Here is a 72,089-nt window from a genome sequence, read left to right as displayed (position 1 = left end):
GGCGTAGGAGATGATGCTGAGGTGGTGTTTGCGTACGATGGCCGCGAGGGGGCTCATGTAGACGTTGAAGAGGGTGGGGCTCAGTGATGATCCTTGGGGGACGCCGCAGATGACTTCGGAGGCCTCTGATTTGTACGGTGGTAGGCGGACTCGCTGTGTTCTTCCGTCGAGGAAGGAGATGATCCATTCCAGCGCCTTGTCCTGAATTCCGATGTTGCTGAGGCGCCGTATTAGGGTGCGGTGGCAGACCGTGTCGAATGCCGCGGAGAGGTCTAGGAGGATGAGGGCCGCTGTTTCTCCATTGTCCATCAGGGCTCGGATGTCATCGGTGGCGGCGATGAGGGCGGTCTCGGTGCTGTGTTTGGCTCTGAAGCCGGACTGTGAGGGGTCGAGGGATCCGTTCGTCTCGAGGAAGGCGGCCATCTGCTTGTTGACGGTCTTCTCGATGACTTTGGCTGGAAACGGGAGAAGCGAGATGGGGCGGTAGTTCTTGAGGTCGGCGGGGTCTGCTGTTGGTTTCTTGAGTAGAGCGCTGAGTTCGGCGTGTTTCCAGCTTTCGGGGAAGATGGCGGTGTCGAAGGATGTGTTCATGATGTCTCGCAGGTGGGGTGCGATGACAGCGTCGGCCTTGTTGAAGACGTGGTGAGGGCAGGGGTCGGTTGGTGATCCGGAGTGGATGGAGTTCATCGTGCGGATGGTGTCTTCTGTGCTGATCGGGGTCCAGGCGTGGAGGGTGGTGGTGGGGGGGGGTGGCTGGTCGGTCGTGGTGTGCGTTGGTTGGTTGTTGAAACTGCTGTGTATGTCCGTGATCTTGTTGTGGAAGTATGAGGCGAGGGAGTTGCAGAGGTCTTGCGATGGGGTGATGTCGTTGTTTCCTGCGCTGGGGTTGGAGAGCTCTTTCACGATGTTGAAGAGTTCCTTGCTGTTGTGTGCGTTGTTGTCCAACCGGTCCTTGAATGCTGTTTTCTTGGCGGCTCGGATCAGCTGGTGGTGTTTCCGGGTGGCCAGTTTGTAGGAGGTCCTGTTGTCCGGTGTCGGGTCCCTTTTCCAGGCTTTCTCGAGGGCTCGGCAGTCCTTCTTGGAGCTCTTGAGTTCGTCGGTGAACCATGGGGCCTTCTTGCTGCCGGGTCTGCTGGGCGGGGTCCTCAGCGGGGCGAGTTCGTCCGCGCAGTTGCTGATCCACTTAGTGATGTTATCGGCGGCCTGGCTGGGGTTTGCTGAGCTGGCAGGAGGGTGTTGGCTCAGGGAGGTGACGAGCTGGTCTGCTGTGATCTTGTTCCAGCTTCTGCGGGCGGCCTGTTGCTGGTGGTGGTGGGTCGTCGTTCTCTTGAAGGTGAAGTGGACGCAGCTGTGGTCCGTCCATTGAAGCTCTGTGGCGTGGCTGAAGTCGATGTCTGTGCTGGATGTGAAGACGGCGTCGAGTGTGTGTCCGGCGAGGTGGGTGGGGGTGGACACCAGTTGCTTGAGTCCCAGGTTGGCGAGGTTGTCGAGCAGGGTGCTGGTGTTGTGGTCGTTGTTGTTCTCCAGGTGGAAGTTCAGGTCCCCCAGGAGGATGTAGTCAGCGGAGGGGAGGGCATGCGGGCTGACGAAGTCGGCGATGTCCTCGCTGAATTGCGTGCGTGGTCCAGGGGGACGGTAGATCAGGGTGCCTCTGAGGGTGGTGTTCGGGTTGGTGTGGATCTGGAAATGCAGGTGTTCGGCGCTGGTCAGGGTGTTGTCGGTGCTGGTCGTGAGACGGATGGTGTTCCTGTGGATGATGGCGATGCCTCCTCCCATCTGGTTGGCGTTTCGGTCCCTCCGGACGATCTTGTAGCCCTCCGGGATAGCGATGGCGATGTCGGGGGCTGAAGAGGCGTTCATCCAGGTCTCCGTGAGGAAGGCGACGTCAGGGGCTGTGGCGTCTAGGAGGTTCCAGAGTTCGATGGCGTGTCTGTGGACGGAGCGGGTGTTGAGCAGGATGCACTTGAGGTGGGTGCTGCTGGAGTTCGACTTGGCGGGTGCTGGTGCGAGGCAGGTCCGGGTGCAGGAGAACTTGCAGGTGTGGCAGCTGAAAGGTCCGTGGGTGTGTCGTGGTGTGGCTTGATGGCATTCTGGGAGTCGGCCGGAGTTGAGAGCGATGAGGGTGGCGGCGGAGTACGTCAGGCGGGTCGGTCGGGGTCTTCGGGGGCCAGGGGTCCTGGCGCTGGTCGCGATCCGGTCGCGGACGGGCGCAGACGGGCTTACCTTTGGCGCGCCTTCGGCGCACAATCGGCGCACCCGCTGCGCGTGACCGCTGCGCGTTCGCACGGTCGCCATTTAAGGCGAAGTGCGCGGGTGGGCGGGGCAGCTGGGAGGCGGGAGCGGAGGAAAAGGGGCGTGGTCAGCGGTGGTGGCGGGAAGCGGGGAGCGGGGAGGGAAGGCGGGCAGACAGGAAGGAGAGCGCGAAAAACGGGCAAACGTGACTAGAACAAGAGGCACAGGTGCAAGAACAGGACGCTAATACAGGAAGTGAACAGGCATAAAATGATATACAAGAGCAGGACAGACGGCAGCGGCGTTAGCCGGCCACGAGGCAGGGAAAAATACAAGCACAATAGTTAGACAAAACAAGCAAAACAGACGGCAGCGGCGTCAGCCGGCCACGAGGCAGGGAAAAATACAAGCACAATAGTTAGACAAAACAAGCAAAACAGACGGCAGCGGCGTCAGCCGGCCACGAGGCAGGCAGCGAGGCAGAGGGCAAAGCGGAGTGGCACACGCAGCAGCTGGCGGCCGTGCGGCGCGGGGGTGTCCCACAAGTTGTACTAACTATATTTCGCGCACCCGCAATCCACTGCTGATGATGTCACATATGACATCATTCATGACATGGTCAGTGACATCACTGATGACATCTCAAATGACATCACTGATGACATCACTGATGACATCATCCAGTGAATGTGGTTTGCTTCGTTATTTAAATATGCATTATATATATAGTAATTTGCATTGAAGAATGAGTGGATATTTAAAAATAAATATTTGGATGGAGGATTTAGTAGCAGTGTAATTGACTGTTTACTTGACCAATTTATAGTGTCTCACTAAATATAGTGGATAGTGACTAAACTGTTTGAATATCTGTATCACTTTGTCAGTTGTTGTGTAAACTGGTTCTCCAGTTGGTTACTAGCTACGTGAAAGTCTATATTAGTTATTGATTAATTAACTGAGTATTTTTATGGGAGAGTGAATGTGTGTGTGGTTCGGTGGGTGGTGTGTGACTGCCCAAAGGTGTGTGAATAGTTGATTCACTAGATATATGAAGTTAAAACTACATGTTCTAACAGTTGTTTGGGTGAGTGAATATCTTTATGGGTGTGGTGATGAGCAAATATATTTCTCAATGGTACATGTCCAACAAACTAGAAAAATAAAAGGCAGTGTGTGTGTCAGTTGTTGTATATAGATAAGTATACATAAGAGTCAAGGATTGTGTGAGTGACTGTATGGATAACTTTATACTTGTAATAATGATTTTATAATTCACTAAGTATGAATTACTATCTAAATAAATAGATGAAGTTGTGTTTTTATAAGTGTGTAACTAAGTAAATATGTAAGTATGATCCATTGTTTGCATAAGTGAGTAGGATGACTTCATATGTGAATAGGATGTGTGCTGGTTTGTAATGTCGATTTAGGTGTATAAGTATTTTTGATAGTGTTCTATTGTTCATTGACAGCATGTATGAGTGAATCTACAGGTAAGTGATTAGATGTGTGTATACATCTATGAATCACTGAGTGGGTTTTTAGACACTTGTATTGCTGTAACAATGGATTCAAATATGATACTCTGTATTTTACAAAGAGTGATGAAAGATTTTACTAGTGTATGAAAAGGTGTATGTGATTGTCACATGGATGACGTCATCAGTGATGTCATCAGTGATGTCATTTGAGATGTCATCAGTGATATCACTGACCATGTCATGAATGATGTAATATGTGACATCATCAGCAGTGGATTGCGGGTGCGCGAAATATAGTTAGTACAACTAACTATATAGGAGCAATTTCAATGGTTTTGTATGAGTGAAATGTCCGGCTAACTATAACAAACCTAAAACTTATAGTTTTTTGAGTGAATTTTAAAGGTTTTTAAATGCTAACTCCTAACTATATAAGGCCTGAAACCTATGTTTTTTTCCGTGAATTTCAAAGGTTTTTTAAATGCTAATTCCTAACTATATAAGGCCTGAAACCTATGTTTTTTTCAGTGAATTTGCAAGTTTTTTTTAATGCTAATTCCTAACTATATAAGACCTGAAAGCCCACCAGGAATCTCCAGTATGCGCCAGGGGACTGCATTGCAGAGAGGTGTAATGAAGCCACGCCCCTTTTTACACCTCTCTGCAACGCAGCCCCCGTGCATGTTTGAAGAGGGGGAACTAATTCCCCTTGCATACTGGGGGCCCCTGGGGGCTAACTAGCCCACCTGGAACCTCCAGTATGCGCCAGGGGGCTGCATTGCAGAGGTGTAATGAGGCTATGCCCCTTGTTACACCTCTCTACAACGCAGCCCCCTGCCGCGTTTGCAGAGGGGGAACTAATTCCCCTTGCATACTGGGGGTCCCAGGGGGCCAACTAGCCCACCAGGAGCCTCCAGTATGCGCCAGGGGGCTGCATTGCAGAGAGGTGTAATGAGGCCACACCCTTTTTTATACCTCTCTGCAACGCAGCCCCCATGCATGTTTGAAGAGGGGGAACTAATTCCCCTTGCATACTAGGGGTCCCTGGGGGCCAACTAGCCCACCTGGAACCTTCAGTATGCGCCAGGGGGCTGCATTGCACAGAGGTGTAATGAGGCTATGCCCCTTTTTACACCTTTCTGCAACGCAGGCCACTGGCGCGTTTGCAGAGGGGGGACTAATTCCTCTTGCATGCTGGGGGTCCCTGGGTCACATCTGACCAATTGCCGATATTCCGAACGATTGAAAATGACTTTCCTTGAGAAACATTTGGATTTGGATTATCATGTCCTATTCTTTGGAAGTTTTGAAAGACTGACCTTGAGGATGCTATAAATTACTCAAGTCTGCCCGAATTGTGTGGGTAAAATGGATACCTAGTCACTTTGAATAAGAATACACTTACGTCTCGTCTAACATTTGGAAGAAATATCTAGTTATATGATAACAGGATACCGACATAACTTGAAGGAAATAAGAACGCCCTGAAGAAGTTCTGTTGTACAGAACGAAACGTGTCGGCTGGCTGTGGTACATAAACTTAAGGAAAATAAAAGCATTTGAATATACACCAAGATTCAGCGCTTCAATAGGACTCTAAGTGATATGATTTGATTGGACTTATTGTGCAAGTGGTGCTGTGCCAAACTTTGGAATATTCTCCACTACTCTCTACTACTTACTCTCTCCTACTCCACTACTCTCTAATACTCACTCTCTACTACTCATTCTCTACTACTCTACTACTCTCTACTACTCTCTCTCTACTACTCACTCCCTACTACTCACTATCTACTACTCACTCTCTACTACTCTCTACTCTCCACTACTCACTCTCTACTACTCTCTCTATACTACTCACTCTTTACTACTCACTCTCTACTACTCTCTACTACTCACTCTCTACTTCTCACTCTCTACTACTCTCTACTACTCACTCTCTACTACTCTCTCTCTACTGTTCTCTACTACTCACTCTCTACTACTCACTCTACTACTCACTCTCTACTACTCTCTACTACTCACTCTCTACTACTCTCTCTCTACTAGTCTCTACTACTCACTCTACTACTCACTCTCTACTACTCTCTACTATTCTCTCTCTCTGCTACTCACTCTCTACTACTCTCTACTACTCACTCTCTACTACTCTCTACTACTCACTCTTTACTACTCTCTACTACTCACTCTCTACTGCTCTCTACTACTCACTCTACTACTTACTCTCTACTACTCTCTACTACTCACTCTCTACTACTCACTCTCTACTACTCTCAACTACTCACTCTACTATTCACTCTACTACTCACTACTACTCACTCTCTGCTACTCTCTCTACTGCTCTCTACTACTCTCTACTACTCACTCTCTACTCTCTATTACTCACTCTGTACTCTCTACCTCTCTACCTCTCTCTACTTCTCTCTCTACTAGTCTCTATCTCTCTACCTCTACCTCTCTACCTCTACCTCTCTACCTTTACACCTCTACCTCTCTACCTCTCTCTACACGCACACATATACACATATATATATATCCAGATAGCTGCTCGAAAAGACCGCTACCCACGTAGAACTCTAGCAGGCAGCAAGCAAGCAGACACGAACCCAGATTAAGTGCAAATTCTTGTGCGTTTATATGTCGGGCATATGCATTTATATATATGTCTGTGTATTTATATATATATATACATACATATATAAACATATATAATCTGTATATCTATATATATACAGAAATAAATGCATGCATACATATACATATATGCATACATATGCATGTTATTTACATGAAAGTTTAAAAAACACTAATAAAAGCAAAGCTAAAAAGCCACCTCATTACAAACAGAATGGCTTTAACTTAAACGAGGGCGAGATCTATTGCATTTTCAATGCTTATTTACTTTGGTTCCATCAAGAAGGCATTCAGATGTGTCACACATTTGCCATAAATTCTGAATGTTAGCACTCTAGTTGCTCATTAGATCACTGTAGTAAAGCTACTGCTCACTAGGGAAGTCTGCTGCTGGTATGCAAAGTGCATGTTTCAGTCTGCATGTCAGAATCTTTTTAATGAAATTGAAGAGGATTTGAGAAGTCACTCAAAATGTGCCCTAATTTTTCTTTCTGAAGCACTAATCATACTTTCTATGGCAAAATGAACCCCCTCATTTTGTTCCTTTTTAAATTAAATGTTTTCAGACTTACCACTTCATTCCAATCAAGATGGCTTCTGGTGTGCCATACTTTTGTCATAAGTAAGACTGTTAGCGCTCTAGTTGTTCTTTAGAACACTCTGGGACATTCTGTCATTGGGCTATACTGGGGCTACATCTGGTGATATTTGGGCTACATTTGGGCTCTTTTGTCTCTGGTGGCCATCTTGGGAGAGTGCATGTCAGAATTTTTAAATGAAATAGAAGAGGATTTGAGAAGTCACTCAAAATGTGCCCTAATTTTTCTTTCTGCAGCACTAATCATACTTTCTTTGGCAAAATATACACCCTCATTTTGCTCCTTTTTAAATTAAATGTTTTAAGAGTTACCACTTTATTCCAATCAAGATGGCTTCAGGTGTGCCATGCCTTTGTAATAAGTAGGACTGTCAGCGCTCTAGTTGTTCTTTATAACACTCTGGGACATTCTGTCATTGGGCTATACTTGGGCTACATCTGGGTGATATTTGGGCTACATTTGGCCTCTTTTGTCTCTGGTGGCCATCTTGGGAGAGTGCATGTCAGAATTTTTAAATGAAATAGAAGAGGATTTGAGAAGTCACTCAAAATGTGCCCTAATTTTTCTTTCTGCAGCACTAATCATACTTTCTTTGGCAAAATATACACCCTCATTTTGCTCCTTTTTAAATTAAATGTTTTAAGAGTTACCACTTTATTTCAATCAAGATGGCTTTAGGTGTGCCATACCTTTGTAATAAGTAGGACTGTTAGCGCTCTAGTTGTTCTTTGGAACACTCTAGGAGGCTGCAGTAGAACACAAAGGAATCAACTGACAGTCTCTGTCCTTGTTGGATGTACATGTTTTACTGAGAATGTCAGACTTCATTCTCACATGACTGAGAAAGATAATGTGAATTTACAGAAAATGTGCTTTCAGTTTAGCTTATAGATCCCCTTCCAAACCACTGTGGGAAAAGCATGAGATAATAGTTTTCTTTCAAACATGATTCATGATATCCCAGCAGAAGGCTTTTTCACATGGTAAAATCACCTTAGAACACGCCACAATTTCTAAAATGAGTATGGTACCATCAACAAATGATTTATAATGTAACTAAAGTCCTAAAACCCTCTATTAACTACAATGCTTTTTAATGAGGTGCTATCATGTATATTGGTCCCAAGATGGCTGCCAACACTTCTTGGATGAAGTGCTGACAGCCAATCAGATCAGATGTGTGGTTAGGCTTAGCCCAGATATATATGTGTTTTTGAAGTTAATTTTCATAAAAACCACTGGAGCAATTTTCACCAAATATAGCAAAAGCACTTCTGTGTACCAGTCCCTACAATTTTGCCAAGTTTGGTGTAATTCCGTTCAGCGGTCCGGCCCGAGACTTGTCAGAACGTCCTATGGAAATTAACATGGGGAAAACACGTTTTGGGACCCCCCTTTTTTCTCAGCCCCCACTTCACGAATCCCCCCGAAACTTTCAGGGAAGAAGCGCAGCGGAGCTGGCCACAATTTTGGAAAACTACACGCAAATTCCTCAACCGGCGCCAAAGTTATTCCCAATAGAATGTTGCGGATTTCCTATGGTAGCCAATCTTAACTATATATACCTACTGGCTATCGCCAGTAGGTAATATATATATATATATACATATATATACACACACATATATACATATACATATTAATATACACACCCACACACATATATATATGACTACTTTAAACTCTGATACAGCGCGCGAGGTCACCCGGCCAATGATTTCGCCGTTTCCGGCTTCAGGGCCCATATACTTTCAATTCACACTACTCATTGACAGGGCGACTTCACGGGCTGCTACCAATTGTGTGTGTTCCCTACCGTTACTACTCAGTGTACCCGACTTACCATCCACCGACACGGGTACCTATGACCTCAACGGATCAGGGGCCTAGCTGTAAAAGGAAAAGGCAGCAAATGCAAATTCAATATGACATTCAATACTGTTTGTAAATGACCACGGACAACTGGAAGTTTTAAAATGTTTATCTAAAGTTTGTTATCATCAAGCATTAAACTTACAAGAATAAGACAATCAATAACCAAGATAATGAAAAGTACATAACTATAGAGAAATAAAGTCAGGGTAATCATTAAATGCAATTATGTGATGCAAAGGAAATGTGGTATGCATTCAAGGCAAGAAATCTTTAGAAAATTTAAGTAAGGCCGTTCTAGACCATATCAGGAAATGACAAAATGCAATGCAAAATATGATTTCTAAAAGGTAGGGTAACATGGGAACATATCAAGATAAATATGCAAATGACTTTTACGTTTCAATAGTTTTCGGCAAAAGCATGAAAAATCAACATGTGCAAGGTGTCTCTTTATTGAAGCAAAAGTCAGAAATATAGAAAGGTGCAAGTTTAAAGAGTTTAGAACAGTATTTACCTAGACTGGTGTGGAAACCAAACCCTGGCCACGGGTCAGTTAAAGACAGGAAACCCTCAAGGAAGGATACCCCTCAAAGGACAACAGGTGCAGAATGGACACCCCGGACAGGACAGGATACCCTCGGATTAGGAATCAGGACAGGACCCTCAGGACAGGACAGCAAACCCTCAGGACAGGACCGCTCAGGACAGGACCGCACCCGCAGTTTGGAAGCAACGCCTGCGCTCCACCCTCTCTGCAGCTATCGATCAAGACCCCGATTGGGTCAGCGAACTCCCAGCAAAGTGCTTCGCCAGCACTTTAAGGTTCAGTAAAACCTTAGTCTATGGTCAAATTCGGACAGAGTGCTCCGCAGCGCTCTGTATCTTCAGTCACCTATTGAGTACGATGGGTCAGTGACAGGTCAGCTAAACCAGACAAGTCGGACAAATTCCCTAGGTGAACCCAGGGTAGATATACTCTTTTGGGACGGTGTACCACCCCCCAATGTTGCAAAGTGTCAGAATCCCTCAATTTGGATTGGTCCTAAGGTAGGATTTGGGTAACACACCAATCAAAACTCTCTATTTAGATGCCTGCTTTACATATTTGGGTACCGCCTAGCAAGATTGGGGTTCCCATGAGAAACTGTGCAGAAATACAATAACAATTTAACAATGTAGCATATGAGGAGCAACATTCTCCGTTCTCATAGCGCAGAGGTGGCTTTCCCAGGAGCATCATGACTGTGGCTGCCAGCTGGCTGAGTTCCACTGTCCAAAGTTGCCACCTTTCAGTGCTCCAGGATCATGCGCAGAAGAGACCTTCAATATGGCTCCCAATCAGTTCGGACCCCCATTCCCCGCGGTACATGAAAAGTAAGCGAGAACAAATTAATACATAGAAATAACATTATGAAATCACATCACAGGGTTGTACTTTCAACTTATCATCATAAAGTTTTACTTATGCAGTCTAATTGTTAGCTACATAGAAACAATGACAAGAGCAATGGCACGAGCAGTACCACATTGGGCCAAGCTATGTATTACGCATGCGCATAATTTTCCCTCCAACTCTGCAGACGCGTCAGGACACGTGAGTGTGGCTGACGCATGCGCAGTAACTAAATACAAGCGGCGGCCATATTAAGTGACTCGAGTAAATTATTTTAGTAAAACACATAGGCAAGCGTCTGGAAACCTCGTTTAAACATAAAATTAAACATTAGTAAGACGCACAATTATTACTTTGTTACACACAGCCGAGGTTCATGAGTACAGCAAGTCCGCAAAATATGCGAAGCTTTGCTTCATCAATCCCCTCTTTGATGATATTTACTATCATCACAAAAATATAAATGGAACCAGATGCCAACTTTCTTTCACACTTTATATAATTCTATCTCTTCCAGCAAGCGTTCCAACTTTTCTCTTTCAGTTTTGGTAGGGTGAGAAGTCTTCACCTTTTTGTATATTTGATCATTCACTTCCTCCAATTCGATCTCATCCACACTTCGTTTCACTCCTCTAGCATTCACTTGATGTTTTCTGGTGTGTTTGCGACATTTGCAACAGACAAAAATGAAGAATAGGATAAGACCTATAATTCCAATTGGCATCAGTACCTTAAACAATAAGCTTTTACCTAAGCTAGCAAGCCAATGACCTACATTTGAGAGACCATCTACCAGTCTCTTCCAGGCACTATCAACCTCGAGTGGTTTGAGTTCCTTTGTCAAATTAGTAATGTTTTTCATGTATCTTTTGATCTGTACACTTTTATCCGGAATATAAGTGCAACAATGTTGCGCCCTCAACATCCGGCAGACTCCACCCTCTTTCGCCAATAAGGTATCAAGAGCAAGTCGATTCTGCAAAACCATTGATCTGATCGCAACCATTTCGGTATTGACCAGCAGAAATCCATGAGCTGTCTCAGTAGACAATACATCCACTATAGTAGACAATTTACAAATTCTGTGAGTGTTCAGAACCACTCCCACTCCAGGTATCAGTGCACTGAAAATACTACCCATAATTTCACCTATACTTTCTCTTTTACTACGCACTAAGCCATTAGTATTTTCTCTGCTTCCAGCAACTCCATTCACATGGTATATTTTCGGGAAGACAATGCCAAAATAGCAGCTTCCATACCAGTGATCCGGCAATTTGAAATAAGCCTTGTCCCCACAAATATAATAAAATCCAGGAAACACAGGCTCTGACCCATTTTTGAAACCCCATCCTCCAATTACCTTGTAATTATGTTCGCATTCACTGGAACCAATGAAAATGTTATTATAATAGCTAGTCTTCTCGCGGTGAAGACATAGCTTGCCTTTCTTTTCAAAATCCAGCAACAGAGCAGGACCCGCCCCACCAGCTGAGGTGCCTTCCATGTTCTCTGCCCATCTTGGCCTTTTCTGACTTTCGTCATTAGCCTTCTTTTGGATTTTAATTCTCCTTTTCTCTGCCATGTTCAGGAACATCTTTTCCTGCTCACGCAAAGAACAAGTCAAGTTATCTCTGTGTGCGTCCGCTATGTCAATGTTACCTATAGTCAGAAAGTAGTCTCCCATATATCTTATTGTGTCACTTTTGGTATGTACAGGATTCAAGTTCCCACGTATAGGAAGTTCAGAAAAGATCACGTCATTGTTAGAGTAATAGTACTGTAACGGTCCTCTTTTGTAAAATAAACTAGCTAAAATGCTACAGGAGATTCCATATGTCAGCGGCAAGTGATGGTATGTCACGCCTTCAGCTACAGAAGTAGGTAGCTTCATGCAGACATAGCAATCTTCAATTTCCATAGTCTCTACATAGTGTATTAACAAGTTTGCAAAAACATTTAAGTGTGTCTTGTTCTTAACTCCATGATAATGTAGTCCTCCCTCATCTGATGCTTCTAAGTCTTGTTTTGTTTGTCTCAGTGCTCTCTCATGTCTTGATACACTCTGTGTTGTCAGCTCCTCACTGTCAGTATTTACAATTTCAGTAGGGACAATGTTAGTATCTTTACTTACAGCAAAGGGAATGAATATTGTTAGTCCTATCCAAAGTAGTATCAGGACAACTATACTACAGACACATACCTTGCAGCATGTTTTGCAACGACTGCAACTAGGGCTACCATTCACGTTTGAATCAGACATTTTGGCTCAGAAGAAGTTTCTCGACCCCTCTTTGTGACTTTACACGAGTATCTTACTTTGTGCAAATTCACGGTGGCTCTTCTTCCTCTTCGTCAGAGTACTCAGGGACGGGCTCTCCGTCGCTTACGTCAGTTAAATCAAGATCTTCAAGTTCTTCCAAAACGAGTGTCCATTCAGGAGACTTGTACTTTTTGTTTTGTCTTTTTATTCGATCACTCCTTCTGTTGGAAGTATCCTCTTGTTGTTTAGCTATGCGTGCACTTCTCCTTTCTTCTGCACGTTTTTCTTCTACTGTCTTTATCCTTAGTCTTAACTTCTTTACGAACCTGGGCTCAAGATGCTTTCTTTTCTTAAGTCTTTTCGTTGGTACTTGGACTTCGTTTCCTTCCCTTGTCCTTTTGTTTTCATTAACTGTTGGCAATTCGGTTTCAGTTTCTTCTTCTTCTATCTGACTAATTCCAGGGCTCGTACTTATTTCTTCTGCCTGGTTACTAATCTGGCCTGGTTCAGGACAGTTTTGTGTTTGTTTTTCAAAAGTCTCTGTTTCTGCTTCCTGAACACTTTCTTCTGGTACTATCTGATCCTGTTCAAGCACTTCGATCTCTTGATTTTCTTCTGCTCGAACTATTACACTATATCTAGTCTGTTCCTTCCCAATATCAGGAGTCAGTGGAGGAGTATCGATCACTTGCTCTGTATCCTTCACCTGTTCAGTATCGGGCACTTGTTCAGTATTATTCACTTGTTCTGTACACTTCACGTGCTCTGTCCCTGTCTGACCTTCTCCTTCCTCAGTTTTGATGTGAATCTCAAGATTCTGAGGTTCTTCGCCTGTGCCTTGCTTTTCCTGACTAGTCCACTCTCTACCTTCCCAAAGTCTCTCACTTGTTCGAATAGGGTCTTCAGTGAGATCAATCAATGGAATCCACTCTTCTGGCCATATGCTTGGCAGCTCGTCTTCAGCTACTTCTGGCTCAGCTTCTTGGACCCCTTCAGCAGGCTGGACTCTTGGCAGTTCGTCATCAACTATTCTTGGGCCAACGTCTGCTGATTCTGCAGCTCTACTGGTACTGGGCTGTACGTCGTTAGCTACTTCCGGTCTGGCTCCTGCAGAGTCCTCTGCTGGACGCCCTTCTGCTTCAGGCTCCTCGTCTGGTAATACCTTCTGGGTGTGGCTGGCGTGTACCCAGCGGGGAACTCCTGCACACTTTACTGCTGTGGTAGTTACCAGGATCACCTGACGTTTTTCTCCCCACCTTGGCTCCAGGCAGCTCTTCCGAGTATGCTTCTTTATCTTCACCCAGTCCCCTGGGACCAGTTTGTGGAGAGGAGTCGTTGGATTGAGGATGGCGTCTTCTCCGATCTGGCGAGAGATAGAACGCACTTGGTCACCCAATCTCTTGCAGTATTCAAGCACCAAATCATCAGTAATACTCAACAGTTTGCTTCCTGGCACCCATGCTTGTCTCATCACTCTTCCCATAATGATTTCATGGGGACTTAGGCCTGTTTTTCGATCAGGAACACTTCTCAGTCCCATCAGGACCAGGGGCAGGGCCTTCACCCAGGTCAATTTAGATGCATCACACAATTTTGCTAGTCTGTTTTTGATAGTTCCATTTACTTGTTCCACTATTCCAGAAGCCTCTGGACGGTAGGCACAGTGCAGCTTTTGTGAAATTCCAAAGGCCTTACAGAGTTTGTCGATCACCTCATTCTGAAAATGTCGGCCTCTATCTGATTCAATAGTGACTGGCATTCCGAACCTAGGTATCAGTTCTTTTAGTAAACACTTAGCTACTGTCTTTGCGTCATTTTGGGGAGTAGGGAAAGCTTCCACCCACTTGGAAAATAAACAGACCATGACAAGGACATATCGTTTCCCTTCACAACGGGGCATGGTGATGAAATCAACCTGTATTCTTACAAAGGGACCCCCGGACCTCCCAATTTTTCCCAGTTCCACCACAGTTTTCTTCCCTGCGTTCATTTTTTGACATGACAGGCACCTCTGGCAGAGGGATTCTGCTACTTTCCTGAACTTTTTACTGTACCAAGTCTGTTGGAACACTAGAATCATGGCATCCCTACCAATGTGTGACCCTTCATGTATCAACCTCGTCATTGTGCTAAGTAAGTGTCTAGGTAACACAGGCATACCAGTTGGACCTAAGATGACACCATCCACACGCCTTGGCCGACACCCATCGTCCTTCCACTTCTCTCTTTCTTGCCAAGGTGCTGCCTGCTGCCACTCTTTCACTTCATCCCATGTGGGCACTTCTTCAAACACCTGAAGTTGGCAGCTGGTTCCTGGCCCCCTCGTTTTGGATTTACGATATACCGATCTCTGGCGCACCATTGGGCCACTCGATCAGCATAATCGTTTCCCAGTGATATTTTGTCCATGCTCTTCTTATGAGCAGCACATTTCACCACTGCCAGTTCCTTTGGTAACTGGATTGCCTCTAAAAGGTCTTGAACAACTTTTCCATTTCGAATAGGGGTACCTGATGAAGTCAGAAACTCCCTCTGTAGCCACAATTGGCCAAAGTCATGCACAACCCCATAACAGTACTGACTGTCAGTATACACTGTTATACGCAGGTTTTTCCCAATTTGGCAAGCTTTTATCATAGCAATCAACTCGGCTACTTGTGCAGACTTTATGTGATATAGATAACCTGCTTCCTCAATTTTCTCTAAGGAGACTACTGCATAGGCAGCACTCAGGCCTCCTTGTTCATGTCTTAGGCATGAACCATCCACAAATAGTTCTTTATCATGCACAGGCAATGGCACTTCTTTTATGTCTGGGCGTGGCTTGGTGTTGAATTCCGTTAGATCAATACAATCATGTTCATCATCCACCCCCCCTTCCATGTCCTTTGGGTCAGGGAGTAAGGTGGCTGGGTTCAGAATACTGCACCTAACAATGTTTACATTTGCAGCACCCACAAGAATCCTCTCGTATTTAGTCAGTCGACTAGGGGTGAGGTACTGAGTCTTCGTTCTGGTCAGTAAAATTACCACTCCATGTGGAACATACACAGTTACCGGATGTCCCATGACAATGGACTCACTCTGCTCTAAACTTGCGCAAGTAGCAGCTACTGCTTTCAGACAACCTGGTAATCCAGCAGCCACTGGATCCAGGGTGGCAGAGAAATATGCCACAGGCCTTCTCGTTGTGCCATGTTCTTGAGTTAGGACAGACAACGCGCAATTATCGCGAGTGTCACAGAATAGGGCAAATTCTTTAGAATAGTCTGGCATTCCCAATGCAGGGGCTGTACACAGACAATCTCGTAGTTTGGTGAAGGCTGTTAAGCTTTCATCATCCCATTCTACAATCTCTGGTGTTCCTCTTTTGGTCATTTTTATCAAGGGCCGGGCTAGGACTGCAAATCCCAGAATCCACTGCCTGCAGTATCCTATCACACCCAAGAACATTCTGATTTCTTTCTGAGTACGGGGTAACTGCATCTTTTGAATTATTCTCACCCTTTCTGAGGTCACTTTTCGGACACCTTTTTCTATCTGGTGCCCCAGATATTTCACTGATTTTGCACAGAACTGTAATTTGTCAGGGGCCACTTTGTGTCCCTTCTCACACAAATGATTCAGTAAGGCAATGGTGTCAATCACACAATCCTTATGACTTTTAGACGCCACCAAGAGGTCGTCTATGTATTGCACCAAGACAGAATTCCCAGGTAAGACCAAAGTTTCCAAACATTTTTTCAAGATCTGATTAAAGATAGAGGGGCTCTCTGTATACCCTTGAGGGACCCGGTTCCAGCAATACACGTGACCATTGAAGGCAAATGAGAAAAGAAATTTGCTATCTGGATGCAATGGAATGGAAAAGAATGCATGACACAGGTCTATCACGGTGAACCACTCAGCATCCCAAGGAATCTGATACAGAATCACTGCTGGGTTCGGGACAATAGGGCAACAGGGAACTACTATTTTGTTAACTTTTCGTAGATCCTGCACTACTCTGTACTTTCCACTAGGCTTCTTAATACCCATAATCGGGGAGTTACATGGGCTACTCATTACCTCCTGTATGATGTTCCCTTCTAGCAATTTCTGTATTTCCACAGTAACCCCAGCTTTCACTTCTGCATTCATTCTGTAGGGTTTAGTATTGGGGTATACAGCATTGTCCTTTATCGCTATCTGTATAGGGTCCACGTTTTTCATTAACCCTACATCTTTCCCAGTAAAGTCCCACACCTCTGGCTTCACTGCTTCTTGGAGTTCTTTGGGTAAATCCTGCATGGTCATTCATTTAATTTCCGAGTCAGGGCGGACCAGCATTAATTTATAAATGCCGTCTTCATCTGGGGTCTGAATTTCAACACCCTTTGGTGTGCAAAAGATGGTACAGTTCATTTTGCACAGCAAATCACGTCCCAGTAAGTTTACCGGACTGGTGTCACAAACGACAAATCTATGCATTTCCTTAAAGTTTCCAATTGAGATCTCCATGGGCTTGGTAACAGGAGTACTAATCAATTGATTAGATACACCCACTACTTGGATTGCTTCTCCCGAGAGGGGTAGGTTTGGAACGTCCACTGTTCTCACAGTAGAACGGGTAGCGCCAGTGTCCAACAGAAAGGTGACATCATTTCCGTCAACCTTTCCTTCAATGTATGGTCCGGACTGGTCCACCGGCAAGGAGGCGCCAAGTACGCACTCCTCGTCCTCCCCTCTCAGGCCCCGTCAGTATTGATCATCACAAAGAAAGGTATCGTTCAGCAAATACTGCGAAGTTGCTGCATTTCTGTTCTCACCGCTTTCCCAAACTTCTATCTCATCACCCTCTGCCTGTTTTCCCCTGTGTACCTGCTTGGGTGCTCGGGGCACCTGAACTGTTTTTACCTGTGTTTGAGTCTTTCTTGGTCTTTCTTTCTGCGTCTGTGGAGTTAAATCAGGAGTTTTGGGGTTATCTTCGGGCAAGTAAGGACACTCGTTACGCCAGTGTCCAATTTCGCCGCACTGATGGCAGGGAAATTTCTTCATAGCCTCTTCCCTGCTCATTTTGGGCCGGGGCTTGCCTCCTCCCCCTCCCCCAGGACCTTCGTTCTTAGCATTTTTAACCATGTTACTCAATTGCTTTTCCTGCTGTTCTGCGAGCTTCACCTGAGCCCACATCACCTTTTCCTTTAGAGCCTTTTTCTTTTCTGCCATCTCGTCCTCGCAGTACTTTGCGTACCGCAGGACCTCATCTACCTTCTTGGAGTGCCAACAGATTTTGTTATCCTTTATCCACTGACAAATTTCAGGTCTTAAACCGTTTACAAACCTGTAAATAAAGTGCGTCATATCCTTCATCTCGATGTTATCTATACCACTGTAGGTTTTGAACACCTGCAACAGCCTTTCATAATAGGAGTGCACTGTCTCATCCCTTTCCTGTGTTGTTCTATCTATCCTGGTCCAATCTGTCTCCTTTGCGGGCACCTTGTTTTTCAAATGCAGAATCACTTGTTCATATTTTTTCATCACTTCAATCGACGGCTCCCCTGTGTTGGAGTCCCTCGGGTACTCCTCACTAGGCCAGCCTATTGCTATTTTACATTCGGTCCATAGATCAACCGGGACCACAATGTCGAAAAACCCATCCAGGTCTTTCCACAGTCATTTTTGTACCTTTACGAACCTTTCCACTTGCCGGTACCATTCGACCGGTTTCTCGCGCAGTTTCGGGAAATCGTTAGTAAAGGACACAATATCCTGTCTGGACCATGGGACGTGCACATACCTCCCACCTGGTACTTCCCGCATGGGGCATAACGTTTCGGGCTTTTCTACTTCCCTCAGAGGGAACTCAGGGGTGGTTTGTCGGGATCGGGCCTCATCTTTCTTTCGCGCCCACCTCGTTTTCCATCTTTCCACATCTCCCCATTTTTGCAAAACTGCAAGCAACTCTTTAATCTGCAACTTCCTCCCTGACACATTCAAGTTCTCTAAATCTTTGTCTGAGAACTCAGCTTGGTATGGTTTCTGCAAGGGCTTGGATCTGGAAATATCTATCCCCATACTGGCTGCGGTGTCTGTCAGTTTCTCGTGGAGCACTCTAGTACTCCGGGTAAGGCTTTTACACATAAACAACAATTCTTCTTCCGAATAGGTATTCAATCTGTCTAATCCCACATTTCCTGCCATTAATTCCTCTATTTCTACCCTCAGCTTGTAGAGGTCTAAAGGTTTCGTTTGCGGAGCCTGTTTCTCTAATTCACGACTCCAATTTTCAATTTCTTCCGGATTTACCAGAGACACACTCCTAGTACCTGACGTTGATTCTAATTTAATTTCTTTCGCATCAAAAGGGTTCTGCCGCTTTGGCACTCCCTTTCCGGTCTGTTTGTTGGGCAGATCCAAGAACGCCACTTCAGACTCACAGTCACTGGACTGATCGTCTATCAGTAGGGGCTCTTGCCTCGGCGGGGCCATCACAGGGTTCATTACCGGAGGGTTTAGACTTCCTTGACTGTTCCCGTACAATGGAACCACTGGGCCGATTGTTACCGGAATAGTCAAAGCTTCAGGACTGGTATTTAACTGGGAGATTTTCTGGATTATTTCTGATCTCTGTCTAGCCAGAACTTCTTGCTCCCTCTCTTCCAGTATTCTTCCTAATGTTCGTTCAGGCACTATCTGTGGGGTCAGTTGAGGCGTAAAACTCGGGGCAGTAGGATGCGTTTCACTCGGTCCCCCACCATAATTTGGTTTCGGGAACAAAGTTCCTGTGCTGAATGACCTGCGCTCCTCCCCATATGGAGGCTGCAAAAAGGGCACTCCTGAACTTACTGGCTTTTCTTCGTTTTCATAAAGAGGTCTGGGGTAAAAGAGCTTTTCACGGGAATATTTTTCTTCCGGGCTTACGGGCATTCTAGGATATATAGTCCTCACTTCTGGGGGTTCGGGCTTCTCATAATAGGGCAATACCTGGCCCCCTCCCCCCCTACATAGGGATCTATCCTCTTCCTTAATAGATGGACGTTGGGCAATTTCTCCTGTACTGGAAGGTCGGGCTCCTTCATTATAAGGTGGCGGACTTCTCGTAAAAATGTCATCTAAAGATTCATCGTCTGACTCCCCAGGGGCTCCCCAATGCTTACTCTTTTCTGTCCTTTTCTCTCCCTCCGAAGGGTTACCTGCTGGCATCATGGGAAACAGACCCTCAACAATCATACTCTGTCTCCACTGTTTCATCCTTTTATCCCTGGTCTCTTGTTTCAGCCTGGGGTACCACTTGGTCAGACCTTTGTCCATCCGGGGTTTCTCTCTTTCAAAAGCCTCAATCTCCCATTCCTCTAATGCCTCATACTGCGTTAATCTCGGTCTGGGATGTAATTCATTCATTCGGGTTCTCAAATTAAATAAAATTCTACCATTGAAAGTACCATCTAACGGAAAAGCCAAAACTCCGTCATCTTTTGTGTACTTCACCCAATTCTCCAACCACACACAGGTATTGTACCCTCGGTCAAACATCATGAATGAGGCAGGAGTATTCGGTGGCGGGACAATAACGCCCTCTCTCGATTTAATCGGTTTGTCCATTTTAAAATAATTCTTTACCCTATTTACAAGGGACATCTTTCTCTTTCCTCCGTACATAATATCGTATCTATTGGCTTTCCACTGATCCCTTTCAAACCCTTGGTTTCTCGGATCGGGTCTAGTCTCTGGACAATACGAGTGCCACATACGATTTCTACGCTTAATTCTGTTTACTAAGTTACCTCCAATCAGAATGCGCCTTGCAATTCCGTGCGACCAATGGGGTGCACGCGTTCAAATAGTTTCGACCAATGGGTGCGCGGCCCCTTCGTGAGACAGTTCTCACTCCTCGGCGCTTCACCCCTCCTTTACAATTCCAGTCCCGCTACCCGCCCGCTGTTTCTACCAATCCCAGCGCGGCACGGAGTGACGTCAGAGACGCTTCGCGGCTGACTCCCTCCCTTCACAAGGTAACGGAAACTTTCTTTCTTTCTAAAGTGCTCAGTGCTTGGTTATTTAACAACGAATACACATTCGCCACAGTGCTCAAGTGTCTAGACAGAAAGATTTCTTTTACTGCAAGTAAACTACTTCCATTTACTTTTCACGCGCTGCGGGTAGATCTCTTCCGCCTACCCTTCACTTCTAGCATTGGTGAACCTGTTATTCCCCTAAACTCATCCACTTCTCCGGGATATATCCGAGTCTAAGGTTTCTCAGCGGACCCCTTTGCTTTCACCCAAGCTTCGAGGAACCTGCTACTCTTCCGATGTGACCCTTACTAGGTTACGCCACTATGGGAATTTTGCCAATGAACCCCGTTACTAACATTTATTCACACATGTATTCAGAAAAACCCTAGTTAGTGCTTTCCGGTTATCCTAACCTGCACCTAACTTTCTTTAAGCCTGTGACCTCAGGACAATGGATTCTATTCACCACTTGCCCTTTCAATTCCCCGGGGAGTTCGGACAACAAGAAACAATACGGTTTACTAACGCATGGATTAGTACATATAACAATATAAGAACAAGAATAATAACAATACAATAATTCATGAATTCCAAAACAGCGTATTCACAAGAGAATGATCAGCTCTCTTAGAACAGCCGCTCTTCTAGCAGCATCAATATACTAGCAGCTACCGACTTAACTAGCCTAACTAGTCCTACCTAACCTTTAGCTAGTCCCTAACCATCCTCTGATCTACCAGAAAACTGATAGAGCGCGCGAGGTCACCCGGCCAATGATTTCGCCGTTTCCGGCTTCAGGGCCCATATACTTTCAATTCACACTACTCATTGACAGGGCGACTTCACGGGCTGCTACCAATTGTGTGTGTTCCCTACCGTTACTACTCAGTGTACCCGACTTACCATCCACCGACACGGGTACCTATGACCTCAACGGATCAGGGGCCTAGCTGTAAAAGGAAAAGGCAGCAAATGCAAATTCAATATGACATTCAATACTGTTTGTAAATGACCACGGACAACTGGAAGTTTTAAAATGTTTATCTAAAGTTCGTTATCATCAAGCATTAAACTTACAAGAATAAGACAATCAATAATCAAGATAATGAAAAGTACATAACTATAGAGAAATAAAGTCAGGGTAATCATTAAATGCAATTATGTGATGCAAAGGAAATGTGGTATGCATTCAAGGCAAGAAATCTTTAGAAAATTTAAGTAAGGCCGTTCTAGACCATATCAGGAAATGACAAAATGCAATGCAAAATATGATTTCTAAAAGGTAGGGTAACATGGGAACATATCAAGATAAATATGCAAATGACTTTTACGTTTCAATAGTTTGCGGCAAAAGCATGGAAAATCAACATGTGCAAGGTGTCTCTTTATTGAAGCAAAAGTCAGAAATATAGAAAGGTGCAAGTTTAAAGAGTTTAGAACAGTATTTACCTAGACTGGTGTGGAAACCAAACCCTGGCCACGGGTCAGTTAAAGACAGGAAACCCTCAAGGAAGGATACCCCTCAAAGGACAGCAGGTGCAGAATGGACACCCCGGACAGGACAGGATACCCTCGGATTAGGAATCAGGACAGGACCCTCAGGACAGGACAGCAAACCCTCAGGACAGGACCGCTCAGGACAGGACCGCACCCGCAGTTTGGAAGCAACGCCTGCGCTCCACCCTCTCTGCAGCTATCGATCAAGACCCCGATTGGGTCAGCGAACTCCCAGCAAAGTGCTTCGCCAGCACTTTAAGGTTCAGTAAAACCTTAGTCTATGGTCAAATTCGGACAGAGTGCTCCGCAGCGCTCTGTATCTTCAGTCACCTATTGAGTACGATGGGTCAGTGACAGGTCAGCTAAACCAGACAAGTCGGACAAATTCCCTAGGTGAACCCAGGGTAGATATACTCTTTTGGGACGGTGTACCACCCCCCAATGTTGCAAAGTGTCAGAATCCCTCAATTTGGATTGGTCCTAAGGTAGGATTTGGGTAACACACCAATCAAAACTCTCTATTTAGATGCCTGCTTTACATATTTGGGTACCGCCTAGCAAGATTGGGGTTCCCATGAGAAACTGTGCAGAAATACAATAACAATTTAACAATGTAGCATATGAGGAGCAACATTCTCCGTTCTCATAGCGCAGAGGTGGCTTTCCCAGGAGCATCATGACTGTGGCTGCCAGCTGGCTGAGTTCCACTGTCCAAAGTTGCCACCTTTCAGTGCTCCAGGATCATGCGCAGAAGAGACCTTCAATATGGCTCCCAATTAGTTCGGACCCCCATTCCCCGCGGTACATGAAAAGTAAGCAAGAACAAATTAATACATAGAAATAACATTATGAAATCACATCACAGGGTTGTACTTTCAACTTATCATCATAAAATTTTACTTATGCAGTCTAATTGTTAGCTACATAGAAACAATGACAAGAGCAATGGCACGAGCAGTACCACATTGGGCCAAGCTATGTATTACGCATGCGCATAATTTTCCCTCCAACTCTGCAGACGCGTCAGGACACGTGAGTGTGGCTGACGCATGCGCAGTAACTAAATACAAGCGGCGGCCATATTAAGTGACTCGAGTAAATTATTTTAGTAAAACACATAGGCAAGCGTCTGGAAACCTTGTTTAAACATAAAATTAAACATTAGTAAGACGCACAATTATTACTTTGTTACACACAGCCGAGGTTCATGAGTACAGCAAGTCCGCAAAATATGCGAAGCTTTGCTTCATCAACTCCATTTATATCAAACAATTTACATTTCTGTATATTTTAAGACAATGATAGTGTCAAAGAAATGTTTTCATATATTCTTGTTCTGATCATTATAAGTAAAGGGACATGATATTTTGGTAAATTATATTTTTGCCATGATATCAAACGATAATGTTTACCTCGATACAGTGTCAGTGGTTCACCAGTGAGGAGCTGATGCTCATCCTCGTGGCCTTCTGGTGGGGCTTTTGTGGGAATGGACCATGTGTGTGTGCGCTGTACTATTGTTATCCTAAGCAAACCTAGCACTTTCACCTTAACTTCTTCATCCACCTCAGTGTGTGTCTGTCTGCCCAACTCCCTGTTTTTTGGGCTTACATGCAAAATTGACATTTGTGTCCTACGTGACTTTGTGTTTTTTACTGCTTTCATTTCTTCTTTATTGAAAATTAAAGACTTTTTAGGGTTGAATCTTGTTATCATGTCGCATAAACCAAATGCTTTTTTGTGAAGTGCAAAGAAATTGGCATGGCCGTTATTGAGCACTAGTTTCGGTCTGTATGTCTGGTATCAATGAAGGTTAAAGCAATGCATTGCCGTTGTCTTTTTCTATGTCATGGACAAAAACAAAAGTTTCCCTTATCTATTCAAGTGTAATAGCTGTAATTTTGAATAATAAATGCGTCAAGGGCCTTTTTACAAGGACGCTCCCTTTATTCTACCTTCCTGCCATGGTTCGATCAAAACTACAACCGAGGCCAATAAATACATAGAGATCTTCTAAAACTCACGTGCTTGAGTTGTGGACATTTGTTTGCTATCCTTTAAGACGTTCCTGCAGTGGATAGCATCTGTTTACTCACTAAATCAGTTAGACTGCAAATATGGAAAACCTTACTATCTTTCCTTTATTCACAAAAAAACAGTACACATATGTTTGAAAAAGATGCATTTTTACTTTTTTAAAGCCCTTCATCGATCAATGTGTTTTATTCACAGGGGCTTAGATGTAGCTGAAACGTGTCCAGATCCCATTCCAGGCTCATTATTGAAACCTTGGTGATTCACGGCGGCATTTCTTTAAAACCCATTAACGAGCAATTTACTAGGCAGAGAGCATCCAAAAAGCAGTTAGGCAGGACTTTAAATCGGGCACAAATGTCTCCTGTGAATTCATGAAAGATATTCCAGCCTTATAAATGATTGCTCTGAGTGGCCCTTAAAGAATAATCATGAAATGAAAAAATAGATGTCTTTCTCCACAGCCCATTTGTTTACAACATGTCTGGTAACCCAGGAGGAAAAGTCCATTTTAAAAAGTTCCTTCCAAAGAGAGAATCTACTGCCGCTGAACATTCATTCATGGGGAGGGCTTATTCTGGAAGTGGAAGGTACTACGTCACCGGATGTATGACATTACAATGCATGCTTTTACATCGCATGCTTTTACAACGTGGTTTTTACAACGCATACCATTACAACGCATAGTGCTTTTAGGCGCTGGATAGTGAATTGTTTAATTTACTATTCCAACTCCAGTCCCCATGGATAGTAGGGAAGGTGTTGGATAGTACATTAAACCTATTCCCTATCCTAGAGCGCCCCCCAGCGCAATGCGTTGTAATGGTTTGCGTTGTAAAAGTTGCATTGTAAAGGCACTGCGTGGTAAAAGTTGCGTTGTAAAGGTTGTTTACCTACGTTTACCTACGTCACCACAGTTTGAATCATTCTAGGCCATACCTGGGCACAAGGCAGATGATTTACATACTAATTTTTTTTATTAAGGAAGGTTTGAAATAGATAACACGACTTACAGACTTGCACATTTTATTATAAACATTCGTCATAAGTAAAAAGATTATGGATCAAACTTTGAGGCACAAATTCTATAATTTCACATGATAAGATGCTTAAACAAGTCAAAAAGAAAGAATATCAGATTATTTCGGGGATGAAATGATAAATGAACCTATCTATGCTAGGGACCCAGATTATTTTGAGTTTGCGCAGTCGTGGGCAATTTTTAAGGACTAAAAATCTCAAACCACAGAGGGATACAAATTCACTCCACCATGCTTTGTGATCCAGCAGAATCCTTTGAAGAAAGGCAAGTGAAATTCCAAGTGTTACGAGGGTATTAGCAAAAATGAAAATACCTCTCTTAGAGGAAGGAATTCTAGCTGAGTAACCCAATAGAATCATTTTACTATACCAACAAATATCAGTCTTCAATAATTGATCGAGTTATTAAAATACATGAGCACAGTATGGAGTGATGCTAAGGCAAGAAGTGAAAAGATGGGTGATATCTGGTTCAATGGAATTGCAGTAAAAGCATGTAGAGGTGTCTTAAGTCTCCAATTGTACAATCTATAAGGACTATAGTATAAGGCATTTAGGAGCATATGTACAAAAGCATTTTTGCAGTCGGAACTGGTGCAATTTGCTATGTACAAAACCCATACTGTGATTCGGTAACATGGTACCAAATAGCAATTTGTGTTTAGCGATTCAGTAGTAGGAAGATGCGTGTTTAGGACATCCCTTCCAAATACTGAATTGCAGTGGTATGTATGAATGTTTTGGGACTGAATTACGGTTGCAATTCATTAATGTTTTACCAACACCTCAAGGGATTTGGTAACCATTTGCAAATAGGAAGGGGTCTTTGGTGAATTTTGAAACCTATGGGGCATATTACCAACAACTAGCGATAATTTTTGTCTCTAACTTGTTTAGAGACAAAAATTATCGCCGCACATCGGCGATTTTTATCGCAGATAAACCTTGCTATTAGCAAGGTTTATCGCAAATGCGATAAAAAACGGCCGCAATGCATGAATATCGCTGAAAAGTCAGCGATATTCATGCATTATCGAGCAAATGCTCTTAGCCATGTTATCCACCTCCCATTGGATAACATGGTGAAGAAGTGCTCAGGGCAGGTGTTAGCTTTTGGAGATATTCGCGCTTAGCGCGAATATCTCCAAAAGTTGGTAATAGGAGATAGCGATGTTAGCGACTGTTTCCAGTCGCTAACATCTTGGCACGCCCACTTTGCATGTCATTAGTGATAAATATCACTGACATGCAAAGCGGGGCCCAAGATGGTCGCTATCTCCTATTAGCTGTCACTAACTGGTGTTAGCGACAGCTTGGTAATAGGGAGATAATTTTATCTCCGCTTTCTTGGCTTTTAAAGCCAAAAAAGCGGAGATAAACCCCTTGATAATATACCCCTATATTTTTAAGAGCAGGCAGTGGTCCAATAGACCATAGCCCACTTCTAAAAAATTAAATGTAAACATTTTTTTTTTTTGGTTTTTACATACATCCCATTTTGCTTTAAGAAAAACAAGCTGCATTTTAAAGAAAAAAAAGATTGCTTTCTTAAAAAGCAATCACAGACATAGTAGTCTGCTGATTCCAACGGGGCACCATCCCTGTTACCTGCTTCATTGTTATTCATGAGGTAGATCTATTGAGATCCCATTAGGAATTGCTATTTCCAACCAGGTATTTGAAAATTAGGAATACCAATTTCCAAATTGCGGTTCGCAAAGAATCACAATTAGGAAATCACAACCCCTAAATTCTGCATCCCCTGGCCCTTAGTATTTTAAAGTGGTGGACTTTGAGATTAGCAACATTAGGAATTGACTATGCCAGCAGATTTCTCAGTTTAATGTAATCCACTGATGTTTCAGCATCCCTATTCCCTGTCCCTTAATAGCCAAGTAATCGTAGTTGTAAATTCGTTCACTATTATGGAATCAATAGAAACTATAACGAATCCCTGCCCGTATGTCTTAATAAAACGTTACTGAAATGTGTGTTTGTATTAAATCAATCGCATTAGTTGTACTAAGAATAACATAAGCTGCAGATATCTACAAAACCCATATCTATGAATTGTGTTTTCTATCTGGAAATCCTCAAACAAAAATATAACCCTGTCCTTAACTAATTGGCCTAAAGTATTCAAGTGCAAATCCTCCCAGCATTGTAATTAGCTCTTAAGTGCAAAAACGTCGGCATTATAGCCCTACGAAGTATATTGATTAAACATGGGAATATTACAAATTATCCTGATAGCCTGCCATATTTTGCGATATACCACAAGTGTTTTAAATCTTATATGTTTGAAGAAGACGGTGTCCACCAGCTCTTTCACAGCTTTCAAAATGAGGAGAAAGCCCCCAAGAGATCATTAGGAGCCCCCATATCTGCTGATAGTCTGAAAACAAAGAAGCAATGTAATATATTGCCAGCGTGTAGGAAGCAACGTTCAACCTTAAAGTTGTAAAAAGCCTATTGCTCATTGTTGTTTCTTGAATTGTCAAATACAATTTTTGTAGCTCAATTCCACTTTCCTGAACAATGCTTTAGGAAGGTAAAGGGGAATGGGCCTAAACCGATAAAGACAGTGCTACAGGATCATTATCTTGATTATGCTACATCTGCTAACTACCCCCAATTTTAATCTATCCTATTTCATAAATATTGCAATCAATTTTATATAAAAGGAATCATTGAGGCCTGTAATATCAATCATCCATACCTGTAGCCATCTACACTCCCAAGTATGTTGCTGATTTAAGAAAAGCGAGAATCCAGTGACGCTTGAAGTAGGTTGCCATCTATCTGTGTCTTTTCAGTAGTGAACTTGTAGCCAGACTCTTGGCCAAATCGTAATAAAAAGCTGGAGGGAGGTGAAGATAATATAGCAATGTTGTCAGCGTATGCTAAAATTCTAATTACTATCTTCTGTAGATGTAGTGAAGGAAAGGAATCTGAGGGGCAGATTTACTAGCCCTGTGCGCCACCTTGCGCCCCCATTGCTTCACTTTTTTGACGCAATGGCGGCTCAAACTATGCAGCAAATTTACAACCTGACGCATCTAGGGAGATGCATCATGTTGTAAAGCCCTGCGTCACATTATACCTGCACCAGGTATAATGTATTTAGGGTGGGCGTTCCCATGCAACAAGCCATGTGAAACTGGCGGACTGAAATTTACTTTTCACTGAGTCATTCTACGCATTCACTGCATCTAAATCTCTACGCCTGCTCAGACCAGGCATAAGGAATGATGCAGGGCTTTTTGTATGGGACTCACCTCTCTGTTGTGGCACATTGCTGGAGTTACATCACTTTCATGAGCAACTCCAGCGATGCATCACTTTTGGGCCAACAGATGCTTCAGTATTTCTGGTGCATCTGTCAACCTGTGCGCCATTTAGCACAGTATTGTTATTACAGCGCATTCATGGTGGTGCAAGGACATTTGGCGCTGGCGCATCTATATAGATGCATGAATTCCTTCTAAATCTGCCCCTTAGAGTCTTTAAGGTTGGATATATGGCCCTACGCAGCAAGCAAAATGCTGCAAAGGCAATTGGCAGCCTTGCCGTGTGCCATGACTGATAACAATACTATATGAAAGGCAGCCCTTTCAAGCTATGCAAGGTGACAGAGAGGTATATAGTGCTCTATGATGCACTCCCCAAACTTCGACTAGGGCTTTGAATCAATTATTGTCTCAAACCCTTTCTTGGTTTCTTCATTCCTAAAAGACCAGTCTCTTCTGGAGATGTGGAGTCAAGGCCTGTTGATGTATAAACTAAAACGACTGCAGAGCAGAACTGGATTTCACCATGTATGTCTCCCAGTAAGAAATTGTGTATTGAAGGGTTCAGTTTGTTTGTGGAGTAGACAGAACAGATAGTAAATTGAAGCTCACCCTTATTAATATCAACAATTAGCCACCAGTGATTGTTGTCAATCTAGACTTCAGTCACAGCCCACTCTTTCCCCTAGCCTGCAAAGCAATGCCACATTTTAGAGCATTGTTACCAAATGCTGAGGGTATCTTTTAGGCAGGGTTCCTCAGTTTATAATGCTCTAGTAAAGTAAGATGTGTTTCTTGGAGACTTAGGAGTTGATGTTTAAGTGTATATAGTTCTTCTTTAATTATTTAATTTTGGATGGAGAGCTCATGCCATTTACATTCCAGCTATGTATACGCACATCCTGTTTATCAATTTGTTCAGAGTTAGACATTAAACAATATACCTTATAAGCATAATGCGACATGCTTACGAAATCTGAAGGTTTTCCATTTTTGTCGACCTTTGCACATTCGCCGACTGCACCCTAGCGTCAACACACCCACATCATCCCCCGTGCCTCCCGAAACCCTCCACCTAAAATCACCAAACATCCCACCCCCTTCCACCACTTTCACCCATTCCTTTTAAATTCCATCAGGATTAAGAACCTGTGTAACATCATGCGACTAGTTATTAGCAGATTTGGACCAGTGCTCCCTGTGATCATCATTAAGGGGAGAGCTTAGGAAGCTACAGTTAATCATCTAGCAAATTATAACTGCTAGAGTTACAAGGAGAGAAAGACAAAAAAGACTAATAGTATAAGTGGTGTGGCGCAGCGCCCAGGTCGGTCCAGAGCAGTGGGCTCACGGTTTGAGTTTTAAATTATTTATAAAGCGCGCGTTCACCGAAACGGTTCAATGGCGCTATGCTGAATCGAGTCCTCAGAGACAAGAATGACAGAGGGGGGACTAATGATAGATTATTGGGGGAAGGCTTTGGAAAATAAAAAGGTTTTTAAAGCCTTTCTAAACTGTGAATATTGGGTAGTACATCTGAGGTGGGCTGGAAAGGAGTTCCAGAGGGTAGGGGCAAGGGTGGAGAATTTGGAGCCTCCCCATTTTTTTCTGCGAAATCGGGGGACGGTCAGCAGATGTAGGGAGGAGGAGTGAAGATCCCTGGTGGGGGCGTAAGGTTTAATCTCTGACGAGATAAACGCGGGGGCTAAGCCTAGCTGGGCCTGGAAGGCGAGGCAGCCTACCTTAAATTGGGAGCGTTCATGGATGGGGAGCCAGTGTAGGGATTTCAAAAGGGGAGTAACGTGGTGGGATTTGGAAAGGTTGTAAACCAAGCGGGCAGCTTGGTTCTGAACCAGCTGCAGTCGTCGTACGTTGTAAGCAGACATACCGTGGTAAAGGGCATTGGCATAATCCAATCGAGAGACGACCATAGCCAGGGTGATCAACTTTAGGGCCATGAAGGAAAAGAACCGGGAGACTCTACGGATAGTGCGGAGAGACAGAAAAGAGGAGGAAACCACCGAGCTCACCTGGGAGTGCAAAGTGAGTTGGTCGTTGAGTTTAATACCAAGAGTTTTAACAGAGGGGGAAGGGGAGGGAGGGGGCCCAAGGGAAAGGGGCCAAAAGAGGGGGGACCAGGGACTGGAGCAACCACCTGTCAAGATCAGCTCGGTTTTATCTGGGTTTAAGTTCAGGTGGTTGTGATTCATCCAGTCCCGGATAAAAAGCATAATGGATTGGAAATTAAATTTAGAGTCAGGGGAGTGAGAGAGGGAAAAAATGAGCTGGAGGTCATCCGCATAGTTATATACGGATACCTCCATTCGCTGAAGTGCGAAGATGAGGGGGCTATGTACAAGTTAAATAATAAAGGAGAGAGGGAGGAACCTTGAGGAACCCCGCATAGCAGCTTTCAGGGTTCGGCCGAGAAGTCTCCCAGGCGGACCGCTTGAGTGCGGCCATTTAGAAAGGAAGACATCCAGACCAAGTCTGTGCCGCCGATCCCCGCCGCCCCGACACGGGAGAGTAAGATGGAGTGGTCCACCGTGTCAAAGGCGGCGGAGAGATCGAGAAGCACCAAGGCCTGGGAGATGTTCGTGTCTAATCCCTCTCTAAGATTGTCGAGTACTGAGAGCACAACTGACTCGGTGGAGTGACCCGGGCGAAAGCCGGCCTGGCGAGGGGCTAAGATATGGTTTTCTTCCACGTAGGTGGTAAGTACTCTAGTAACATGTCGCTCCAAGACTTTCCCTAAGAAGGGGAGCAGGGAAATAGGGCGGTAGTTAGCGGGGACAGAAAGATCTGCACCAGGTTTTTTGAGAATGGGTTGGATTATCGCGGTTTTAAGGGCGGGGGTAACCACGCCCTGGGACAAGGAGCAGTTGAGGAAGGTAAGCGGAGGCAGAGGGCAACACGTGAAGATATGACGAAGAACATGGGCAGGACATGGGTCAAGTGGAGACCCAGATTTAACCAGAGGCAAGAGGGAGAGAAAAGATTCCTCTGTTAGTAGAGGGAAAGAGTCAAGGCAAGCCTCTGTAGGAGTACAGGGCGGGACGAGGAAAGAAGGGGAAGGGGGGGGGGGATATTGGCTCTGATTGTTGCAATTTTCTCCAGAAAGTAAGAATTCAGGGAGTCGCATAAAGGTTGAGAATAGGCCGGCTTAAGGGTAGTTCTATCGGAGTAGGCCAGTTTGTTAATGATAGAGAACATTTTTCTAGGTTTATTTTCCGCGACTAGGATTTTAGGAGAAATAAATCTTTTTAGTGGAGAAGATAAGTTTTTTGTATTGCAGCAAGATGGAAGTGTACTGAGCTTTGAGGGTGGGGCAGTATTGGCGTCGCCAGGCCCGTTCTGCTTGACGAACTGAAAGTTTTAAAGATTTCAGTTCATCGTTGAACCAAAGGTTGGAATCGTTCGTCCGCCTAGAGGCGACCCTCCTAAGTGGAGCGATGGACTCTCCGACTGAACAAAGCCAAGAGTTGATGACATTGGCTTGATCTGAGGAGGACAGGCCAGATACGTCTGGGCTGGACGCGGGAAGAGAGGCAGCTAGAGAGGCTACATCCACCCGGCCCCAGGATCTTACCCAGATGTTTTTAGGGCGCGAGAGCTTGGTGGGCGGGCCAATTTGGGAGGAAAAGGAAATCAGTGAGTGGTCGGACCAGGGGCAAGGGGAAACAGATAGGGAGGCAATAGGACAATTGAGGGACCAAATCTGGTCAAGGGTATGGCCTTGGGTGTGTGTGGGGCAGTGAACGTGCAAAATGAAGTTAAGGGAACGTAAGGTTTCAGAAAATTCCTTTGAGGTGGGGCATTCGGCTGGATCAGCGGGCCAAAAGTTAAAATCGCCCAACACCAGGACAGAGGAATGTTTAACTGCTATGGTGGCTACAAGTTCTTGGAAGCCATCAAGAAAGGTTAAAGGGGGTTTGGGGGGGCGATACATGAGTAGGCATGTGAGGGGCACTTAAAAAAAAAACCACAAAAAGAATGACTTCCTAAAATGTCTATATATTTGGTATATTTGGTATATTTATGAGACGGGATTCAAAGTCTGCTCATAACACTGCAGGCATCCGTGTTCGAGCGTTCAGTAATCTTTTTTTCTCAGTCTTCCCTACTAGCAGCAATGCCTTTTGACAGAATCTGGCGGCCCTACAAGCTGTCTGCAGATGGTAACTATTCAGTGCTAGCATGACAGCTGGGCGGCATGATCTAATCTGAAAAAGAAGGAATACATGCAGTAGATAATAACGTCTCAAAATTTTCAAAGATGGGCAGATGCACAATATGTGCAACATTGATTCTTCCATTTGCCCACATAGTCTGCAGACAGGGGTCGGCCATGTTTGCTTCCATGGAGGTGTATGGTCTTTTAAAATGGTGGTGCCAAGCCGTAATTGTAATAATGTTTTTTGGGCGGCATTGGATATGTGATTAACTAAATACGGTTGAGGTTCCATTTTCACTTACGTGACCAGGACCGTCCAACTGTGTTTTTTTCTGTGCTGTTTCGGCTTTGTCTGTTAGCCAAGATCTTTGCTTTGCTGCTCCGTTGGTTACTTTTTTTAAAGTCGCAAAGGTTAGATTTGTATTCCATGCCTTCTCCAACTTAAGACTTGCAAGGGCGTTCTCCCATACTGGTTTCCAAGCGTTTTTCGACTTGGTCTGGTTGCTCATCTCAATTCAACAGAGGCCCATTAGCGTGTCCTCTTGGGCTGCTCTTAGCTTCCAACATGTTTTTAGAATGGCCGCTTGTCTGACTTGATGCTGGTTTGATAGACCAAATTCCAGGCGAATCAATGATTGAGATACAAACCTCGGAATCTTAAAGATATATTTGAACAGCTCTGTTTGCTGTGTGTTCAGAAAATTTGCATCTTTACCCCTATACAATTCCGAACCATAAGTGAGCGAGGGTAAAAACTTGGCGGCTATCACCTTCAACAGGTGCGAGTTGGATGGACAGTTCAATTTCGTTTTTAATATGTTTAGGGCGAAACGAAGTTTATTTGCCTGTGCCTTTCTTTACAGTTGGTGATCTTTCAGAGTCAGCCTGGCATCGACAACTACTCCCAGATATTTGTACGAGCAGGTCTGCTCTATTTTGTTGCCTGCGATGTGCCATTTGAAAGATTTCCTCCCTGGGCGAGAAGCAAAACAGACGATCTTCGTCTTTTTATAATTAATTTGCAAGCCCTGCGCACTGATTTATTCATGGAGCTTCATGATGGAACGTTGTAAGCCCAACGGGGTCTGACTGCACAGTACAATGTCGTCCGCATACTGAATGCTCCTGATTTTCTGATCGGCTAGCTTTGGCGGATCGCTTTCTGTCTCCGCAATGTGCTTGTCCAGGTCCGCTGTGAAGATATTGAAAAGAGTTGGGGCCAATACACAGCCCTGCTTGAGGCCCACATGGGTGTAAATTTTTCGTGCAGTTCGATCGCCATTACCTAATTTTATTCGAACCCAGGTGGATGAATACAAGTTCATGATGGCCCGCAGCAACTTTGATGGTATTCCCCAAGTATCCATTTTTTTCCATAGAGCCTCCCTCGGGACTGTGTCGAACGCGGCTTTCAGGTCGACAAAACACGTGTACAGCTTAGTTGACTTATCCCTGGCTTTGTCCACCAGAAGGTTTAACGCCAGCAGGTTACATGAGGTGTTGGTTCAGGGCCTAAAGCCAGTCTGCGTGATCGGCAAGATCTTGTTCGCACAAACCCAGTCCTCCAATGCCATCAAAAGATTCGAGGCGTATATTTTGGCCTCGACATCTATGAGTGCTATGAGGCGGTAATTGGCTGGATCCGATCTTGTGCCTGCCTTAAAGATTGGATGAAAAATACTGCCTCTCCATGACTGGGGAATGCTTCAAGTATGGAAAGCACAGTTAAATAATGGGGAAAGATGTTCTGCCCAGAATTGTTGGTCTTGTTTGAACAGACCATTCGGTAAACCGTTTGGACCATGGGGCTCCCTTAGATCTCAAGTTTTTTTAATACCTTTTCTACCTGGGATGGCGTTATCCAGTTTTCATCCGAAAGCTGGTCTGCTTCTTGATTGTTTTCTACTTGCAGGGTCGGCATTGCTGGGCTCCCCAGTGGATAGTTGATGATTTGAGTATGCTCTAAGTGCTGTATCCAGTCATCCTCCAGAATATTAGCGCCGAGGACCTGTGCTGCCCCGTTTGCAACTTTATTGATTTCAGCCCAAAATTTCCAGTTGTTGTTTGATTGACTAGATGCTAATAGTGATTGCCAGATGTTAGTTTGGTATTATGATTTTTCTAACCACACTTCTTTTTTGTAATTTTGCCTTAAACTATAGATTTCAGTGGTTATATCATCACCCTTTGACCTAACTGTTGCTTGCAGCTTCCTGATTTCTTGATTAAGGGTCCTTTTCTTGCGCACTATATTGCCCAAAGACGCTTGAGGGGTATTACTTGATTTCTTTATGTTACTGTGGTTGCCGAATCTCTCAGTTAGTGATGAGGTCAGTCTTTCCCAGTTTTCCCGATGTGCGGATGGATCCTCTCCGGTCACTTCAATAACAATATTTTTCACGAATAACATTATGACTTTGATGTTGTTGCCGTTCCATACCAGTCTCTTAAGATTGTAGAGGCTTGGGAGTTCTGTCAGGTCTTTGGTCGGTGTAGCCCTATTATGTTGGATGTTGATTTCAATTGATTGCAGGCTGTGGTCGCTCTCCAATTTGTGGATGATTTTGTAACTAGCGATTGTTTGCAAAACCTCTAGATCCACGATGGTATAGTCCAGCACTGATTGGGCCTGTTTGGATATTCTAGTTGAAGATGCTGGTTGGTCTTGTGGAAAGCGGCCGTTCAATGCGATCATCCCGACCTCAGCGAACATGAGTGCACATTGTTGACCGATCTTATCCCATTTTTGATGATTTGTAATAATGCTTGGGATTGGTCCGCCAATCCGTTTTTGTTGATTCATGAGTTGAGCATGGTCTGTTTGAAGCAGGAACATGTTCAGGTCGCCAGACACGACCAGCCCCGCCTGCGGGTACGTGGATTGTAGTGATTTTATAAAGGCTTTTAAGGTCAAGATTTTCTCCACTTTGTTCTTGGGGTTTGGGTGAAGATAGATGTTACAGATTATTATTGAGAAAGTGTTATGGGCCCTCTGCCTACCATTGCTGAGAACTGGCGTCAGCTCAATTTTAATACACTGGATCCATTGTTGTCCTGTGTCGATGTTATCATATGACCAAGTGATCCCAGTGTTCAGGTAGATCGAAAGGCCTCCGATCGGTCAACATGTTTCAGCCTCAAGGGCTTTCGTCAGGACCTATGGTGCTACTGCAACACTTACTTAAGTGATGTGAAAGTGGGATCTACATCTGCTTTCCAAACTGAAAAGAGTGTATCTTCTCCCTTATTGTGGGGAGAGAAAACCTCACCTCACCTGGCCACTGCTCAGGAAGAAAGGGAGGCCACGCACTCTCCGTCGTTGCCTCGGAGTGAAAACTGAGCCGAGGGGGAGGTCCTGACGAAAGCCCTTGAGGCTGAAACATGTTGACCGAATAACAACATTGGTGGGTAGCAATTCCTTACATGCTATCAGCATACTGTTTTTAACCATACCACTTTGATGGTCAGCCCTAATAAAGTATTTCATGACATCATCGTAGGTATTTTTAGAATCACTTGGATTATTTTCCTTTTCTTCTTCTTTTTCTTTGAGCACTGCAACCTCAACCCCTCCCGCTCATATACTGTCATCTGTTGGTGAAATGTTCTGGGTCCATCACTAGGCAGTCCTATGGATTGTTTCCAAGGCAGACCCTAGAGGACACCATTTACCAACATATACCCAGATGACGAGATTCCACTTATGAGTGGGCTGATGGGTATCTTTTTCCTCTCCTTGTGCATCTTCTCTTGTTTTTGTTTTCTTGGTTGTTTCCAGATTAACTGTGTATTCTGGGCATGGAAAGAGGACACTATTATGTCCCAATAGAGAGATTTGCTATTTTCTTTTCTCTCCCTCTGTATTTCTGAGACCTTCTGTACCTTCCATGTGTTTTAGCACCCAATGACTATGCCATGTCGCTAGAAGAGGGGCGGACAAACGAATATACCGCATCGTAAAAAACTTCTGGCTTCTATGAGGGTTGTCAAAGTGAACCAATGGGTTTGTAGATACGAGCATCAAGGACACCTGAAGTATCTCCCTTGGGATGAAGGAATCACTCCCCTCCATTCGCAGGCACCGTAAGAAAACTGACTGGTCTGTTGATCCTGAGCTCCTGCGGACTCTGAAGGTTCCAGCAACACAGGAGGTGTGTCAGACCAACCATGCACTCTTACCTTTAGTAGTGCCTGGCGAGTTTTGAACCAACCTTCCAGCACCCTACCTGATAACCTGTGTTTTTTTTATCACTAAGGCTGTGCGATAGGGTTCAGGGAGGAGGGCCTTGATCCTTGACGCTTGTTTTTGAAATCTTGTTGTCGGCCTGCAGGACAACAAGAACTTATCAATCTTTTAATATGTATCTAACTCTTAACTCACTCCAACTTTTGTTGCTAAAATTGCTAACAAAGGAATCAGATTAGCTCCATACCTGTGACTTCGGAAATATTAGACTCTTCGTCCGGATAGTTTTGTGATGGCTTTGGGATTCTGTTGGGCAAGCATACTGAAGAGGTTTTTCGGTCTTCTTTTCTCCGAGGAACATAAATAATATGATTATTAATACTTTCCCAAGTTTTGTTTATCCAAGTATTCTAACATGTTCACATGTATGTCTTTCCCCATTAAGTGCTTACTTGCAACCCAATCCCAGGAAGTGATCTATCACTAAAAAAAAATTAACCATAATAAAAAATATTCAGCAAATTGTTGCAAATTGCTACTTTTAGCCTTTCACCTAAAGCCTCTTGTTTGACTCATCATTTCTTGCCAAGTTCAGTTTCACACGCAAGTCCAAACTCTCTTCCTTTAAAAAGCAAAAGGTTCCAAAAATTGTCTTTTGTTTTGCGTTATCGCATTAGTAGTTTTCTCTGTCGTGCGATGGGCGCCAGAATAAACAAAATGTGTACTTATCTTTCTCTTTCCTTTCTTTCTTTTACAGGTTACATTTAGGAAGATGTCCACTTGCTGCTACTTGATGTTGCCCAGCCAAGACCAGTGCCAGACAGAAGGAAATGAAGATGGAAATGCGCAGAGAAGAAATCCAGAAAAGCGTCCCTGGAAACCGGTGTGTATCCGTAACTCCGATGGAAGGATAAGAACCTTCTAGAAGTCAGGTTAAATAGTAATGCCACACCAAAGATGGCCGCCACACCGATGTATGCTTTTTGTAAAGCGGCGTGCAGCGGATCTTAGAGGTTTACCTTTGTATTGGGTGCTAGTCTCGGCATGGACTTGATTGAGTTCAGGTCCCTTTCCTTCTGAAGGACAATTATCCCGTATTTCTCTGCAGAACCGCTGGGCACGGTTCCAAATGTTTGGCATTGTTCTAAAATGAGTTTGTTCATAGACATTGTAGACAATGTATAACTTTTATTCTGACATGAAATATTACAAATAAACGTCTTACAATATACAAACACCAAGCTGGCATTAACACATTATATTATCACAGGCAATCACTTGCAATTGCTAACATATACAAATCTACACAAGGTTGTGCTGGTAGCATGGGACAGGGGTGGGTTTTATATCCTAAAGCTCCTGTGCTCTTGCAGAGGAGTCACGTGCACTGGGGATTCATGACAAGGTTTTTTCCTATGTCCCTTGTCATTGAGCTGCCCTCTCCGAGTTTGAGGCCAGTATCCTACGTGGGGACCCCGTAACCCAAACCTCTATGCATTGCGTACTTTTGCAATTGCCGTGCCCCAACTAAGTGCATTGGGCTATTGATAGTAGCCCCGTCCTCTGCACACATTTCAAACAAAGGACTTTGGCCTCCCCGCACTCTGTGCCCTGCAAGCTGTGATTTTGTTAAACTGATAGAGGTCCACTCGCGACTCATGTGCCTACAGCCTGTGGGTCCATTTGAGGGACAACACTGATTTTCCTGTACTCCTCTGGTTGCTCCAGGCCTGCCCTGACTCCCCCTTCTGTGGTGAGTCTCCTAGTCCTTGCTGGGCTAGACCATGACCTTCCTCGATCTTCTTTGTGGGTTATTGCTGCCAAGGCTTGTTGGTGCTTACACCAGACACTGACCCCTCAGCACTCAACATCCTTCATGGGACAGCTCATATCTGGCTCCTGGTCATCCTCAACAACTCCTGGTCCCCGTGGCTGTAGAGTCAAGGTCTTCATCTTCACACCTGAAGCACCCGACATCGGTGGACATTTGTCTACCAACCCCTGGTCACTCCTGAGTGACCCAGACTCTGTCCCCTCTGCTTTCAGGTTCTTACATCAATAATACCCCTGTGGGTTCCACTGGACACTTTTCTTCTTCCCAGCAGTAGCATTTCTCTGACGACTCCTATTGAGAACGACAGTGGTTTCCGATGCCAATTCAACCCTATGCACCCGGCTTCCCTGGGATAGGTAACTCTGGTACTTCAGTATCCACTGGTGAGGTGGCTGCCCAACCTTCTATGTTCTAAAGGGTATCCTTGTAATCCACTGGGAAGGGTTCTTAAACACTAAAACTGTAAACCCCGAATCTCCCATTGAATTGTACTGAGCACGCAGTCTTGTTCTTACACAGCACCCGTCCTCCGTGGGTCCCTACGTACTCACCTTGGGTGGTTCCTTGGGGTCCCCGTAATTCTACAACCTCTAGACATTGTCTTGATTTGAGGCGTGATTCTTATACAAGTATTTTAGAATATGGCTTGGTCTCCCCTGGAGCCCACTGTGAATTAGTGCTACTTACGTTTGTTTCTGTGCTACAGTATTGTGTTCTTATTTTTATAACTACTGTGTGGTTCTCCTTTCATTTAACCAATACATTAAGGTTGCATTCTGGTTAAACAAGCGGCTCTCCACAGTTACCACTTGGATAGCTTTCTAAGGTTATCTTTGACCTCTTAAATCACCATAAGGGTTGTTTGGACTGGTGCAATGTGCCCACTTTAATTAGCGGACATCATATGCCAGGTCAACTTCTCACCAATGTTCCCTCTATTTTTTTCCTTTGTGTGCGGCAGAGTAAGGTCTCTGTGCGCTGCAGCCAAGGCTATGTGCGCCCAAGAACCCAACAGCATGTGTAGACCAGGGCTTTAAGTGGGATGAAAAAATGAAGTGGGTCTCTCAACCGGGCATGTCCGATGCAATTAAGGGCGTGGCTTAAAAGCAATTAAGCTCAAGTTCTGTGCTTAGCATAGTGTACTACCCGACTGATATTTTGCTCTTCTGTCCTTGCATCCAGAAATGTAATACAAGTAACATTACACCTACAAGAAGCCAGGTTTTGTCAATGGCATAAAGTTATATATAATATTGAAAATGCTTCCACTCTTGTGGTAGCGGCTGTGGCTCAATACTGAAATGTCAATAAACAGAAAGAAATTCACCAGTGAAGAAGTGTGCCGCCATTCCGACTTATAAACTATATAGGAATGGAACACATAAAAATGTACTCCATTCCTTGCATCAGCAAAACCAAAACTGAAGTTTGCTCATTCTCTCACACTGCACCCCAGACATGGAACGACCTTCCTCAACATATCAGAGCCTCCTCCTCACTCCTTGAGTTCTGCATTAACAGAAGAGCCAGCTCTTCGTGTAGGCACCTTGGGAACCACACATGTACATACCTGCATAAGGGGCCGGATACCCTGTCAGGTGATTGGTGATCTAAACAAATCAACATAGCATAACAGACACAAATTAGTCAAAGTAATAGTAGACCCAGGTGCCAGGTTGTTGTTGATAAATGTCCGTCTGAAGTGATTTAAGGGTAAATGTCTAGCAGACAGAGAGGAATACGCGGGAGGGTGTTCAATACACATTTCCAGTACTAGCATAGAGCAGTCAGAAGCATGTTCATGCATAATTAAAATGGCACAACTAGGTTCTGAGCTGTGGTAGCAACAGTGAAAGACGTTAGGGTGCTAAACTGGGAAAAAGTTACGGTTGCTTAAGGCGTCTAATCAAGTCTGTTTTATCATTGTCCACAGTGCCATACATACAGAGTAAAAGCGAAGGACAAAATTAAATCAGTTAAGAGGTAAGAAAATATGACATGGAAAAAAATCACTGAAAAATCTGTTGCTGAGAAAGTTCATGCCTGTCTTATCAGAAAAGTCGCAGATAAATGTAATAGAAATGATACAATTATTCTTCATAAAATATCTTTGGACAAGCAGTGTCAGTGTAGATAATCTACATGTCATCATCTTACTGAAAAAGCAAACACATATACATCGGAAAAATCAAGAAATTAAGTCTGATTTATAAGATTCTAAGATCTATTACCATCAACATAGCAAGAACACAAACAAAGAAAATATCAGTTGAAGGGCACTGACATTTGCCTTTTATTGTGAGCTATACTACTGGATTCTTCACTGAATTGGTCATTACCTCATATGTGGGTGACCACGGAGCTCCCAAGCCGCGGTTTTATTCTGCCTTGACAGCTGGGAGTCCCTGCAGGCGCAAGGAGGATGTCGAGAGTTGGTGCCAGCCGGGGGCTGCCGTGGCCTTGAGCGGTGTGGTGCTCGGCCCGTGCCCATATTGACTGCGACCCCCCACCTGGGGGACCGGGAAAGTAGTGGCACCAAGGTAATTGTGGTGCCCCTGGGCAACTATGTGAGTGCTGTGGCCCACCCCTTTCTCTCCCATAAGCAATGTCCTGAGAGACCCTAGTAAGTCAAGGCTGACATGAGGGGACAGTATTAAAGCTACCAGAACACACTACTTGGGGCGCCCCAGAACAGAGATGAGGCAGCGGCCGGTGAGGCCACTGTTAGATCTTGGCAGCGCTAGAGGCCCTAGAGGAACCTGGCAGGAGAGGCCAGGCCCCGTGATTGATTTATGTGTGGAGAGTAGCTGCTGGGGACCAGGGGCTGACCTGACCCAAGACACACACACAGACTGCAGAATTAAGTTAAGGAGTCTGGAGCCCCTGTTAGGAATCGCGGAGAAGAGACACATGCAGTGAACTGTGAGGATTATAGCTGCATCTTATTACTATAACAGCACAGGCCTACCCCGTCCTGTTGCACCCCTATACTCTTAGAGAGCACCTGTAGGACAGAGGGGAACTGCTGAGTGGTTGCGGTGAGTGGTTGGCACCGGGTGACCCTCCTGCTTCCCTTATCCGCCCCCTGGGACGCTCCACATGCACTGCAAAACACACATTCCCACCCAGAGATGCCGCTGTGAGGGGAGATGCACACCTTCCGGGGGACTTGCAGGCTGGACACTCACGTGCCACTCTGCACCAGGGTCTAGAAAACTCTGCGCCACACTCTCAGGGTCTGCTGATTGCCTCCTGTGGCTGGGGAATCTCGGAGCTGCATGACTTGCCCGAGAGAGCACAACCCTTCCCTTGCCCCAAGGGTCTGTAGTTGCCCGCAGCTCTCTCGACAGATTGTGTCAAGACACTCTGGGCCCCCTATTTGTGACTCAAAACAGCGTACTCTTTGCCTACAACTGCACAGATGGAGAAGCCTAGACCCAGACTGACAGGGGGCCCCGTCTGAACATGCTGAACACTCATGAGGCCTCTCGGTGGAGGATAATGACATCAAACAAACCATTGATTGTGGGCCATTGTGAAAATATTTATGTTAATTGCAGCGCATGACCATGCTGTAATTAACAAATAATTTCACAAAGGCCCACCAATAGCCTCCGGCCGCGCTTCATTAAGAAATTAATGCAGAACTTGCAGGAGGAGCCACTTACTGCTTGCACGGGCTTCCAGCAGACAGAAAATTAGCATTTTTTGTGCTGCTCACGTTTTAAAAGCAGCAGCGCAAATGCTCTCCCGGGATGTGCTGTGTGCGCTTCACACACAGCACTGCACGCTCAGGGGAACGGAAGTGCGCAGGCACCCAGGTGTGCACCTTACTGGGAACAGTGCTTCTGACACGAACATATTAAAAAATGATGCTATGGTACTGTGCCCCTCAGCCCGTACTTGGTTGGTGGAAGGGGAATCTTTGAGCTCTTTGTATTTGACAAGCAACATCTCAGTCATTAAGCTGAGGAAAAGACTGCTTAAATAAATATACTGCATATGTTCTGGCATCACACCTTCTTTTCATTACCTTTCCAGATGCCAGCATGTGATCCTCTATTTCCTCTAGCTTGAAGCCCAAATACTTTACCTTCACTTTGTGGTGACCAACTAGACTTTGGGTGATAAATGTACAGCCTCAGCAGGCTTGAAGAGTGTGATTCAATGTCATTCAATTGACTGTGGATTATATCTATATTTGTTTTAATTTTATAAAGGAGCACCTACATTTTAGGATGGGAGGTCTTTAAAGCTGAGTGGTCTTTTTTATGTTTTTCACAAAACAGTTGGAGCAAATAAAAGATGGAAGTTAGGGAATGAGCAAAGATGAGAAAGATGAGGAAGAGGAATATGCCCTCCTGGAGAATGACATACTTGGGGGTGTAGACACCCCAATGAAGGGATCCATTGGTCCTATGATGCACATCCCTGTAACAACCCTAAATCTTGTATTTAGGGGCTTTCCTGAACTTTACCTCTTCAGATTCAATGGACAAGAAAAGAAGACTGAAGACGACCGCTGGCGGACTAGGAACCAAATTGCTGCAGCCGAACCCTGCAATGACCCTGGTTTCACTGGACCTGCTGTACTTCCAGAAACCCTGCCTGACCTCCAAGAAACTCCGTAGGCCCTGCAACCTGCAACCTTCAACAAATCATCAAGAAGCTCCCTTTAGACAAGAGGCCCTAGTCCCCGTCATCTATCAGTACAAGAACTGCCACCGTGAGGACCAACACTGTTGTCGATGTGACTCACTGCTACAAAAGAACTCCCTGACTGCAGTGGTAGAGAACCGACACTTGAGTTGAGGCAACTCTGCCCTGACAGAAGACCAGCATCCCCACCAGATGAACTCCACAACCTTGAGGGATCTTCTGAGCCACAGGAGCCCAGCTGTGCCCAGCTCTGTGCCTGAAAGCCTTTACCCTCCTGCAAGTGGTCCTGTCGGCCTCCTCGGGCACCTCAGGCCCAACGGCCTGACTGCAATCTCTCTCTGTGGAACGCAAGGGTAAATCTCTTTGCCAGTTTCGACCGCCGTGGTGTAGATACTGAAAATCACATTTCTGTGTGCCTTCAGTCCCCTCCACAACCAACATTGCCCATAGTGTTGGCCTGAATCACCAGCAGACTGGAACTGTCAGCTGGGTACTTTCTTGTAAGTCCATCACCTATCTTTCTCCCCACAGTCTTGCACTAACTGTATATCGTAAATACCAAATATTTTCTTTCCTACTAAAAAGTATTGTTTGAAATTGCAAAAACTCTTTTTACCTGCAAAGCCTTCATACTTTGAAAGTATTACAACTTACTTGCATTTGGTAACCTTTGGTTCCTAAATAGAATACCAAGTATAACTTTTTATATTCACCAATTGGTCTTGATTCAGTCTTTGAGTGTGACATAATTTCTTGTCTGAGTGTACAATAAATGCTTAACACCGCCCGCTGATAAGTCTAACTGCTTGACCACACTTCCACAAATAAAGATGTTAGTATTATCAACTTTAGCCTCTGCTTTACCTCTGGGGATCCACTGGACTCTACACCCTGTACCTTGCATTGGTGTACTAAATGCAGAGCCAGCTTCCTATAATTGGTAATCACAATTTGCAAATACCTTAACTCCCTTACAGTCCCAAGTATATGGTACCAGTGGTACCCAGAGCATAGCTGTTTACAGGGTAACCAGGGTTTGAAACACTGTTTGTTCTTCCCTGAGTAACCCAGGTAAACTACAGACAGCAGGCATGACATTAGAGACTGTAGGAGCAGGGTAAACTGCTTGAAATTGTCTTTGCCCTCACCTTGTATGGCAAAGTCAGTACACAATTTTTAAAATATGCCATTCACCCCTAAGGAAAGGTTCCTGAGCCCAGGAGGCAGGTTGAATTGGTATACAGTCAAAATATTGAGTAAAAAATATAGAATTACATTAATATCGAGTAAAAAATATAGAATGGACAGAATATCGAATGTACAGAATATAGTCAACAAAAATATCGAATGTAATGGACCAAATATCGAATAGACACAATATAGACAGCAAAAAAATCGAATTTGAGGTAAGTAAGTTAATATCGATTTACATAAATATAGAAAGTATATAATATAGATGTTAAATATATCGATTTTTTAATAATATCACATTTTTTAAAGTGTTTTTTATGTTAGTATATGTGGGAAAAGTGTATATTCATTTTACAATTTATTTTAAGTAATGAATTTTATGGTATTTAATTTTTGCGTAATTTAATTCTGTAGCGGGTTGGGAAGTAATTTAATTATAATTGAATAAATGTTTGAATTTATTTATTGGTATTTATCTTGAGTTAATTGTTAATCAATTGTTAATTGGTAATTATTTAAATTATAATTGGTAATGAATTTTTATTAATTGTTTAATTTATAATTATGTTATTTTATTAAATTATTTTCTGTAGCCGGTTGTGGGTAATTTTATTAACCAAAATCTGTAGTGGGTTGTGGGTTTATAGAGGAATAGGATGGGAAGTAAGTTAATTATAATTGTTTAAATGGTTTAATTTATTTATTGGTATTTATCTTGAATTATTTGTTAGATAATTTTTAATTGGTAATTAATTAAATTATAGTTGATAATTAATTTCTATTAATTGAATTTTTAATAATTATGTTAATTTCATTAATTAAAATTTACTGTAGCGGGTTGTGGGTTTATAGGGGAATAGAGTGGGAAGTTATTTAATTGTTATTAATTTTTTATTTTTTTTTATTTATTGGTATTTATTTTTAATTAATTATTAATTATTTTTCATTTGCTAAATAATTAATTGTAAATTGATAATTAATTTGTATTATTAGGTAATGATGTTTAATAAATAATTAGTATTTGTATTTTTATTTGATTAATTATTATATTATATTAAATTTGTAATTATTTTTAATTATTTTGTAATTAGTATTAATAGTTAATTTTTTTAAAATTAATAATTGAAGTATTTACTTTCCCTACTGTTGCACTCACTGGAGTGGCAATAGTAATTTTTACCCCTACGCTATCCTACGCTTTCTCTACTGTTGCACTCTCTGGAGTGGGAATAGTAATTTTATCCCCTACACTATCCAACCTTTCCCTACTGTTGCACTCTCTGGAGTTGGAATAGTAATTGTTACCCCTACGCTATCCAACACTTTCCCTGCTGTTGCACTCACGGGAGTGGGAATACTAATTTTTACCCTCCCACTATCCAATGCCTTCCCTACTGTTGCACTCTCTGGAGTGGGAATAGTACTTTTGACCCCTACTCTATCCAACGCTTTCCCTACTGTTGCACTCACTGGAGTGGGAATAGTAATTTTTACCGTCCCACTATCTAACGCCTTCCCTATTGTTGCACTCTCTGGAGTGGAAATAGTAATTTTGACCCCTACGCTATCCAACGCCTTCCCTACTGTTGCACTCACTGGAGTGGGAATAGTAATTTTTACCCTCCCGCTATCCAACACCTTCCCTACTGTTGCTCTCTCTGGAGTTGGAATAGTAATTTTTACCCCTACGCTATCCAACGCTTTCCCTACTGTTGCACTAACTGGAGTGGGAATAGTAATTTTTACCCTCCCACTATCCAACGCTTTCCCTACTGTTGCACCCACTGGAGTGGGAATAGTAAATTTTTACCTTCCCACTATCCAACGCCTTCCCAACTGTTGCACTCTCTGGAGTGAGAATAGTAATTTTTACCCTCTCACTATCCAATGCCTTCCCTACTGATGCACTCTCTGGAGTGGGAATAGTAATTTTTACCCCTACGCTATCCAACGCTCTCCCTACTGTTGCACTCCCTGGAGTGGGAATATTAATTTTGACCCCTACGCTAACCAACGCTTTTCCTACTGTTGCACTCACTGGAATGGGAATAGTAATTTTTAACATCCCGCTAACCAATGCTTTCCCTACTGTTGCACTCTCCGGAGTGGGAATAGTAATTTTTACCCTCCCGCTATCCAACGCTTTTTCTACTGTTGCACTCACTGGAGTGGTAATAGTAAATTTTACCCTTTCCGCTATCCTACAGTAAAAATATTTTATAATTTTTATTAATATTAAGTTCATATATATATATATATGTATTAATAAATCAATGTGTATGTTTTTTTTAACTTACATTAAATATGTATTAATGTTAAGGTTATTTAAGTATTGTAAGTATGTTTAAGTTAATTATATTTATTATTTCATTCATTTTTAATTACTTTAAGCATTTAAAAAAAATTGATATTTTGACTATCTATATTTTTTACAACGATATTTTGATTCGATGTTTTTGTACTTACCTGTTTGGAGATAGGAAGTCGATATTTTTGCATTCTATATTTTTTACTCTATATTTTGGTAGTTCTATATTTGTGTCATCGATATTGTTTCAGTGATCCGGTTGAATTATATTAAAGGTGTGGCCATGTAAGTGCAAGCATTAAAGGACACTATAAGTGATAGATGGTCCACCCAATAACGTGGGCCGGTACTCGGGAAACCAGAGGTTGGCTGGTCCATTATGGTACCAACTAAACATGCTGTGTTGCCCCAGACCTTCCTGTGCTCTGGCTGCCAGCTTGTGGTTGCTGCTGCCAAGACAGGTATCTGACCCCCTGCCAGGAGGCGTGACTTCTCCCAGGAGTCAGAAACAATGGCCCGGACAGGAAGGAGGTCAAACCATCCTCAGTGACAGGCTGGCTACTAAAGTGATACATCAAGGTGTTGAGCTTATTAAGCTGCACAATCTGTGACATGCAACCAGGCTGACTGCAATAGGAGGAGACAGCCCTCCCCACGCCCCAGGCACATCTGCAACCAGGCAGGTGGAAAAACTGGATATTCAGGAGGTCTACAACCCCAGAAGGCTAGCCATACCTCCAGGGTGGCAGCCTGGTCTGAACAGCTAAGGAAGACATCTACCATTTCAAAAAGTGTTAGAATAGTGGGTTCTGGATAGACAAGATGACCTACCCCCCTGGGAGTGGTCACCTCAGGGGCAGATTCTTTGCTGGGGCTAGTAGCCCTTTGGCCTCTTCCACTCACACCTCTAATACTAGGATTTAATGGCTATCATGACACCAGAACACCAGAACCTAAGTTCTGATCAGACTTGCCATAAGGACAAAAGAAGAGACCTGTGTCTGCGACAACTATAGCTGCACAAACCAAAAGTGTGATACTCTGCACCTGTGACAACCTTCCTGGAACTGCACAAACATAGCTTATCCTGGAACAAAGTTCAGTTCTCCCAGACAGAGGGACATCTTTGAGAGCCATAGGCATCACTAGACTCTCCTGGACTACTGGCACTAGGCCTCTGCAATCACAGGTAAAAACATCAAATAAGACCTGGTGAATCGTTAGCAATTGGGCCCTTTGTGGGATCACCCAGAAGTAGATAGTTCAGTGCATTGTACAAAACGTAGCCTGACCTCCACAAAGTTTCAGGCAGCTGTTGTGTTCTCAAGGAGCTCCAGATGTCAAAATACATTTCTACTGTTCTTACTACTGGCAAAGCTTGTTAGCCACCAGGCCGGCAACTACCCCCTTTACTCGACACTGCACCTCGAGGGAACACCAATAACCCTTCACCTGATGTCAGCAGTGGTTTTGTTGTAGACTTTTTGCACCCTGTCTCACCAGCCCTGTGTAAGTTCAAAATGTCATCAGATTTCTTTTGAATTGTGTCAGTTACTTATCTCTCACATTGGTACTATGAAATGATTAACACATGTTCCTCTAGCAAAGACTTTCTGTTCTTTGCCACTCTACCAGGTACTGAGCTAAGGATTTATTATTGTGAACCCAACAACCATCTTTCGGGTATTGCAGGAATATTGTACGGTGAAGCCTAACCAGCATCACCAAATAACACACCACATTCCTACAAAGGTCTAGACTGATTTGCATATAGCTGGGTACAAACTGAGGTGGCATGGTGTGCAAAATAATGATGGATTGCGATTGAAACCAAAGTAATTACCAGTGGCTGAGATTAATTCAAGTATTTCATACATCACTTTTTTGTATATTTTAGTGTGTTACTTTTAGAAATGTGTCACCTCCTTGCCTTAGTCATTTGGTGCATGCAGCCTGTGTCTGGGTCACATAACTCAGTGTAGTTGACAGTTGGGCTTTGTGTATTCCTTCTAGTCAGCCACACATAATAGGGAGCTTATGTTTGTCTGGATGGGCCATCCCTGGCAGTACGAGAGAGAGAAGTTGGACCCAACTTGTCTTACACTTAAATAGGCTGCGTCATGCCCACACACAAAGGGTTGCATACCCCCTGTAGTTAGTCTGGAGTTAGGGCAGGAAATGGAGGGTATCTGTGCAATTCAAAGGCCTGCATTTAATAGTGTTGCCCCTCTTCAAAGGCTCAACTGTGTATACACAGACACTACCATCTCAGATTGCACCACAACAGTACACTTCCAACTACCTTGTACCTGCACCTGGACTCTGCCATCTGTGAGTCTACACTGCCAAATGGTACCACCCCAGGCCATGACCCTTGGAAGAAGGCTTAAGGTGCTCTGCCAGCCTCTGTGGATCCAGTGGAACTGACATTTCCTATGCTGTGCTGCGAGAAACAACCCCTAGCAGAACTGACGTATCTCTGCTGCTGTTTGGATTAGACTCTTCACAAACAGCTGTATCGCCGCTGCAGCCCATTGAAACCGCCACTACATGGCACGTCCTCTGCAGAGGCTCTCGCATCCCTCATTGATGGCAGCCCCAATGATGACCCCAGCCCACGCGTTGCAGCCTCTCTGCATCTTGGAAACGATGCATGCTTCAGTTGTGTCAAGCATCTTGGACGCCGATCCTCAAAATGTTACGCTAACCAGTAATTAGAGTACTCTGTTCAACGGGCCTAACTAGGTCCCAATAGCCAGACCATGCTTCATCGTGGTCAGCCTGAATTTGTGACTATGTACAGTTGCCACTTTGTGCTTTTTGGTGCTATTTTTGCCAAAATCTTAAAAATGTCATGTCTCCGGTTCCACTGGTTGGATTTTTGTTGCTTTGGGAATTTTTTTATTCATTGAAAATCACTCTATTTTTCTAACTTGATGTGGGATCCTTTTTTCACTTTACTACTGTTTGAAGTGTTACACAAATACTTTACACATTGCTTCCAAGTTAAGCCCGACTGCGCTGTGCCAAACTAACAGAGGATTAAGCACAGGTTAATTTAGGGTTGGTTCGTGCCTCACCCTGACAAGGATTGTGGTTGCTGCTTGACCAGGGCTCACACCCCGGTCAATCAACAACCCAATTTCTAACTATCTATTTTTGATTTTCAGCAAGAATATAATTTGAATTTTTATTAAAATTGCTTTTCACCCTTTGTAATACAGATATGTTATTTGCTCCTAAATAATTACAGTGCAAATACTGGACGATGAATAAAAAGTACAGCGAATCTTATAAGCAACCCAAGAAATGTTCAGACTTATGCATTAGTAACAGTCCCAAGCTTTGCGCTTGGTTTTGTCATGACACAATAGAATGTAAAAGGATTACAATTGGAAGAGAGTGTAACAGTGTCATTGAAATACATTTGAAAATCTAGATAAACTTCCTAAGTAGTTATTTTCTCATTGGAAGCACATCACTGAACATGTTGGCTCGATGTGGATGTTTTTTAAATATTAACTTTTTTGTCTCTGTATATCTGCCTCATGAAAGCACATCTGTGGTTAAAAAATATTGCTATCACTCAAGGGGTGGCCCAGGGCTATGCAGCCCATCAAAATCATTTGGCATATTCATACTGTATTTCTGTCAACAAAGTGGGTTAGTAAAAGCATGTTGTACCACTACGACATTTGTTATTTACTTAGGGAAATGAGGGATGCAATGAATGCATACAAACATGCAATACTAATGGAGGTTCTCAACTGATAGCGAATGTGTCAAACCACGTCGCCCTGATCATCAGGTTTCAGGTACACTATTGATGTGACATCTGATTTCACCAATAGCCCTTAGACTTGTAATATGGCCGATAGAGTCAAACAGAGCAACAATTGTACTTCACTTTTGAACATTCCTTATAACTGTTGGTGTTTTAGCTATTTCATTACTTATGGTTTCCCAATCATAAGTATAAGTATACTGTGTCTCATGTCGTCTTGAATTGTAGGACATTTAGGCATCACATGCTTATCCTGTATGCTCTTTTTTACAGAGCAAAACACAGCCCATTGGAGAAAAAGAAATCACTTCACTTTAATGCAGCAGAACTTACAACCCTGTAGAATGTTGTAAAAAAACTTACAGTAGGAGTTGGATTATGGATATTGACACACTTAACTTTACCTTCTTCAATGACAGCTCTACTTTCAGCTCCTTAATCTCACGTTGGTACATTTCTGTAGTCATAGAGGAGCATATTTATGATTATGTGACGCAGCACGGCAACCCACCTTGCTGTGCTGCGTGACAGGGCAAGGGCAGGAATGCACTGTATTTAACATAATAAAGCACATTCCTTTCTTTTCCCAGCTCTGGCTCAAAATGTGCTGCCTAGTGCCAATGCAGGTACCCTTGCACAATGGTGCAAGGGTGCCTGCACTACCAGCAGGATTGTATTTGTGTAGGAAGGGGCACCTTCCTGACCAAAAACAATCTCCTGAGGCATTTCCATCTTTCAATGTGGGCAACAGAATGCAGCACACATAGAAGGAGTAAGAAATAAAGAGAAATAAAGATATTTCCCCTTGTTACACCTCCACTGTGGATGCGTAGCAGTTGTGATCCATGCCCAGGTCTACTAATTATGGTAAATCTAGGAATGCATCAAAATTCGTACGTGTTGCATGGGTATACCCATGCACCACCCATGGAATGCCTGAGGCAGAGTAAAACCATGCAGCGATTTGCCCTGCATTGCGTTATCTGGATTTGTCTAGCCACTCAGGGTCAGGCAAGGTGGGATCCTGTGCAGCAGAGATCCACAAACAGGACCAGACTAGAAATAGAAGGAGGGGCGCCACTTTACATTCTCTAAGGCTCGGTCACCTGGTGAGGACCCAAAATCACATGGTGGCAGGGAAAATTAGCCTGTAAAAAAGAACTTTAAGGAGTGGACTTCCAGCTCGTTCTTGTAGGTAATAAGCAGCTGATGTCCATTAAAATGTGTAAAAACACCTTAGGACATTGGCTACATCCTCAATGACCCTTTGTTTTAGTTTTTTGGGAGGAGGTGGGGGGATTGGTGAGGGTCAGAGTGCCTCTAAGATAGCTCTCGACACAAGACCCTGTCCCCTTCAAGGCCCCAACCCCTTCTCACATGGTGAAATTAATTCATAAAAAGGCAGGCATGGTGCTTTAATCCTTTTACTATCCTCCGCAATAATAACCAGACTTGTAAGCTAGTTCTCTTGTATTTATAGTTAAAAGGAAGGAGGTTAAATGGCCAACAATGGGTAGAGAGACTCTGAGCCAGAGATTTAAAGAACATGTGTTTCATTGATTTTATATAAGTGATATGATAACAGTACTGTGTGCAGGTCCAAACATTACAAAGCAATCAAACATGTCTCTAACCAGAAGCCAGCTTGGCTCAATAGAACATCAGCTATCATTCTTTGGTAATAAAGAGCAATTTAAACAAACACGTGTGCATTTATTAATAACCACTTCAACCGTTCTTGTTATATAAGTGATTTGGGTTGTGCAACTGGTCTGGGAGAGGTGCGGGCAGTCCCAAACTTGACCAATTTGACACAGGTGTCTCATGGATGGAGTGACGTGGAGGGAGCACCCATGTGAATACATCAGTGCCAAACTCATAGAATTGTGGACCTTAGGCCCATTAATGACCATGTCAGCATGTGTGACCCTCCGGTGTGGTGCTCCTAGGTTCATCAACACTCTCCTACACCCAATGATTAATAACTTGCTATCAGTTATGCGATTCTGGGCCTAAATCAGTAGTTTCCTCGTGCATTTTAAGGTGGGCTTGTATCGATTTTTGCATCAACGTTAGTTAAATATGTTTCCCAACATTCACCACCGGTCCTTAAGTCCCCCTTCATATGCAGTGGTTTAAGCGAGTTTGCTTCTGTGTGTGTCCATGTCAGCAGTGTGTCCAGGCAGCACTGGTGGTTCGGTGGAGTGGGGGGGGGAGGTGACAGGGGGGCACGACATCGCTCCCTGCCTTTTAGACAGGATGATAGTGAGGTTGATAAACCTATTGAGGTGTTTGCTGTTCACTCTTGAGTGAAGCCCCAACAGGCAGGGTTCAGGTTTGGGTGTGTGGGTGTGATCTGTGAGTTCAGCAACTGAGATAGTGACTGCTTGCCAGACCTGGTGCAGCATCGGGAAGTCCCATGCCATGTGATAAAAACCAACCCTCATCCACCAATTTACATTGGGGGCACTCAGGGGTCAGAGCAGGGAACATGCACTTAATGCGCTGAGGGGAGAGGTATGCTTAATGCACATAGTTAAAGTACATGAATTGGAATCTCGGATTACTGGATACCTCTTTCTCCTGTTTAAGCACCCTAGGCCAAGCCTTAGCCAACAATGGTTGTGGCAACATTCCATTCCATCTAACGCACCCCCACTGTGTAATCCAGTGGTGTGGAATTGAAGGCCGCATATAGGGTGGTGGTAGCGTGTCGTGACACTGCCCTCCATGGAGGTCCATGGAGGGCAGTGTGGTTACTGCATCATCAACATGGTCCGCTACTTTCTGACGATCTGCCCTCAATAAATTCACGTCAAGAAAGGCAGTGTCTGTTTTCGCTTTTAGTGACATTTTAGTGTCCAATAAGGCACGGAGAACCTTCCTGAATTGCTCTGAGTGCCTGTCAAGGGTGGATTCCGGTTGCTGCAAGGTGCCCATGGTATGATCAGAGGAGGCCGAGGGTGGTGCTAATGTGCTTTAGAAGGAGGCCAGGGTCCTGATAGTTTTAAGTTTCCCCATCATGATGGTGTTAGACTCTAGGGCAATGATTAGGGCCTATAGGATGTGTGCCAGATGGGGTCCTGGTGGTGCCCCAGCCTCCCAACGATAGACAGTGTGTGTCAGGAGGGGAGCACCACAATCAAGGTCCTCCCGGGTGGTTCCAGAGGGTGAACAGAGCACTCTACAGGTAGTCCATCAGGGCAAGTATGTGCTCAGGATAACTGGACACCACATCAGGTGGGTGTGTCCCAATGTGATTTCTTCAGGCCCCCAAAGCAGCCGCCAGAGAGAGAGGAGATCTACCTGGAGGCCCCTTGTTGAGAGACAAGGTGACACAGCACCTCAGGAGTGTGCAGATCTTGTAGCAGCAGGGGTGCCCCCTCCGTTCAGCAGCCCAGCCCCAGTGTTCCATCAGCAATGGGCTCCCACCAAGCAAGGAAGTGCCGATGCAGAGCTGAGGGCTAAGTCCAGACCACAGTCAGCAGGATGTTACCACAATGGCCACACTGGCATTTGTCCCCCTTCAGGCCACCCCCAACAGACCAGGATCACCAAGGAACAAGTAGAGCCCAGCAAGGGCCAGCCACATGGGGGGAGACCGCCAGAGGGCCCAGGCACACTCGCTCACCCCACATGGCGCAAATGTTCAGGTATTGGTCCCCAAAGATCCATTGGTCCCTCCTCATTTCTTGCCCCCAGGGCCCAGCAGCAAGAGCACTGTGCAATGGAACGTTCTGGCCCTCAAGCCTGGGTTCTCTCCGATCCCCAACCAATCCAAAGGTTGCAGGCTCTCATGTATTCTCAGGAGGGGGGCACATTAATATATGGGAAAGGTGATAGGTTCCTCATTTAGGGGAGTTATTTGTTACATCTCATTCTGCAGCAAAAAAAACAATACATAATATAGACTTCTGCCACTTATATCCAGGATATAACTTTCATTTTCATGGCACCTTCTAATAATCATGTAATTAGGGTGTATCCGTCTAAACGGATATAATATGAAGCCTCTGTCATTGAGGAGTTAGAAATTGAATTAGACATATCTCTGAAGTACTTCAATCCCAGGTCCTTCTGAAAGGTCCATCACCTGATTTATCCAAAATCAGCACTCTAGCCTCTATTCACAAGATACTAGGCACACAGTCATTTTAGCAGATATGATGACTTCAACAAGCAATTGTCTCTTCATTACTTCCTTGTTAATATCAGGGTGGTTCCTTGGACACTGGGGCAATCATCTGTTGAGCAACATGTGATCTGAAAGCCTCCACAAGATGCACACAGGCAAGAATATATCTACATCATTGGGTGGTGGTCGTCTTATAAATGGCAGTATCACTATTAGAGCACAGTAGAAAATCAGGGAGCACCAATTAGAGAGAATTCAGTAAAAAAGTACACTGCTTCCACTAACAATCAATATTTGGCATGAGAGGCTTGGGAGTGATACTAGGTGTACAAGATGAATATCCTACATGTGCCATGGGTATTGAAGATTCCTGAATGAGTGATGCCCCCTTCCCAGACCCCTCTTTTGAAGTGAGCAGTGTTTCTGCCCAAGGTATCATGAGCATAAACAGGAGAGCACTGGCCAAGGAAGTGACTTCATCAAATGAGGAAAGCAAGATAGAAGACATTCCATATATCAAGAGTTCATTTTAACAGCTTTGTTTCTTAGAAACAACTATATATCTGGCATGCCTTTACAAAATAACCCAAAATAAATTAGTACCCTAACCAAGTTCACATATCATTTAATGAGAGACTCAGAATATAGAACCTTAAATGGAGGGCTACCAGAAGATCAACCGGCCTCATCAACTTATCGAGGGCCTTTGGTCTCTTCCACCATAGACTACATATTTGTGCCTTATTCCTGCTCCCACCTATGTAAAAAGAACGCTATTATACCAAGATCTGAGAGTAACCATGATCTTCAAAGGTTAGTTATTAACGTTAAGCATGATCATTGGGAGACGTATGTAACGGCCAATATTGACAGATTGATTGCTGTGAATGGGAAAAAGCTTATTTGGAACAATGCGCTAAAAGAGAAAGTGTCTAATCTAGAAGGAATTATGACATTAAGTATTAGAAATTATATTGTGCTGCTGGGAATTGGAGACGCATGGATAGCTGCGTGGGAATATATACTAGAGAATATATTGTGGACCCTTGACGCCAAATTAAAGAAACCGCAAATAAACACTGTAATTCCATCCCAAAACTCAAGAATTAGCTGAAACAAAGAGACTTTACCTTAAAATGGGGCAAAATATTTTAAAACTTCCAATTTCGAATGAGCACAATCTGAGGCTACAAAATTTAAGGAGAGATTTCAAGAACAGAAAATTACAAATGAAGCAGGATAGTGAGAACAATGCCTTACAAACTTATATTGTGCTATATTAACCGCATGCGCGCTAGCGGGTTTTCCCGCTGCGCGCTGAGATTTTAAAAATCGCGCGTTACGTGACAAAGCCAGCTCGTCATGCGCCATGACGAGCTGGCTTTGTCATGCGCGTCGAAGGGGTTAAGTAGGAATGAACAAACGTATTAATCTCTGGTGGGATATGGTACAATCTCATATAGGCAGCCAGACAAACTGTTTATCCCAAGTGGTAAGTGGGAAACTATTACTTGTAATTGTAAACCACCAAAAGTTGATGGAATATTTCCAGATGTAACAAAGGAAGAAATAGCAGAACTAAAAAAAAAGTGCACGCTCTTCCAAAGCAGCAGGACCAAATGGTATCCTTATAGATCTGGTCAATTTAAACACAACTTTCTGGAGTAAGTTGTTCGAACGGTTATTTTCACAGGTAACACAGCTTGAAAGGATACCATCTTCCTGGAAAGGAGCTATCGCGCATCCGATATATAAACAAGGTTCAAAAGCTGATCAGTCAAGCTACAGATTAATAGCATTATTGGAGTTAAAGGGGAATTTGTTTGCTAAACATCTCCAAAATAAATGAAGGCTCTGGGCAGAGGACAGATCATTAATACCAATAACACAACCCGGAATTCATTCAGGCTGTTCAACAATTGATAATATCATTTCACTGTCTCTATTAGGGAAAAAAGCATGCTTGCAGAAAACAACACTAAATGCCTGTTTCATGGATTACTCCACAGCGTTCGATAGGGTAAATGGGCAGAGGCTATGGAGTAAGCGTATAACATGGGAAATCGATCCGAATCTTCTAAATGTTATTGTCGGACTTCATTTGGAAACATGGCGACAAGTAATAATATTAATACTTGACAATACGCTATCACCAAAGATCAGTGTTTAAAATGGCCTTAGGCAAGGCTGTGTCTACGTACTCCTGGTATTCTCTCTTTACATTGCTGGAACTAAAATCTGATATGGGTATCGCACCAAAATTAGGAGGTATAAAAGTACCATACCGAGCATATGCTGATAAACTAGTGACCCAGTCTCTAATTCCAAAAGGACTCCTGCATCAACTGAAACAATTATACACCCACAATACAGCTAATGGATTAATAGCCAATATGTCAAAAACACAAATTGTGACCTATGGACAATCTATAAAACCTAAAAGGTGGTCACTAGGAGAAACATCAATCGAAGTAGTGGAGCAATACGATTACCTTGGAGTGATTTTTGATAATAAGTTATCGCTGGGCTAGTAACAATTCGAAATCAACTGTCATTATTAAATCGATCTCAAGATTCATGGAAATGTTTACAGGGAAAGTGATTGGCCCACCACATAAAACATTGCATATGGAATTAGTTTCATATTTATTATATGCATCCCCAGTAATAAGTAAGAAGGTCATGTTCAACATTGAGAAATTATTCATTAAATGTGTACCTACCTTATTACATCAATGACAGGCAACCCCACACTGTATCATGAGATTGGAACTCATTCTAAAATCGCTTACTTAGTAATCGATACTTATACTGTACAGAGTCAAGAATATTTAGGATCAAACCTACCTGGTTATATCAAAAAGAAATATTTAAGATTCAGACTATTCCATATACCGATTTGGGAGTTTGAAGGGAAATGGAATCAGGCACTTAAAGGCAGACCAACTTGCCACAACTTGCCAGCTTTGTGGAAGTACTGTTGAATCTCTTGTACATTTATTATGTATCTGCCCAAACTTTTGCCAATACGGAGGATATATTTACGCTCCTTGTTTAAACATGCTAAAATAAGAACAACTGCGGAGGCCGTTTTTCTAAGCTCAAAGAAGACAGTGCAATAACAAAGATGATAACGTTTTTAGATCATGCATATGAAGCACTAACAATGTAAATGTCCCATGTAGTGGGAAGCAACACAGATTTTATCATTAGAGAAGGGAAATATAAATTGCACAATATCAAGAAAATTATATATCTCCTACTTCTGGCACTTTAGCACCTTAATATATTGGCGAAAGTAATAAAGTGAGCTAAACATAATGCAGAGATAGAAGGGTGAACAAATGTTGCATATTTAGTATATCTATGAAATCATAGATTGAGCCAAAATAGATCATAATATTGGCAGATGGTTAAATAGTATATGTAAATTACTGTTGAAAAAGAAACAAAATTGCATTTATTCCAGGTACGTATTCAATCTTTAATGGTAAATCAGATGAATATATTTTTGCCTAATCAGCACATCAATACTTAAACTTGAAAAAATTAATAGACTAAAGTAAAGATTATTGTGAAACAGAGGCAAATGCATGAATAATGAATGGAAACCATTGTGGGAATGTATAGAAGTGTTTGCCCTGACCATGATAGTAAGATTTAATCATTGAAATTTTAAACTATCGATAATCCTTCTTTTTAGTGTTGCATTTTTATTGTAATTGATTGATTAATACAAAAACGTATTTTACTACTACTGCTACACCTGGCATAATGCCTATTTCCCTTCATAACAACAAACTCCAATATGAGGCTCCCATTTAGTCATGGAAGAGACCTTTATCAGAACAGTCTCAAGACAGGGGTCCCCTAAAACATGGTGTGAACGTATCCACAATTGGAACATTTAATTTTCCTGTAAGTCCCTAGTACAGAGCACTACATGTGTCCAGGCCAGTACATTAAATGCTACTAGTAGTACTGCACCACTCCTTGTGCCACCCACTCAATTAGCCTTAAACATGTTTCAGATCAGCCACTGCAGAGCCTGTGTATAATTTTTTATGCTGCCATGTCAACTTGCCATTTTAACCCCTTGCCAAGCCTTAAACTCCCTTTTTATTATATATAAGTCTCTACTAAGGTAGGTCCTAGGTAGTCCATAGGGAAGGGTGCTATGTAACAAAATGTAAAGACATGTACTTTTAAGTTTTGTATGTCCTGGTAGTGAACAACTCCAAAATTCATATTTCACTACTGAGAGGCCCACCCCCTCATAGGTTAACATTGGTGGATTCCTTATTATACTTCACAAGCTGTAATCCCCAATTCAGAGAATGTAGAGTTGTAATGTTTAGTACCTCTGGAATGATGAAGTTGGATTTGTATTTACCATTCTAACGAAGGCACTTTAAGAAAGCTTGACATTTTCCTGCTCTTCGCCATTTGGTGTCTGCTGCATGTCTCTAGTTACAGAGTAGGCTGGGTGACAGTTCACTTTGTAAATTCCCTCTAGACAGACTCACACAATGGAAGGCTGGGTGTGACTTCATATATCTTCCTGGGAGGAAGGGAGAGAGAAGTTGGGCACAGCCTGACACTTACACCTTAATAGGCTGGGCTTTTTCCACATACAAAGGTATGCATACTTCCCCATGTAGTGAATCCAGAGCCAGGGCATGAAGAAAGGACCTGTGTGCACTTCAAAAACCTTTCTTTGAAGTCATCTTCACTTCAAGGGTGCAACTGGGTGTGAGTACCGGACCTCTGACCCTAACAAAACAGTACACTTCAGGACCTGAAACCAACTTACCAAGAAGAATAACTGCTATGTTAATACCACTCTGCTGGACTGCTGCCTTACTGTGCATCTTGCTGCCTTGCGGTGCATCTTGCTGCCTGCTACTCTCTCTGACTGCACCTTCATCACTTGACTCCAATGGTCAGCTGACTAGACTCCTGTTCTTCAAAGACTCAGGAGTACCAACGTCTTTAAACATTCTCCTGTGTCTGGTCCATTGGAAGTGGAACTATGTCCTTGCTCCAGTTAAACTGGTGCATCTTTTGTTGCCTGAGGCAGAATTGATGCATCGCCTCTGTTGCGGTAAAAGAACCGGTGCATCATGGAACAAGAACAACGCAATTGAAACTGGTGGATCAGACCACACAGCCGCTGCTGCAGGAGAGACGATCAATGCATCCCCCTCGACTGTGTGGAGAAACCCAGTGCACCACACTTGGAAACAAATCATCTCAGAAATGGTGATTCGTCTTTGGAGCCAGTGCATCCCCATCGTTGCATGAATAAAATCAATGCACCTCCTTGACTGCATCTCGTGTTTTTGGCGAGAATTAAAGTACTTTAGCTCAGCGAGCCTGTATGGGTCCTGTTTCTGGCCCATGCTACAGTGCAGTCGGCCTGAACTCTTGACTTTGTCCAGGTCCATTGCTACCAGATAACCCCAATAGGCGTTTAGTGCGCCTCAGCACTATTCTCACTTTTATTCTTGAAAAATTCATATGTTCACTTCTTACTTATTGGGTTTTTGTTGTTTTACTCTTGTTTTAGTGATAAAATCAAAATCTATTTTCTAAACTAGTGTGGAGTCTTTTGTGGTGTTTTCACTGTGTTATTGTTTGAAGACTTGCACAAATACTTTAAACATTGCCTCTTAAGCTATGCCTGCCTGCTCTGTGTCAAGCAACTAGAGAGTGAGTAAAGGTTAATTTATGGTGTGTATCTTACTTACCCTGACTAGGAATGTGGTTCCTGATTGGACAGGGTGCAGAACTTTGTGAACCAGAAACCCAATTTCTAACAAGTGGAATTGTGAGGGCACATATTTAAAATGAAATCAAAATGTTCTAGGCTAAAGAAACAAAGATATTTTGTGTGAGCTTTCTTCTCATTTTTTTTAATCATTCTTATGCATTACCAACTCCAATAAGGTCTACAATGAAGGAAGAATAATTTTCTACTTCACAATATGTAACTTAAAAACAGTTATGTAAAAAAACATTAACAGAAGGTAAGAGTATTTGGATGATGGGCTTATGTCGGATAACATAATGCACATTCAAACAGCTGCCAAATCGATGCTTTTTATGAGTGAATGTTGGTCTCATGCCCAGTGTCTCAAAAAGCTAACTGTTTTCAAAGTTGAGTTCGAGCAAGACATTCTCATGAGGGAATTAAAGTCTCTTGTTCAGGGTCAACATCGGTGGTAGATGGCTTTGCACGTAGCTTGCAATGACATTGTGAAGTGAGATCCCAGTGCATGTATGAAATATATTGTCCATGAGTATGTACTTTGTTAGACCCAGCAGTTTCTGGCTGGCAAGGCAGCACTGAAGCCAGACAGAATCCATGATCCTAGTTAGATGAGTCTGTTACACTTGTCATATAACCTTTGCTCACCCTTTGGTTGCTTGGCACAGAGCAGTCAGGCTTATCGTCAGGTTCAAAGTGAAAAGTATTGGCAGAGCACAACCCTTGCAACATCAAGAGCACACTACCAAAAAGACTTCACACAGTAGGTATATGGTCTTTGTATTACACACACATTGAAATCAAAATGACATACTCATTGGATATATGCTTTACAGTTATATGCAATTGTCAAACTCTCATATTAGCAGCAGAATGGCATCAACATATATGTACCCGTCATATGTAATCACTTGCTCTGCTATCCCTTCAGTCTTGGGAGGGACATAAACCCATGTGCATACTTTCTTGAGGTATTCACGAAATAAGCTATCCCTTCCACATCAAAATGACAGAACATATATGCAGGTTTGTACAGAGGTATTCTACTCTCCTGCTTTCACATTAGCATCAAACATTCCCAAATATTGCATACCAAGTACAGATTGTAATGGTAATTAATCACAGGTTTTTACTATGCCTCGTGACCCAGGCTATCAGCCACTCAAACTACCCCAGCCAACAATGCACATCGCACCTTCTGGAGACTCTTTGATTAGATCATCAGAACCACCTAAAACTGAAGGAATCAGTTACATAGCTTTGTCCATCCAGATTAGATTGTCAAGGCACCTAGTGGCACCTTCATAAGTGTGGGATCACTATACCCCACACAGGAAAAAAACGGTAACACCAGAAGCAGGTGCTGTTCCAAGTTGTGGAAATGTTTCCCCCAGGTGAAGGTGTGATCCGCAGTTGCTCCAGGCACCCAGCTTTGGTTGCACACAAGGCACAACGAAACCCACGGGACCAGTCACAATGTTACCAACAACAGAGTCCCTTGTAGCGTGGGTCCATGGAGAAGGACCCGGCGACCTTGGACTGAGGCTGAGATGTCAAGTACTGTTATCCTCTCAATTTGGAGGTCGTCGACAGTCCAGACTTCTGGCTCAGGACCCACGGACCCGGTAAACATCTGCCAACAACCCTGAAACACCACACACTACAATGTGCGAACTGGCCAAGGTTTCCAGTTGCAATCTCCGGTCCCTCAGACTCATCAAACTTCTCCTGCACTTCTCGAACTCTTCACGTGATGGCAACCCAGGTGGACCACTGATCTTTATAAGCCATACAGCATACATCAGGACGGTCCTTGTCCCAATCGACGATAACTTCCACCCATTGCACCTGCATCCTGCGCAGCCCTTACGATCTCATGGAAATGGGGAGATTCTTTCTGTTCCTGGGATCTTGTGGACAGGAGGCCAGCCAACTTACCCTTGGAGAGTGCTTAGAGTTCCGGAACACTACAGGAGGCGATTGACTGCAGTCCAGCACCATACTGACAAAAATACACAAAGTGAAAGCCACCTTCCTAGAGTACAACAAGCTCCAGGCCACCACAAGTCTGTGAATAATCCTGTTGTAGTCCCTCCTGCCCCATTAGTTTCTTTTGTTAATGTCCCAGTGTTGAACTAGTGCAGTATGGATCCAATCCCAAAAGCATCCTTAAACTACGGAGGACAGAGCCCAAGTAGTTCTACAGACTAAGGGCAATATGTATCAACATTCCATTGTGCGATTCCTAAATAGAGATTTTTAAGGAATCGCTATTTAGCGATTTCTTAATATTCCTTAATTGCGATTAGCAAATTGCTAATCGCAATTAAGGAATAATTTCCCATTCATTTCTATGGGCCAGGAGGCCCATAGGACTGAAGGAGAAATGTGCGATTAGCAATTATCTAATCGCAAATTGAGAATATTTTCAAGGGTGCAGGGGTGTCCAAAGGACAACCTGCTGCACCCCTGAAAATGACATGTGTACGCATATGGCGCACATACATGCCCTAAGGGCATGGATGAGCGTCACATGGCACCTTTTGTTTTTAAATAAAATGCTTTTTAAAAGGAATTCGCAACTTACCACCAACTTGAAGTTGGTGATAATTTGCGATTCCTTAGGGACAATTAGCAATATTTTTTTGCATCATACATTGCATTTAAGGATTCACAAATTTTGCGATTCCTTAAATGCAATCGCAAAATAAGGAAGAGCAATTTGTGCGATTCCTTATTTTGAACCACATTTGTTTAATACATACCATATCGAGAATTCGCATTCGCAAAGGCCGAAATTCTGTGAATTTCGGCCTTTGCGAATGCGAATTTCAATGATACATATGCCCCTAAGTCCTTTAAAAATGAGATCAGTTCAAAAGGCCCCCTCTATATGTAGTCCTGTCTGCCATCCTACCCTGGGAGGCTTAATCAATATCTTTAGTGGGGCTATGACCCTCCCCCTTGTAAAGCAGGTCCAATTCCACCCCATCTTATCTGTCCCAGAAAGGCCCCTCGGAGTCAGATGTCTACAGTTTTCCTTGAGTGTCCCTAGTTTATGGCCATCTATCAGGAATGCACAGATGTAAGTGTCCCCCCAGGACCCTCATGTGGCTTGAGTACAGGCTGACATGCACACAGAGAGCCACAAACATAGAAATGCACATTTTCCCAAAATGGCATTTCCACATTAGCAATATCAAATCCACTCACACTACTGCAGAGGATTTGCCATTACTAATCCATTGACACTAACCACCATACTGCTACTCTTCCGCATGTAGGAAATACATCTCAATAGCCTTTCTGCAGATGCCCCATGTTAATCAATGTGAGAAGCACACCTCACAGTACAGAACACACCATCCGGCGTTGTTCACTACTAGGGCATTTAGTGCACATGCCCTATTTCTTCACTACACTGCAACCTGCCTCCAGGTAGTATTTAGACATAGTAAGAGACATGCAGAAGTTTGGCAAGTAGATTTTAAAAGCCAAGCTGAGTAACAGTCACCTGCAAACACAGGCCCTGCCATGGCAAACTTGTGGTACAATGGAAGAGTTTCTTCCGTGGATGGCGCAACAGGTGCTGCAAGGCCCACGGAGTAGCATTTGAGTTACAGGCCCTAGGTATTTGTATTACCACTGGACAAGGGACTAAAGCTAACTCAAATTAGCCAATCACGTATAAAACAATCACCAGTATGTATATGACAAGCATATCGCTTTGGCTCTGAATGGCAGTGTCAAAACACTCAAAGTCTTCAGGTTAGCACGTAGATTAGTGGAAAACCAGGAGGGAGAAATCAAAAAGTTTAGGGAAAGCACCTTAAAAAGGGCCATTTCCAACATCCTGGATCATACATGGCCTGATTATACATGGGCTAACCTTGCAGTGGAGCATTGCTAATACTTTGGCTTGAAAGGTTCTCTGGGTTCATAGCTAGAGCATATCTAATGTTATACCAAGTTTTTTTTATCTTGACTCATCTGATTTAGGATATGGGGCCAAATGTGCAAAGGTTGTTGAGTTTACAAAAGGTCCAATTCACAGAACTAGCTATTTGTGACTGGAAAAAGGATTTTAGGGCCAGATGTACAACCTGTTTTTGCATGTCAAATGGGTTTGCGAACCTGTTTGCTCATGCAAAAACTCATGGGCCATGTACAAAGCCTATTTAGCGAGTCGCAATTTATATGTGACTTGCTAAATAGGTTTTGTGACTCGCTATTTTGAAGGGCCATTCCCTTCCAAATAGCGAGTCTCAAAACCATGTACTAATGTTTTGAAACCGCAATTGAGGTATCAAAACACTCATAATTACCACCTACTTCAACCAGGTGGTAATGCCTTTGCAAATGGGAAGGGGAAGACCCCTTCCTCTTGGATGCATGTGGAAATATTTTTTAAGGGCAGGCAGTGGTCCCAGGGACCACTGCCTGCCCTTAAAAAATGAAACAAAAACTATTCATTTTATTTGTTTTTAAATGCATCTCATTTTCCTTAAGGAAAACGGGCTGCATTTTTTTTTTAACTGCTTATTTCAAAGCAGTCCCAGACATAGTGGTCTGCTAAGCCCAACAGGCCACCATCCCTGGGAGGGACTGTCATTCCCAATGGGCTTGCAGATTGCGAGATGCTCATTAATAATAATGAGTTTCGCCATTTGTGAGCCCATTGCGAATCGTAAACAGTGTACATTTTAGTTTACGCCTCGCAAGTTGCGACTCACAATTAGTCGCAAATAGCGAAGTGCAAAATAAAATGGTCGTACTTCTGGCCCTTAGTTTGAAACCCAAATTGCGATTTGATAACATGCTATGTATTTAAAATGTGGGTTTGCGACCAAATACCCAACTGGTATTTGGAAGGAGCGTGTTTAGGGTGCCCCTTCCAAATACTAATTTGGAGCTGGTTGAATGAATGTTGTGCAACCAAAATCTGGTCAAAAAACATTATTATTTTACCAGCTACACAAATATAGTGGCATTCCATTCACAAATGGGAAGGGACTCTTTCCCATTTGTGAATGTTGACAAAAAATTTTTTTAAGAGTAGGTACTGGTCTCAGGGACCACAGCCCAATTTTAGGCATAGTAAAATGTTATTTTATTTTACGTTTTTTTTTAATGCATTCGATTTTCATTTAAGGACATGCGTTGCATTCTGAAAACAGTTACTTAATTTGAAAGCTACCAGGGACATAGTGGTCTGCAGAATGCAGAAAGTCACTGTCCCTTTGATTGATGCGATTCATTGTGGTTCGCAATGCCACCTACCTCATTAATATTCATAAGGTAGGTCAAATTATGACCCACTTTGAATCAGGTTTTTCCAAACTGACCTACTAGTATACGGACCAGTTTGCAAAAAGGGAATGGATTTAATAAAAGTCGGTGCTCAATTTGGGACCACTTTTACCAAATTCATTCTTAGTACATTTGGCCTATGATTCTCTTTACTATACCAGTATGTACATGTTCCAATAAAGGAATTCGATGCATATGATGGCAGGAGCATTGTAATACTGCCTCTGTTGTTCTGCAACAGTGCTTTTGTTCATGCTTCCCTATCTCTACTTTGTCTGGATGGACATGGGCATTAGATACTTTAGAAAATTAACACATTTTCTGCAATAATTTCTTGTAGCTTTAAGGGTTGCTTTGCTATTTCCCTATGTACCTAGAGTTGTGTTGTCTGTGCTCAAATTCAATGTGGCAACACATAAGAGGAGTTCTTCAGCACTCTCAAACAGAGCTGGTTTATATTATTATCTTTTTCTTAGTAAATGATTGTGGCTTCTCTCCTTCCTTGGGTCATCAAACCTCATCCATGCCCATTTAAATTCACACTTGCCTCTTTGAAAAGATGTGTTCATATTTGCTCTGAAGTGGTCTGGCCTTCTGATCTTTAAATTTCTCTATTAAGTTTTGAACCTTCTTTCCTTGCTGGCCTCTAACACATTCACTTGGGTTTAGGTGGTACACCTGGGACTCGGGGTGGGACAATTGAAGGTAAAGGACCTGCCCGCTCTTCCCTGAGATAAACTCTTTATCTGTGTTTGAATATCTGAACCTGTGGGAAAACACTATGGTTGCTTGACCCCAATCCATACCTGATGTGATCTAAGATTAATCTTTGTAAAGTGTGGGGAGAGAACTTGCTAAGGAAGTGGCACAGGCAAAAGGGATGTGGCCAAATGAGGGCTGCTTGATGATCATGGTGACATTAGGCTCACTAAGGGGAAGCTGCAAGTTTGGCAGATGGCACAAAATGGTGATAATTGCAGGACTAATAGATAAACATGAGTAATGATACATTTTATCTTATGTGTATCTTCTCCCTGTACAATCATCACAGAGCAATGTACAGAGGGATCCAATTGGTTGTTTTCCTTACCGTGTATAAAAAGAAAAATATTTTTGTAGAGCGCTCTACTACCCTAAGGCGTGTAGCTGCTTTGTGCTGCAGGAGGATATAGAGAAATTAAAACTATTGTTTAAAAATCCATGGTTTCCAGCAGGAAGACCTGTGAATGTTTTCAGGGAAAGAGGAAGGGAGTTCCATCTTTAGCTATACAGTGAACAAAGTTCCTGCCTCCCCAGAGAGCTCCCTTCACTTTGGGAATGATGATATGATGATATTGTGGGCAGTCGAAGAACTCAAGACTCTGAAAAGGTGGTGCCAGATTAATTTTTGCTTCAGATGCTCTTAACCAAGGACATTCAATGCTATAAATGCAATACAAAGTACTTTGAGATCAATAAGCTTGCAAATCAGAAGCCAGTGGAGCTGAACCATGGCTTGGAACCACGAATTATGCTACTGGATACTAAGAAGCATATACATCGCAGAGTTCTGAAGGACTAGAAATTTGTTCATGAGTCTTTGCTGCAAACTAACATAAAGTGAATTGTGGATCCGAAGAAGCGTACGTGCCGCGGTGTTCTGCAGGACTTGAAATTTGTTCATTAGACTTTGCTGCAAATTAACGTAAAGTGCATTGCACTATTCCAGTTTCATGAGCATGAGTGTGGTAACCAAAGGTTTCTGCATGTCTTGCGGACTAAATGGAAAAGTCTTCCTCATATTTTTGAGAACAAAAACATACGAAAAGGTCATAGCATTGATGTTTTTGTCAAATGACAATTTGTTATCGATAAAGATACCATGGTTTTTGGTTTTGGTGCCAGTGTAGGTAGAGCTTCAAGTTTCTGTGGCCACCAAGTGGGAGACCAGAAAGATGTATTGTTGCCTAGCAGAAGCACCTCAGTTTTGCCAGAGTTAATGTTTTAAGCAATTATTGGACATCCAATCACTAATTTCCAGCTTGCAGCTATAGAATCCTCTCGCTGCATTTATGGGTTGCTAGCAACTGATATGACTACCTCAGTGTAATCTGCACATCTAACTACTGAGAATCCTAACTTTTTGATTAGCTCTGATGGGTGGGGGTACCATAAAGATACAAAAGTTTCAACTATGAACCCTGCGGGACCCCACATTGTAGTAAGAAGGTGTTAGAGGAGAAATTATCTATGACCATAAATTGTGTTCTCTAAGAGATAAAGGATTTTAAGACGGCCAGCGCAGGGCCCCTGATACCAAGAGAGTGAAGCTGGTCAGTCAATAAGACATGGTTCACCAAATCAAATCCAGCCAAAAGATTCAATGAGATCATGATTGCATTTTGACCTGAATCTAGAATAGTTCTTAACTCTTCTGAAGCAACTATCGAGGCATATTCTGTACTGTGTTCACCACTAAAACCGAACTGTGAGTGGCCTAGCAGATGGTTTGTTTGAAGAAATGTAGCCAATTCTTTGTTCAATGCCTTCTCTATGATTTCAGCAGGGAAGGGAAGGTGTGATATTGACCGATAATTATTTGGATCTGAAGAAGACAGATTTGATTTCTTAAGTAGTGGCAAGAAAGATGCCCTTTTCCTAGCCTTTAGAAAGTAGCCCTGGCAGATCAATTTACTGAAAAGAATTGGCAGTTGGTTGTCTGGAACATTTGGAGGCAGCTGTGCGATTTTAGGCAGACATGGGTTCAGGTTGTATTGATAGGAAAAGGTCCAGAACTTGAGCAAGTTTACTTTTAATCACTGATCTGGCAGTGCTTCACATAGCTGTTTCAGTCCTAACTTTAGTGTTCAAAAACAGAACTTAACATCCTGTGCATATTACCAGATTGGTGGATTTCACAGCATCTATAGTGTGGCGTAAATAATGTTTACTTGAGGGGCAAAGATTCCGCAATTGGTCCCTGTTGTTATAATGCACCATTTGAGCAACAAACAGAGAAACAACAAGGGGGGGTGGGGGCCTAGACCACCAACCTGCCCAAAATTCTGGTGATCTAGTGGCCCAAAGGAAGTTGGAATGTCAGGGAAGAGAAAAAAAGCTCTCTCTGCTTCAAACGGCCAAAGCCTGTGGCGGAACAGAGAGCAAGCGTGAGGGTTGTGGAAATAGAGGCACGGGTAGATAAAACCAGTTGACAACTGCACAGCACCCAGCAGCTAAACATAATTTATAAAAAGGTTTTTAGAGTCAGAGTTAATCTAGCTATTTACCTCCTGGCAGTAAAGAGCGTACATGCCCAATAGCCGCTTCTATGAAAGTCGCTAACTGGAGCCCAAAAAGTCTAGACCGTTGACCTGCCCAAAATGGCAGCAATATAGTGGCCTAAAGGAAGTGGAGATGTAAGAGAAAGCAAACAAGCTCTCTTCACTTCAAACAGCCGAAGCAGGCGATGGACCGGAGAGGAGTGAATGTTTTGTGAATGAACTTTCAGGAACAAGGGAAGACATGTTGTGCTCGGGAGGGGAGCAGTCAGACACTGCCCTGTTTGCGGCAGCTGCACCATACAGTTGTGGGCAGCTGCCCTTCAATTTGTGATATGTGGGGGACTCAGTGAGGGTTCCCCACCCAGAGCAGGCCATGTTGGTGGCCCCCTCTTCATGGCACCTACCTTTGGGAGCACTGTCTTTGGCCACACTCTGCCACGCACATATAAACATGAACAGAGGCCTCCACTCATGGTGTAACAACGGGGAGTTTACATTATTCTCCGTAATAGAAGGGCTGGTGTCCCAGGGACTGCCTGAGAGCACCATATTCATGGTAGGAGTTGGCCAGGTGCCCTGTAACCCACACGTGATGTTAACATTACTGTATAGCCTATAGTGAGAGTGCAGGTGCCACTCTGGGTGTTGTTTATTGTTCTGCATGGTAATGTGGATATGCTGGGAGAAATTCTGCTGTGAATTTACTCCCTAACCTGCTTCGGTTTTAGGCCCTGATGTGTTCTAATGAATGACATTTTTTTGAGCCTTACATTTGTCAGAAGAATGTGCCAGGGTTTGCCTTAGATGTGAAATAAAGGTGGTTTATAATGTGTGCAATCTACAAGTATTTACTGGATTGCACTAGCTTGTAAAGTTATGACAATCACCTGGTTGGCAAAGTGATTTTATGATCTCTGTGACGTCATAACAATTGCCTAGTTGGCAATGTGATTCATGTGATTATGGTTGCTAGAAACGGGGGTTCCCGGTAGGCTAAGGTACGCGCCAGGCAGAAACCCCGGTCTAGTCAGGGCGAGAGAGCTATACCCTGAGGATAAACCCTGCTCACTCCCTTGGTAGCCTGGCGCGAGCAGTCAGGCCTATCCCAGAGGCAATGTGTAAAGCGTTAGCGCAACACACACACACACCGGCGACACACTAGGCACACTACAAAAGAGACTCCACACAAGGTTATCTAAAAAATAGCCTTTGCATTATAAAAACACATTAGAATCACAGACATATACACTGTGCCCACAGGCACCAGGACATAATTTAAAGGGGATTATGTACAGGGCAGCACCAATCGGGTCACGCCAGAACCATCACCAAGTACACACAGTAAATGTAAAACCCACCAGTCCCTACTGGTAAAATTATGAAGGTAGCAACACTGCAATTAGCGTAAACCACACTAGGCATAAATCATGTTAGCATTAGGCATACCCCAATAGGCATAAATCACATTATGCATAACATTAGGCATAACCATTTTAGGATTGGGCATAATCACATGAGGCAATTCATTAGCATAAATGCATTAGGCATAAACCTCAGGCATTAGGTATAACCACTTAGACCAGGCCTAAACCTAGAACATCATATCAGGCATCTCATTAGGCAAATACACATCGGACCTGAACACCAGGCATAAAAACACATGAGCATCAACAGTAGGTAGGAACCACATTATATCACCAATCGGTAGCATGAGCATTAGAAAATAGCAGTAGGCAACATTATTGGCTAAAAAGGTATTCAATAGTGCACCCAAGGGGCATAAAACATATTATGGAGGGCACACACCTAAAATAATTGCCCACTATGTTACAGCTGCCCACTGTCCGGCAGGGCAGCTGGATGGAGTAAAGCCAGTACTGTCACGTTGGAGCCCCTCCCTGGGACTCTGAAGGTAAAGAAAATGCCCAAATGTTGCAGTGGCCTGCAACTGCGGTGCCACTGTGTGTCCATGCAGCACTGCCCAAGTTGGAGCCCCTCCTCTGGGGCTTGGAAATGCCAAAGTGCCCAAACCGTGGCAGCGGCCCGCTTCTGCGGTGCCGCTGTGAAGAGTGACCCAGTACCTGCAGATTTGGAGTCCCCTCTGGGACTCTGAAATCAAGGAGTGACCCCATGACGTTACAGCGGCCCGCAACTGCGGCGCCGCTGTTACCAATGTGAGCCCACTCTAGGACTCAAAAGAAAGAATTGGCACCCACGGTGCTGCTGCCCCTGTCAAGTGGGGCAGCTGTGCCAACTGTCAACACGGCCCTCCAGGTGCCCCACCCGGCACCCACGATGCTCCCTGGTGCCCCTCACTCACCGGGGATTTTTCCTGCTTCAGGACTCCGCTCTGCGCTGGGGCTCACACTGTGGGGCTCTCTCCGGCATGGGAGCCCTGCCTCCAGTCAGCCGCTGCGGGGTTCCGACTCCTTACTCAGGGAGGCTTCGGTTTGCAGTCTGACTTCCTCCTGCTTTTGCTGATGTCGCGGGGCTCTCCTCAGTGCATGGGAACCCCGCTACCTCACCGGCCACCACTGCATGCCGCACCTTGCTTGGCTTCACCTGGGCCCCCTCTTGGGACCCGGGGCTTCGATGCAGAGCCTGCCAGGCTCTGGAAGGCTTCCTGGGTGTCAGGCGCGGGGCTCTCCCTAGCTCACGGGAGTCCCGCTTGGGACTCTGCAGTTCCCTGGTTCCGGGGCAGGCCCCGCCCACAGACTTCCGCTGATCCTCTCTCTTTCCGGGTTGCTGCAGGCATCGCGGCAGCCCCGATTATAACCTCGGGTTGTGGTGGTGATTCTTCCCGGGGATGTCAGAGAGCTGGGTGGGCACCCACTCCTGGCTTTAAAAAAACAGGCAGAACGCAGGGTAGGCACCCACGTGTAAAACAAAAATAGGAATGCGGGGTGGGTACCCGCTCTTGGTAAAAAAAGGTAGGGAAAATGAAGGGTGGGCTCCTGCAGTTCAAATATGCAGAAAGAATTGCGAGTGGGGGAGTCCCACATGCCGGGATTCCTTCATAGCAGGCAGGCAGTCCAGCGCTGCAGGGTCCATGCTCCCCCTCTTCAGTCAGGGTTGGGCAGAGATCAGCACACTTCAGGGCAGCTCTTCCTCAGCAGTATAGCAATCCCAAGGGAGAGTC

The sequence above is a fragment of the Lissotriton helveticus genome, chromosome 12 (assembly GCF_964261635.1).
Source record: "Lissotriton helveticus chromosome 12, aLisHel1.1, whole genome shotgun sequence".
In the NCBI taxonomy this organism is placed as follows: Eukaryota; Metazoa; Chordata; class Amphibia; order Caudata; family Salamandridae; genus Lissotriton; species Lissotriton helveticus.
The sequence above is the reverse complement of the archived record's forward strand: the minus strand, read 5'-3'. Positions refer to the sequence as shown.